Below are 72,089 nucleotides of genomic sequence, written 5' to 3' on the forward strand. Positions count from 1 at the left end.
TTTCTATTATTACCACCTGCCCCTTCAACGGTTCGTTCACGGCTTCCAGCAGATCCTTCAGGATTCAGGTTCTACACAGCAGCAACTACAGCTTGAACAATGGCTGCTTGAACTGCAGGGCTAAGTTGAACTTCTTCGTTGTTGTTCTGGTCTCCTCCAGCGGCGCTCCCTTCATCTTCGGTGTGGGAAGCTTCTTCTACCGAGGGTTGCCGGACAAGACGAGGCCTGCCACGACGTCCAGTGCGACCCCCAGTTCCCACAACTTCTCCAGCTCCAGCCATCGGTATTCTTAAAGGGACAACACAAACATCATCACTCAAGGAACTATTTAGTACAAGGATAGCAAGGCTAACAGGTAATAACAGTGGCCAGCTGTGACTAGCTGATCACGTTGCTTTCCGTGTCCTATTCGCTTCCCTTTATGAGTCTATTTGTGCTGGTTCTACTTAAGCAGTTAGTCAAATCAAACAATCAATTACTTCTATCCTTATCGTTCACGTATCTTTTCTTTCTCATTAACATATATCATTTAATCATACACCTTACCTTTACTGATTTTTGCTTGAGCGACACATGGCATTCTTGAACTGACATCTTCTTTCTTTTCTTACTTAAATCCCATTCTCTGTTCGAGTCTAAGCATGTAGGATGCTTAAATCTCTCGAACTTATGCTCTGATACCAACTTGTAAGGCCCCGAACCCGGTAGCCCTACTTTAGCGTCGGATTTACTCATAAACACAGTCCTTCAAATCAGAGTTTATTAAAACTTTTCGCGGAATATAAAACATCAATCATTTGTTACAAAACATTAAATCTTTTCTTTGATACCATAACACAAAACTTTATATTCAAAATATCTTTACTTCTTTCTTCAGATGCCAGCCGTTCAATCCATGCCATGCGTCATCCTCTTGCTAGCTCTGTAATCGGCTCACCTGCGTGCATACTAAAAGTCAGCTACGCTGAGTGAGTTCTAGTTAATCAGGTATCATACAATTTATTCCCATATATTACTTCCCGTATCCGAAGACACATATTACTACCTTAAACTTGTATAAATATCCATAGGAGGATCGTCACGTAATATTTATTAAAAGAACCATTACCATTACCCTACCATATATAATTTCCATAGGAGGAACACTATACTATCCATAGAAGGAACACTTTACTGTCCATAAAAGGAACACTATACCTTCCATAAAAGGAACACTATACTTTATTATTTAATATCCATGTAAGGAGCTAGTCACTTCCCTTGACGATACGTGCAATATCCGAAGATCGTTCACGTACCGTCAAGCAATCAATCGTATCGATCACATATACCATACACGGCATACACATAAAATTATATCCTTTCGTTCATACTTTCTTACTTTCTTTTGTATTATCTTACTTTCATATCTTACGTTATAAAGAGCATTACGCCCTACATTCCTCGAGTATTACTAGGGCTCGGTACCCTCTTCGTAACCATACAACCATACGTTATCATTTCTTTCTTCTATTATCTCTATCATGTTCATACACATAAACATACATAACATACTTACCTTATTCTTAGCGCTGCAACCTGACAGTACGTGCAATATCCGAAGATCGTTCACGTACCATCAAGCAATCATTTATATATTTCACATTATCCATATAAGGCATACACTTATCTCTTAGGATAAGTGTATTAACAAACATATTGAGTATGCACACAGCCCCGAAAACGTAACACATAAATGGGGCTAGAAACTCACCTGAATTCTGCTTCTTTTTCTGATAGCTGTAAATCCCTTCTCTATCTGAGCTCGGCTGACTGTACAAGTTACACGTATCAATACTCGCCTGATCTAATCTGGTGGCCTAGTAGTGGCTTACTTAACTTATCGCTTTTTAATTTATTTTCTAATCAAACTTAGCTCTAGGCGAAGTTAACCTTAGGCGAACTTAGCTGTAGGCGAAGTTACCAGCTAGGCGAACTTAGCTTTACAGCGAAGTTGCCATCAGGCGAACTTGACTTCAGGCGAAGTTGTCATCAGGCGAACTTGGCTTCAGGCGAAGTTGAACCTTAGGCGAACTTAACTTTACAGCGAAGTTGCCATCAGGCGAACTTAGCTTGCAGGCGAAGTTCATCAGGCGAACTTAGCTTGCAGGCGAAGTTCATCGCGTTGAAGGCGAAGTTGCCCAGATGAAGGCGAAGTTACCCAGACAGCCGCTGTTCGGTTTCTTTCCAGCATTTTGAGCGTTTTTAACACCCTTGCTATGGTTCAATATCACCCACTATGCTTCCCGACCATCTTCGGTCGCTTATACACTAAAAAGCTTGGATCTTTAAACCTTAAAGGTCAAGAGTCATACCTTTTTGAGCTTGTTTGGATCTTGTTTAACTTGCTAGCACACTAATCGCTCTCTCTCGGTCCTGCCCGATTCTTCCCTTGGCTCGGTCGGCCGGCGGTATGCGTGCGGTGTGTGTGTGTGTGTTAGGGAGTTTGGTGAAAATGAAAGATATTTTGGGTTTAGGAGATATTTATACCCCTGAAATCCCATGGACCTAAGGCCCATTCTCATTTAACCCATCTCTATTAATCCAAGTCCATAACCCACGTCCATTACCCGACACTAGCCCGACCCATACCAACTCCTATTCTTTTATTTATTTCCTGATAACCCGAGTAAACTTTCCCTCTATTATTAAGTAATATAATTAATATTATCTTGAAATTTCGGGATGTTACAAGTCTTCCCTCCTTAAAGAGGTTTCGTCCCCGAAACCTAACTTATTCCCTATAAAAGGAAAACTTCTTATATTTACACGCTTTATTGAATCGCCTTCGTTTTCTGAGTTACCCTTCTTACTTCCGACTTTGCAGTCATCGAATGGTGGTCACGTGTATTAGCTATTTAAGGTAGCTTGTCCATGAGGCCCTCAATGTACCAAGTCTCGTTTCGATCTTTAAGAGGCTTTGTCTTATATCATATTAATGCTAAAGCTTAAGTCGACACTCTATCACAACACGTCAATTTATCATGACTAACATGCATTCAGACAATTCGTACCATAATTAATAAACACCAGTCTAAATTTCAACATAAAACAACACGCATCGAGTCATCAATAAGTTACACATAGATTTAATACTTATGGCTAGCATCTAGCCTTCTTGAATGTCTTCTCTAAGCATACGGAGGAATCTGTTAAACCTCAAGCACTCTTCTCTCCTTCATGTCCTCCCTTTGGCTTCTTGCAATCCCTTGCTAGGTGCCCACGTCCTCCACAGTTGTGACACCTATGGTAATCATTACATTCCCAAGAGGAATGTCCTGCTCTTCCACACCTGTAGCAAACACCTAATCCCTTTCTGCACTCTCCGGGGTGTCTCTTCCCACATTTTTCACAAGCAGTGAACCCCTCTTGCCTTGCCTTCTTTTTGTGTGCATCCACCTCATTGGCTTCCTCTGGTTCTGGGGTTGGGTTCTTTTTCTTCGGTTCCATCTTCTCCCCTTCACAGTGGGCAAGGTCCTCATAAATCATCTCGGCCAATTCCACGGCCGAGTCAAATGTTGCGGGCTTACTAGACTTAACCAAAGTGCGAACATTCCGTGGAAGTCCCCTTACGTAACACTTGATCCTTTTAGCTTCAGTGTTCACCATGTCAGGTACCAACCTAGACATGCGGTTGAATTCAGTAGTATACTCCCGTTGTGTCATCTCTCCCGATTTCAAATTCAGAAACTTCATCTCCACTCTTTCAATTTCTGTATCAGCGCAGAACCTCTTCATCACCATGTCCTTTAGGTCATTCCAACTCATCGCCTTGATCTCTTCACGGGTCTTCCTCTGCTCCACACTCTCCCACCAATACATAGCCTCATCTTCAAAAGATTGAGTGGCATAACCGACAGCTTGGTCAGGACGGCACTCGCTAATGCGGATAACCTTATCCATGGCGGTTATCCACTGAAGAGTAGCGATTGCGTCTCCTAAACCAGTCAGCTTAGGCGGGTCACAACCTTTGAAGGACTTATAGTTGCAACCGCCTCGGCCCCTCTTCCTATCATCATCTTTCACAGACTTTACCTCACTCGAGTCACCCCTTTCCCTCTCGTCATCCTTTCTATTATTACCACCTGCCCCTTCAACGGTTCGTTCACGGCTTCCAGCAGATCCTTCAGGATTCAGGTTCTTCACAGCAGCAACTACAGCTTGAACAATGGCTGCTTGAACTGCAGGGCTAAGTTGAACTTCTTCGTTGTTGTTCTGGTCTCCTCCAGCGGCGCTCCCTTCATCTTCGGTGTGGGAAGCTTCTTCTACCGAGGGTTGCCGGACAAGACGAGGCCTGCCACGACGTCCAGTGCGACCCCCAGTTCCCACAACTTCTCCAGCTCCAGCCATCGGTATTCTTAAAGGGACAACACAAACATCATCACTCAAGGAACTATTTAGTACAAGGATAGCAAGGCTAACAGGTAATAACAGTGGCCAGCTGTGACTAGCTGATCACGTTGCTTTCCGTGTCCTATTCGCTTCCCTTTATGAGTCTATTTGTGCTGGTTCTACTTAAGCAGTTAGTCAAATCAAACAATCAATTACTTCTATCCTTATCGTTCACGTATCTTTTCTTTCTCATTAACATATATCATTTAATCATACACCTTACCTTTACTGATTTTTGCTTGAGCGACACATGGCATTCTTGAACTGACATCTTCTTTCTTTTCTTACTTAAATCCCATTCTCTGTTCGAGTCTAAGCATGTAGGATGCTTAAATCTCTCGAACTTATGCTCTGATACCAACTTGTAAGGCCCCGAACCCGGTAGCCCTACTTTAGCGTCGGATTTACTCATAAACACAGTCCTTCAAATCAGAGTTTATTAAAACTTTTCGCGGAATATAAAACATCAATCATTTGTTACAAAACATTAAATCTTTTCTTTGATACCATAACACAAAACTTTATATTCAAAATATCTTTACTTCTTTCTTCAGATGCCAGCCGTTCAATCCATGCCATGCGTCATCCTCTTGCTAGCTCTGTAATCGGCTCACCTGTGTGCATACTAAAAGTCAGCTACGCTGAGTGAGTTCTAGTTAATCAGGTATCATACAATTTATTCCCATATATTACTTCCCGTATCCGAAGACACATATTACTACCTTAAACTTGTATAAATATCCATAGGAGGATCGTCACGTAATATTTATTAAAAGAACCATTACCATTACCCTACCATATATAATTTCCATAGGAGGAACACTATACTATCCATAGAAGGAACACTTTACTGTCCATAAAAGGAACACTATACCTTCCATAAAAGGAACACTATACCTTCCATAAAAGGAACACTATACTTTATTATTTAATATCCATGTAAGGAGCTAGTCACTTCCCTTGACGATACGTGCAATATCCGAAGATCGTTCACGTACCGTCAAGCAATCAATCGTATCGATCACATATACCATACACGGCATACACATAAAATTATATCCTTTCGTTCATACTTTCTTACTTTCTTTTGTATTATCTTACTTTCATATCTTACGTTATAAAGAGCATTACGCCCTACATTCCTCGAGTATTACTAGGGCTCGGTACCCTCTTCGTAACCATACAACCATACGTTATCATTTCTTTCTTCTATTATCTCTATCATGTTCATACACATAAACATACATAACATACTTACCTTATTCTTAGCGCTGCAACCTGACAGTACGTGCAATATCCGAAGATCGTTCACGTACCATCAAGCAATCATTTATATATTTCACATTATCCATATAAGGCATACACTTATCTCTTAGGATAAGTGTATTAACAAACATATTGAGTATGCACACAGCCCCGAAAACGTAACACATAAATGGGGCTAGAAACTCACCTGAATTCTGCTTCTTTTTCTGATAGCTGTAAATCCCTTCTCTATCTGAGCTCGGCTGACTGTACAAGTTACACGTATCAATACTCGCCTGATCTAATCTGGTGGCCTAGTAGTGGCTTACTTAACTTATCGCTTTTTAATTTATTTTCTAATCAAACTTAGCTCTAGGCGAAGTTAACCTTAGGCGAACTTAGCTGTAGGCGAAGTTACCAGCTAGGCGAACTTAGCTTTACAGCGAAGTTGCCATCAGGCGAACTTGACTTCAGGCGAAGTTGTCATCAGGCGAACTTGGCTTCAGGCGAAGTTGAACCTTAGGCGAACTTAACTTTACAGCGAAGTTGCCATCAGGCGAACTTAGCTTGCAGGCGAAGTTCATCAGGCGAACTTAGCTTGCAGGCGAAGTTCATCGCGTTGAAGGCGAAGTTGCCCAGATGAAGGCGAAGTTACCCAGACAGCCGCTGTTCGGTTTCTTTCCAGCATTTTGAGCGTTTTTAACACCCTTGCTATGGTTCAATATCACCCACTATGCTTCCCGACCATCTTCGGTCGCTTATACACTAAAAAGCTTGGATCTTTAAACCTTAAAGGTCAAGAGTCATACCTTTTTGAGCTTGTTTGGATCTTGTTTAACTTGCTAGCACACTAATCGCTCTCTCTCGGTCCTGCCCGATTCTTCCCTTGGCTCGGTCGGCCGGCGGTATGCGTGCGGTGTGTGTGTGTGTGTTAGGGAGTTTGGTGAAAATGAAAGATATTTTGGGTTTAGGAGATATTTATACCCCTGAAATCCCATGGACCTAAGGCCCATTCTCATTTAACCCATCTCTATTAATCCAAGTCCATAACCCACGTCCATTACCCGACACTAGCCCGACCCATACCAACTCCTATTCTTTTATTTATTTCCTGATAACCCGAGTAAACTTTCCCTCTATTATTAAGTAATATAATTAATATTATCTTGAAATTTCGGGATGTTACAAGTCTTCCCTCCTTAAAGAGGTTTCGTCCCCGAAACCTAACTTATTCCCTATAAAAGGAAAACTTCTTATATTTACACGCTTTATTGAATCGCCTTCGTTTTCTGAGTTACCCTTCTTACTTCCGACTTTGCAGTCATCGAATGGTGGTCACGTGTATTAGCTATTTAAGGTAGCTTGTCCATGAGGCCCTCAATGTACCAAGTCTCGTTTCGATCTTTAAGAGGCTTTGTCTTATATCATATTAATGCTAAAGCTTAAGTCGACACTCTATCACAACACGTCAATTTATCATGACTAACATGCATTCAGACAATTCGTACCATAATTAATAAACACCAGTCTAAATTTCAACATAAAACAACACGCATCGAGTCATCAATAAGTTACACATAGATTTAATACTTATGGCTAGCATCTAGCCTTCTTGAATGTCTTCTCTAAGCATACGGAGGAATCTGTTAAACCTCAAGCACTCTTCTCTCCTTCATGTCCTCCCTTTGGCTTCTTGCAATCCCTTGCTAGGTGCCCACGTCCTCCACAGTTGTGACACCTATGGTAATCATTACATTCCCAAGAGGAATGTCCTGCTCTTCCACACCTGTAGCAAACACCTAATCCCTTTCTGCACTCTCCGGGGTGTCTCTTCCCACATTTTTCACAAGCAGTGAACCCCTCTTGCCTTGCCTTCTTTTTGTGTGCATCCACCTCATTGGCTTCCTCTGGTTCTAGGGTTGGGTTCTTTTTCTTCGGTTCCATCTTCTCCCCTTCACAGTGGGCAAGGTCCTCATAAATCATCTCGGCCAATTCCACGGCCGAGTCAAATGTTGCGGGCTTACTAGACTTAACCAAAGTGCGAACCTTCCGTGGAAGTCCCCTTACGTAACACTTGATCCTTTTAGCTTCAGTGTTCACCATGTCAGGTACCAACCTAGACATGCGGTTGAATTCAGTAGTATACTCCCGTTGTGTCATCTCTCCCGATTTCAAATTCAGAAACTTCATCTCCACTCTTTCAATTTCTGTATCAGCGCAGAACCTCTTCATCACCATGTCCTTTAGGTCATTCCAACTCATCGCCTTGATCTCTTCACGGGTCTTCCTCTGCTCCACACTCTCCCACCAATACATAGCCTCATCTTCAAAAGATTGAGTGGCATAACCGACAGCTTGGTCAGGACGGCACTCGCTAATGCGGATAACCTTATCCATGGCGGTTATCCACTGAAGAGTAGCGATTGCGTCTCCTAAACCAGTCAGCTTAGGCGGGTCACAACCTTTGAAGGACTTATAGTTGCAACCGCCTCGGCCCCTCTTCCTATCATCATCTTTCACAGACTTTACCTCACTCGAGTCACCCCTTTCCCTCTCGTCATCCTTTCTATTATTACCACCTGCCCCTTCAACGGTTCGTTCACGGCTTCCAGCAGATCCTTCAGGATTCAGGTTCTTCACAGCAGCAACTACAGCTTGAACAATGGCTGCTTGAACTGCAGGGCTAAGTTGAACTTCTTCGTTGTTGTTCTGGTCTCCTCCAGCGGCGCTCCCTTCATCTTCGGTGTGGGAAGCTTCTTCTACCGAGGGTTGCCGGACAAGACGAGGCCTGCCACGACGTCCAGTGCGACCCCCAGTTCCCACAACTTCTCCAGCTCCAGCCATCGGTATTCTTAAAGGGACAACACAAACATCATCACTCAAGGAACTATTTAGTACAAGGATAGCAAGGCTAACAGGTAATAACAGTGGCCAGCTGTGACTAGCTGATCACGTTGCTTTCCGTGTCCTATTCGCTTCCCTTTATGAGTCTATTTGTGCTGGTTCTACTTAAGCAGTTAGTCAAATCAAACAATCAATTACTTCTATCCTTATCGTTCACGTATCTTTTCTTTCTCATTAACATATATCATTTAATCATACACCTTACCTTTACTGATTTTTGCTTGAGCGACACATGGCATTCTTGAACTGACATCTTCTTTCTTTTCTTACTTAAATCCCATTCTCTGTTCGAGTCTAAGCATGTAGGATGCTTAAATCTCTCGAACTTATGCTCTGATACCAACTTGTAAGGCCCCGAACCCGGTAGCCCTACTTTAGCGTCGGATTTACTCATAAACACAGTCCTTCAAATCAGAGTTTATTAAAACTTTTCGCGGAATATAAAACATCAATCATTTGTTACAAAACATTAAATCTTTTCTTTGATACCATAACACAAAACTTTATATTCAAAATATCTTTACTTCTTTCTTCAGATGCCAGCCGTTCAATCCATGCCATGCGTCATCCTCTTGCTAGCTCTGTAATCGGCTCACCTGCGTGCATACTAAAAGTCAGCTACGCTGAGTGAGTTCTAGTTAATCAGGTATCATACAATTTATTCCCATATATTACTTCCCGTATCCGAAGACACATATTACTACCTTAAACTTGTATAAATATCCATAGGAGGATCGTCACGTAATATTTATTAAAAGAACCATTACCATTACCCTACCATATATAATTTCCATAGGAGGAACACTATACTATCCATAGAAGGAACACTTTACTGTCCATAAAAGGAACACTATACCTTCCATAAAAGGAACACTATACTTTATTATTTAATATCCATGTAAGGAGCTAGTCACTTCCCTTGACGATACGTGCAATATCCGAAGATCGTTCACGTACCGTCAAGCAATCAATCGTATCGATCACATATACCATACACGGCATACACATAAAATTATATCCTTTCGTTCATACTTTCTTACTTTCTTTTGTATTATCTTACTTTCATATCTTACGTTATAAAGAGCATTACGCCCTACATTCCTCGAGTATTACTAGGGCTCGGTACCCTCTTCGTAACCATACAACCATACGTTATCATTTCTTTCTTCTATTATCTCTATCATGTTCATACACATAAACATACATAACATACTTACCTTATTCTTAGCGCTGCAACCTGACAGTACGTGCAATATCCGAAGATCGTTCACGTACCATCAAGCAATCATTTATATATTTCACATTATCCATATAAGGCATACACTTATCTCTTAGGATAAGTGTATTAACAAACATATTGAGTATGCACACAGCCCCGAAAACGTAACACATAAATGGGGCTAGAAACTCACCTGAATTCTGCTTCTTTTTCTGATAGCTGTAAATCCCTTCTCTATCTGAGCTCGGCTGACTGTACAAGTTACACGTATCAATACTCGCCTGATCTAATCTGGTGGCCTAGTAGTGGCTTACTTAACTTATCGCTTTTTAATTTATTTTCTAATCAAACTTAGCTCTAGGCGAAGTTAACCTTAGGCGAACTTAGCTGTAGGCGAAGTTACCAGCTAGGCGAACTTAGCTTTACAGCGAAGTTGCCATCAGGCGAACTTGACTTCAGGCGAAGTTGTCATCAGGCGAACTTGGCTTCAGGCGAAGTTGAACCTTAGGCGAACTTAACTTTACAGCGAAGTTGCCATTAGGCGAACTTAGCTTGCAGGCGAAGTTCATCAGGCGAACTTAGCTTGCAGGCGAAGTTCATCGCGTTGAAGGCGAAGTTGCCCAGATGAAGGCGAAGTTACCCAGACAGCCGCTGTTCGGTTTCTTTCCAGCATTTTGAGCGTTTTTAACACCCTTGCTATGGTTCAATATCACCCACTACGCTTCCCGACCATCTTTGGTCGCTTATACACTAAAAAGCTTGGATCTTTAAACCTTAAAGGTCAAGAGTCATACCTTTTTGAGCTTGTTTGGATCTTGTTTAACTTGCTAGCACACTAATCGCTCTCTCTCGGTCCTGCCCGATTCTTCCCTTGGCTCGGTCGGCCGGCGGTATGTGTGCGGTGTGTGTGTGTGTGTTAGGGAGTTTGGTGAAAATGAAAGATATTTTGGGTTTAGGAGATATTTATACCCCTGAAATCCCATGGACCTAAGGCCCATTCTCATTTAACCCATCTCTATTAATCCAAGTCCATAACCCACGTCCATTACCCGACACTAGCCCGACCCATACCAACTCCTATTCTTTTATTTATTTCCTGATAACCCGAGTAAACTTTCCCTCTATTATTAAGTAATATAATTAATATTATCTTGAAATTTTGGGATGTTACAATATTTAACAAACTCATTTCATTTCACAACATCGAAAATGTCACATAACCAAATATTCATAAGTCAAATACAACAAAATATAGCAAAATATAGCAAATCAAATATTGTTCATTTATGCTAATATCCTAACGGTATTTATGTCATTTTCTTCACCGAACTCCATAATCAACCTAGATGCAAACCTGTAACATTTCATAAAATAAAGTTGTCAACACAAAGGTTGGTGAGAAATTTATAAGTTTGAACAATAGATATATAGTATGAAAAGCCACAAAACTAGTATACAAAACCATAAATAATAGCTATAAACTTGGATAAATTGATAATCGCTAATAGAATTACGTTAGCGCCACCTAGCTACAAGGGATTGCCAAGTAGTCTAGGATTTAATAGAATATCGTTAATTGCATTACGTTAACGACACCTTGCTACAAGGGGATGCCAAGTAGTCTAGGATTTATAGATTCCACCAACCGAAAGCGATAAACACATAGGCATATAAGCATAGAACACCAAATCGAGCAATTATTCAACTAAAGTATACAACAACGTTTGTGGTTTAAGACTCAAGTATAAAGCATTTGATTTGAATAAGTATGAAATGTCACCCCAAAACAAAAAGATAGAAAACGGGGTATGAAGTTACTCACGTTCAAGTATACAACTTGATCGGTAAAAGATGAATAACCGGATGGATGAAGTTTAATGAGCAAGGCCTAAATGACAATAAAATCTTGGATTTAGAATAGTTGTCTTGAAGATCTTTAAATAAAATAATTGTTGCAAAAAGTAAACAATTAAAGTTCAAGTTTTAAAATGTAACTATTTAAGAATTTATAATAACAATCCTTTAAAAATGTAAGTTTGCTCGAAACCGGGTTAAAGTATCTAACTTTAATATTTACTTAACCAATGTTAAGTAATAAGGTGGGAAAAATGCTAAAATGCAAGTTCCTTTGGGACAAAGATACTAAAACGGGTTTTTAACGAGTGTTCGGGTTGTCGATTCGGGTCTTGACAAATGGTCAAACCCAAAGTCAACTTTCCAACATATTAATTGTTATGAGATAACTCATTAAAATATACTAACACTTAACCAAGTATGTAGATCTATTGATTAGAACTTACAACGCACGTTAAGCGAGTGTTAGGTTTTGTCGGTCCAAACTATGTGATGAGATCAAGTTGGATCCAACAATTCCAAGTACTTAAGAAAATAATTAAAATCGGTTTGTAAACTATTTTTAAAGAAATATACAAGTCTTGATAGCTAAAAACACACTTGTGTGTCTTAAGCGAGTAAAAGTCGGTATAGTTCGGTTTGGTTCGGTCTCCATCTCACAAATAGTTCATAGTTGGTTTCTACATGCCCAAATATCATAGAACTTGTATATTGGTTTATAAATGAAGAAAACTTAAATTTTACAACTAAAAAGTTAACTACAAGTCTTTTAAGCAAAAGTTTCTGTTTAGTTCGGTTTCCATCTCCCAACGAGTTCATAGATGGATTCCATATGCTTAATATCAAAGAACTTGTAAAAATGATTTTTGAAACTCAAATCTAGCAATAAACATGTTTAAACAACTATTTTAACAAAACTAGTAAACAAAAGTTCGGTTTCCCGTTTGGACTAATTTCGGTTAAACCGAGGTTAGTCTTATACAAACCCACACTATGGAACTTGTAAATAAGATGAACAAACTAAAAGGCTTAGAAGTTAGTCATAAGTGATATGTATAATAAGTTATGTGTGTGTATATATATATCAAGAACACGAAGTCCTCCATGACCTTGCCTTATGACATTCGAAACTTAACCAACCGGAGTCGGTGAAGTAACAAATAAAGGAAACAAGGGGTGTGTATTATATATATGTTGTACCACCATATTCAAGTGTTAGTAATATTAGATGAACAAGTTAAAATGAAAGACTATAGTTAGTTGACATTAAGAAATCAAAATAACAAAATGTTGAAGATGAATACTTGGATTTGAGAGAGATTTTGGAGAAGATGAACAACCAAAATGGTGTATGGAGCCTTGCTTTTATAATGGTAAGAGTATGGTTCATACAAATAGGTTAAAGATGTATGTGATGGTTGAAATGGTCAAACAAGTTTTTGGTAAATGGCAATAATAGTCCCCAAAGTTTGGTTTACGTCATTTTAAGGAGTTTTAAGGACCAAAAAGAATGTTTTCAAGACCCAACAAGTGTAAAACAATATTGTAACATAAAATCCATCATTTTGATTATATCATAAGCTTTGGTTTCCAAAATGGGCCGGTTTACATGATAAACGAATACAAACGAGACCCGAAATTGACGAATGTCACAATACCTTCAATATGATTCTTACCTAGGTAGACGTTTTCTCCGATTGCAGTCAAGTCGCTAAGTTTTATCAGGTGTTTAGTTAAGTTAATTTAAGTTAAGTCTAGTTAATTAATTTGGTTAAATTAAGTTAGGTTAAGTAGTTAATTATCTTAAAAATCATTTAAATATTCTTAGGTGAGTCTTGGTTAGGGTTTAGTGATCATAAATGTTTTCACGTGTCCTTGTGTTCGATACTCGGACTTCCTTAGTTCTATACTATTAGTGATCGGTACACTTGCCGGTTTTGTGTGGTTTCTTTAGGAGTATTGTTTTAAATAAATTTAAAGCTTATTTGTGAGAGCATCATATTACACACATCATTAAGCTTGACCAGATCATCAAGGTTCGGTTTATTTTTAACAACATTGACTTGTTTTTATTAAGATGATGTTTTAGTCTTCCTTTTGAGGTAAGCCTCCAAGTTTTTGGATGGAAAATAAGGCCCCAAGTTCTTTGTATTTAATGCTTAGAAGAATAGATTTAGGAGGTTTGATGCATTAGAAATACACTTACCAGCTTGAGCAGTCAGAGATGAAACATAATTGTAATAAAAAGGGTTCATTGAGTGTAAGGGTATTGCTTTTAATTAGTTTATGAAGAATAATACTTTTATTGTGTTTTCAATAGCAAGCATCTCAGTTACTTGACACTTTGTGGTCTGCCCTTCTCTCCTCAAATCTTCTCTACCAACAATCGGGTGTCGCTTTAATTGGTAAAGGTGAACTACAAAGAGTTACATGCTAAAACTTTGGCTATTTCCTTATTACAAGTACATGTAGCAATTTTGACCGATTTTACTAATGAGTGGGTCGATATGGGTTGACTTTAATCTCATAGCATGCCAATTGATTTTAGTACGTGCACCTCCTAAATTTTTAAAAAACTATACCACTCCATTGGCTATTTCAAATCCGATCCACAATAAACCAAATATTGGGTGACTTTTGACCCTAAAACTAAGTTGTTACGAACAGTGAAGGCTTAGTTTGGCTTATAGGCATGAGCTTAATAAAAAAAATAAGGTTGCATAACAATAGGCAGTTTTGTAATTTGACGCTTTAATTTACACAATATGGATTTACATAATATAGTTTTCTGTATGGTGACTTGAACTATGCAATTTTTTTTTCTGACATTTGATTTATTTATTTATTTGTTGTCTAATACAAATAACTATATATTACTTTAATCTAATGATGTGTGTTTATGTAGTTACTAGAAGACTAACTTGGGTTACTGTAAAAAATTGGGTTATTCTGGAGTTGATATGAATTTAATTAATTTCTTGCAAAAAAAACTAAATTCTTTTTATTTCTAACACCTCTTTGTGTTAGTGTTTGTTCTTGAAAATGTTAGGTTGCTAATGCACAGATTTTTTCGAAAGCTAGCTTTCTTGATTTGAATAGATTGTTTCTACATATTTGGTGGGGTCCATACTTATGAATCAATGCTCATCATGAGTAACCAACTTAAAGCGGGTGATATCATTATAATGTTGGCTCGGTGAGTCAGGTACGCTTTTGATGACCATGTTACTTTTTACAAGTAACGAGTCAAGTTTTTATCTGATGACAATTATTTTCTTTAATTAATATGTTGTATATTATAGGTGTGGGTCAACAAAACATGGTCTTAGCCAACTTTTATTTCAAAATTAAAAAGTGAATAAAGTCCAAAAATGGAGTTCATATGTCTTCTCCGAACATGCTTCTCACAGACTTGCTCTTGAGGTAAAAATAAAAAGTTCTTTTTATATAATATAGCATTCATAAGATGTGCTAATTGTTGTATTTTTTTTCCTGCCATTTTTTATATATAATTGAAGAATAAACCAAATGTAACTTTTCCAAAGGGGTAGTAGTCAATAACACTTATCACAAATGTGTTTTTGGAGCATGAACTGAAACATCATTGTTGCATGATATGCAAGTTTTTTTGAGTTGGAGGTCAAGAGGAAGCTGATTATGTGGTAGTTTAGGCAGATCCCAAAGCGGAACTGTTAGCATAGTTGCGAATTTGTGGTTATTTTGTGAGGGAAAACGACAGGTGAAGAAGAAAACTTATTAGGGTGGTTAAATGTAATCACAAGAGGGTATAGTTGAAATACGAAAAAAGGTTGTAACGACAAAAAAATTTAACATCAGGTGGGACACCCGCCGCAACGCGCGGGCTCTCTTACTAGTATTATATTATATATAACTTTAGATGTAACAATTTCAAGTTTGGAAAAGAGACCATTATTACTACAATGTTGATCATCATTAAATACAGTTAATGCTTCACTGCTGATAAAACTTAGTTTTGAGTTAACTTAAACTAGTATTTTGACACCCCCACCCCCCGCGTTGCGGGGGATTTGAAACCATAGCTTAATACAAAAATAAAAACGAATGATATTTCATCGCATACATGGTGTGCACCAAGAAAAGGATATCTAAAACCTTTATTCTAACACCATCCATTTCACCAATATACAACCTAAAAGTCTAGTTTACCTCTGGTTGTAAAGCCAAGGTGTTAGTAATTTGATAATAGCAATCAACATCAGTTACAAAGAAGCTTGATAAGAGTCTTACATCAAATTGAAAAGCTACACACCAGATATTTCTTAACACATGATTGAGAGATTAGAGAAGTGCAAAATTTGGCGAGCTCGGCTCGTAAAATATTTGGAAAAGACATTTGCGACAGATCAGAGTGACGCGTCGTTATTTGACCTGAGACTAGCATTTACAAAAAAATAACTCAAACTAATCAACAGACACGAGGCTAAATATCTAATAAGTAAAAAATGTAAAATACTTACATTTGACCGAGCTGCTTAATGGCTTCCTCAACCTCCACAAAATATGTAAGCGATTTTTTCACTATTGCTCCATAATCCATATGTCATAGTTAATAACTCAGAGTGGTACAAATCATCAAAATTAACACTCTTGAACGAATTTGAAAATTAAATACAAATCAAGAACACATTTGATATCATCTATATGACCAATTGATCTAGAAAATTTACCACGCGGTCGACGTTGGCATCACTGGATCTTAGAACGACGTGATACTTAAAATTTCCCCTTTGAATGTTTTGACTTTTTGGACAATCCGGTCTTAAATTTTTCAACCCATATGAAATATTGCCATGCCCATACCTTGAAGATGCAACATTTCAATAAACGTTGCATAGATGTAGCGAACACAACTCACAGTCATTGAAACTTTTCAACTTTTCAGACGACAAATCTTTTTTACTTTCACTTGAAAATTCTAAGTCACTATTTAAAGCGCTGATCGTTTTTTAATTACTTTTATAACTCTTGTAGGCACTTAAATAACTTTTGGAGCGAATTTATAAACAATAGTAAGCTCAACGATTTTAAGACCAAAAAATCATTACCATTTAAAGTTCAAAACCGTATAAAAGTCACCACATCAAAAACCAAATCATGGCTGCAACAAAAGTTGCCTCGCCAAAAACTGAATCATGGATGCAACAGCTCTTGACGCGCCCAAGAGCCTTCATGAGTGGAAGAGCATATTCTTCTACATTTCTACGTGCGTGGTTCCTCATTTGATGCACTTTGCTGAAGGCAAAGAGCTTCCGGAACCTAAATCAGTTCCGTATTCTGGTGCGGACTGGTATGATACTTTGAAGGCCAGCCTTTCTCCTCTCCGATCGTATCCGGAGCGTGCACTGGTGCTTTTTGGGATGAGTCGCGTCTGGAGCGATGCGATGATGGTCCCTTATATTCAGAATGGTGGTCAAGGTGATAACTGCTCTTGTATATGTGTGTGTGTGTGTGTGTGTATATATATATATATATATATATATATATTTCCTTTTCTAATAACTATTGTTGTCTTGTAGAGGTGGACGACCCGTTGTTGCTGTTGCAACCTTCGCCTGAGGGTACGGAGATCCTCTCTTGGCGGGAGTTGGGTCCTCGGGAGGAGCCAGTCCTTACGAGGACTGCTCCTAACTTTGTGTTTCCCCTTCCTATAGATCAGTCACTGCCTCCTCGGCAGCCACCACCTCCTAGTTTTGTTAACCCAAAATAGGGTAAGCCACGGTCCATAAGCTTCTATTACTTGAATTATATAACAAATTGATGTGTATGTTTAACTGTGTTTGTAGGTAAACAATCTCATATAGTGTGCCTTCCTAAATGCGGTAGGAAGGGGGCACAAGGTGGCGGTAGAAAGACGGTCGCGTCTTTGAAGGGTGCTACTAAGAGGCCCCTCGAGCATGATGATGATGATGTCGTCATCATCTCAGACATGCCGTTTGGACTGTCTGTCTGAGTCGTCTATTTAAGTCTCCAGGTAACTGAGCTAACATTTCCTCTTAAATATATCATGATTCCCTCTAAAAACTATTTGTTTGTTACATATGCGTAGAAGGTACCTGCGGAGAAGAAAGGACAAAATGAATTCGCGGCGTCTGCTAGTGTATCTTTGGCGGCCAGCATGGCTATTGTTTGTTTGCCCGTGATGACGAGTGTGGGCGAATCGTCTGAGGCATTGCCTATTCTGCAATCGGTGACTTTGCCGATGATGACGGGTGTGACTGGCCGTCGGAGGCCGAAACTATTGTGACGTCGTTGCCTATGATAACGGAGATGGTTGTTCCACCTGAGGTCCAAACTTCGGCGCCCATTTTTGAACCCTTGAAGGCAACCTTGGTCAAGTTGCCTAAGGTTTCGTTGGGGAAGTCAGTGAGCCAGACATCTGGTCTCGCGCAGTTTGCTTATTTCCAGAAGTCTAAGGAGGTTTCACCGCCCAAGGCTTTTGTGCTTAACGGTGATGAGATCGTTCAACCGCCCCTTTTGATAATGGGGCGATCGTGAGCGGATTTTTTTTTATCTTAGTGGTAGCAGAGGTAGTGGTGTCGGCGGTGTTACGGGGGATGTACATATAGACCCCCGCTTTCCATTGAAGCGAATCAAGCTTATCAGCCTAAATGGAACATTACCCGCGGTGCCAATTTTGAAGATCCCGCTACGTGTACTGAATTTTTGGAGCATGCGTTTCCACCCGGGGAACGTGTTGCTTGCAAGTTCTAGCCCCGAGACAGTTTGGTGTCTGACGCCATTTATGATACCATCTGGGGTCTCTCTAGTTTGGTGGAGCTCGTTCGCGACAATTTGCCACTACATGCTCAAAAGATTGAGGCTTCCGAGTCTATGAAAGAGATGGAACTTGCCGTAAAAAATGGCGAGGAGACCGCTTGGAAAGCGGGCCGTGAAGCAGCGGAGCACCGCCATGCTTTGGCAGTTGTTGAAGGAAAGCTGTTGAAGGCCGAGGTAGACTTGGCGGAGTATGCCGTGAGCGCGCTGAGCGCTATGAGGAGTTCCAGGTTGCGTGCAAGAAGTCCAACGAAGATCTTGCTTATGCACACAACCGAGCTCTAGCTGCAAAGGAGGCCGCCGCCAAGCATGAACAAAAAAAGGTTAACCTGCATAAGCGGGTTGATGATCTGGAAGCTGAAGCGGCGGTTAGGAAGGCAGATGTGGGAAAATTGGTAGATGCGATCGCCACTCGTGAGCGGAATATTGAAAAATTAAGTGCTCAGTGTGCGATTGCTGCAAGTGACCACGATTGGCTATTAAAGCAGGCCATTTGCAAGGTATATCCTTTTTACTTCTTTGTTTATTTTATTTGTTTTTTTGCTACCTTATAACGTTTGTTTATCTGTAGGTTGCCCAACACATCATAACAAACGATGCGATGACCAAGAGCGTTGGGCGCCTTGTTACGGCTGGTTTTCAGGAAGCTGTTATGCATTTGCGACACCAACTTCCCCTTGAAGCCTATGTGCTTCATGGCATTGATGAGGAAGCGGAGTATCAAGCTGCTGAGGCTGAATACGATGCATTGTCATTTCCCATCTTGGTTGTCGTCACGCAATACGCCAAGGAAGAGAATGGCATGCAGAAGTTGAAGGAGCTATTAAAGCAATCTCAGGCGGGTCCTTTTTCTATGGCTGGCGATGATGTTGTAGCGCAGCGGAATCTGGTGGAAGAAAATTCAAAAGACACTGTTGATTATGAGGTTTCTCCCCGCTTGGATTAGTTTTTGTACATAAGTCTAGTATAGTTGTAGAGTTTTAACTTTGTTTTGCAGATGTTGATATCCACTCTTTGTAAATATATTAGAGAGAGTTTATTTGAAGTACTTCCCATAAAATTTAGATTATTTACTTTGTTTTTGCTGGTCAAAAGTTTTCTATTCCGGAGTATCGTTTTCATTAATTAGTCATGGCCCTTGGCTCGGTTTTACAAAGTAATTGAATCGATTTACATGTAACACCTTCGTAGCTATGCCACGTTGCAAGTTTTTGGGAATGGTGAGCCATCGAGTTGAATCAGCGCGTATGCGCCTTTGCCTTGGACCATATTTATCTGATAGGGCCCTTCCTAAGTTGGCAACAACTTTCCTAGCGCGTGCGCTCTTGATGCCTCATTGTTGCGAAGGACGTAATATCCTACATTGAACTCGCAAATTTTGAATCTTGCATCATAATATTTTTGAACATGGCGTTTGTAATTTTTCTCACGTATTGCGGTCAACTCTCATCTTTCTTCTAGAAGCATTAAATCAATGCGCCTTTGATTGTCATTGTTATCATCCGCCGCCAAGACTTGAGGATATGCCTATTTCCGCCGGGACCATCGCTTTGGTTCCATAAGTTAGGCTAAAAGGTGTTTCCGCGTTGCCTGTATTCTTTTGTTTGCGGATGGCCCAAAGTTGTGTGATTTGGTCTATCAACCCCGATTTGTTTCCGTCAAGCCTCTGCTTTATTCCTTGTCTGACGTATGTTCAACTCTGATAGCCAGACTTTGATGTGTTGGTCTGCGAATTGTGTTCCGTTATTTCTGACTATGTTCATTGGTAAACCAAAGCGGCAGATGATGAATTCCCAAATGAATTTTTTGACGTTGGCGACGTTGATGGTTGCCAAAGGCTTTGGCTCGATCCACTTGGTAAAGTTTTCTATGGCGACTACTAAGAATTTCACCCACCCTAAAGCTTCTGGGAATAGACCTGTAATATCAATCGCCCATTTCTGGAATGGCCACGCTGATGTTAATAGTATCATCATATTTTTTGGCTGAAGGGTGTTTTGTGCGTGTCGTTGGCATGCACTGTGTTTGTGTATGTGCTTTTCAATGTGCATGTCTGGCTAGTAGTATCCCGCATTCATAATCTTTGCCACCACCATTCTTGAGTCTGCATGAATTCCTTAAATGCCTTCATGAATTTCTCTTAATATTTAATTTGCATCTTGTTGGTCCACGCATCGGAGAAGTGGTCCCAAGTAAGATCGCCTATACAAAATTCCGTCTTTCATTTGATAGTTCAGTTCTTTGGGGCGTATCTTTCTGGTTTCCTCCTTAGTATCCGGTAAAGTGCCCATGGATAAAAAGGTGATGATCGGTGTCATCTAACTGGTTGTGTTTGTGCAAATAACACAAACTTCTCTTGCGGCGACAAAGGGATTCTCCAGCACTTCCTCTCGGATATCCTTTGCCAAATGGTCAAAGCTTACCGATGCTAGTTTTCTAAGCGCGTCCGCGTGTTTGTTTTCACTTCTCTTTGTATGTTTCACTTTGCATGTAGTGAAGTTTAGCATTAGCGCTTTAGCTTGTGCAAGGTATGAAGCCATCTTGTCATCTTATGCTTCGTACGCGCCTTCAATTTGATTTGCCACCAACATTGAATCCACGTGGGCCTCTAGGTGTTTAGCCTCTAACTTCTTTGCTAGTCTTAGACCTGCCAGGAGCGCTTCTTATTCCGCCTCGTTAAAATCAAGGCGGATAGCGTATGTAAACTCGTAGCCTTCTGGGTCCTTTAGCTTCAAGCCCTCTCCCGATCCTTCGTCATTTGACGCACCGTCTGTGTACAACTGCCAGACGTGTTCTTTCTGTTGATATGCGAGAGGTTCCAAATCCCTTTGGCATTCTACTTCCTGCGTTGCAGGTACCTCAGCTATGAAATCTTCCAGGATTTGCCCTTTGATCGCATGCCTTGGTTTGTACTCTATTGCATGTTCTCCCAGTTCAATACCCATTTGGCTAGCCTGCCTGAAAGTTCCAGCTTACAAAGTACATTTTGTAGGCGATAATTGGTGAGAACATTGATCGGGTCTCCTTGAAAATATCTATGCATTGAACCAATGCAAGGACCAGTTTTTCCAGCGTGGAGTATCTGGTTTCCGCGAATGTTATGGTGCGACTAACATAATAGATCGACGTTTTTACGTTGTCTCTATCTACGAGCAGTATCGCGCTAACCACTCTGTCGAATGCGGCCAGATACATTGTTAATGACTCTTTTGGTGTCGGCGCTGTAAACGTTCGAAGTTCTGCTAGACGTGACTTAATTTCTTGGAACGCGCTCTCCGCCGTTCATCGAAACTTGTTTTATTAAGGCAGTTCCTTAACGTTGAAACAAACGGGAAAGATTTGTCTTTATGGTTCGACAATAACCTGTTAAGCGCGACTAGCCATCCATTCAACTTATAGACCTGCTTGATCGTGGTGGGAGAGGTCATTGTGACAATGGCTCCCATTTTTCTGGATTTTCCTTGAAACCATTTGTAGTGACGATAACGCCAAGGAATTTTCCTTCCTTCATTCCGAAGGAGCATTTACCCGGGTTGAGATTCATGTTGATCCTTTAGAGTGTCTTGAAAGTCTCATCAATATCTTTTTGCAGCGCTGATTCGGTGCTACTTTTGATAACCAGGTCATCCATGTAGACCTCCAGATTCCTTCCAATTTATCCCTTGAATTCATGATCCATTGGGCGTTGATATGTGGAACCTGCATTCTTTAGGCCAAACGACATCATTTTGTAGCAGTACGTGTCATTATCTGTGCGGAATGCAGTTTTGTCTTTGTCCGCTGCTGCCATGTGAATCTGGTGATACCCTTTGTAAGCATCCAGGAAGCACTTATACCGGAAAGGTACTAGCGCATCCACTTTCAAGTCTTTTTCGGTAAGGGATAACAATCCTTGGGACATGCTTTGTTCAAGTCTTTGAAATCAATGCACATTCGCCATTGCCCGTTTGCTTTGGGTACCATAACTGGGTTGGCTACCCATGTTTGGTAGTGGATCATGCGGATGATACCCGCGTCCAAGAGTTGTTGCACTTGTTCATTACAAGCTTTTGCTTGCTCCGACCCTATTTTTTTTCGTTTTTCTATGACTGGGACAAAATCTGAGTTTACTTTTATTGATGTTTCGCCTTGGACCTTGGTACCCTTGTCATGTCCACAGGTGTCAAAGAGAATACATCGATGTTGCTGATGAGGAGTCTCTTGAGCACTAAACGAGTGGGATTTGAGAGTGTGGGCCCAATGGTGATGTTTTGTTTTGGGAACTTTCCATTGAGCACCCGCTTTTCTGGCTCTCCTTGATCCATCACCTTCATCGTTTTCTTTAACAGAATGTTTGTATCCGCCACATGGCATTCACGGTTGGCATGGATCATTGATATCCCTGTGGGAGTTGGTAACTCCAATATCCTGTGCATTTTGGACGGGTTGGCGTTAAAGTCTCCAATCACTTCTCTTCCAGGATGATGTCATAAAATGGGTGTGGGGTTTCCATGAGAGGAGGTCTAAGTCCTCGGTTCTTGAATGTTTTCCGTCACCAAGGGTAAACGGAAACGTCAATTGCCCTAACGGGTATTCAACACTCTAGTTGAAACCGGTTATTGGCGCATTGACGGAAAACTTGGCGTCGCCTATCTTCTTCCTCCAAGAGGACAAAATACTATCGGTATATTATATCGGACATCGCTCACGCGTCCACAAAAAATGGGATGTCCTATAATGACCAATAAACAGCAGTCATCACCGGTGGTGCCTTTTTGTTAGCGCCGCCTTTCACTTTTGGAGAAATGACTTGTTCCTCTTTCCATGCAGCCTGTTCTATCTGCTGGCGCTTCTTGTTTTTGGCGCCACCCTGGATCATATTGGCGTGGAGAACTTTGATTTTGTTCATTGATCTATCGCCATCGTGACCTGCGGCTCGCTTCCCGCTTCCCCGAATGTTCTTTATAAGGTGTTCCAACTTTCCATTGTTGACATATTCTTCGATAGCATCTTTCAGGTTGGAACACTGATTTGTCGTGTGACCATGCGGCTCATGATAGTCACAATACCGTGTTGTGTTAGTGTTCAGCCCTGGTTTGTATGGTGGAGGCTTTTTAAACTCAATGCCCTCTGTATACATGATGTGTGCGGGGCTCTTGGTCAAAGGCGTCCACCTGATATAAAGATGTGGATGCGCCTTTTGCTTGTTTTTATATGCCTCGTTAGCGGTGGTCTCTTTATCTTGGGACTCATGGTTTATTCGTGACCAAACCAAGCTGATTTTCTTGCCTTGGCGGGCTCGATTAATATCATTTCGCGCATTAGTGCGTGGGAGTTCTTTACCCAGACTTTTTCTATTCGTGCATACCGTTTTGCTGTTGTCATGATGGCATCCCAACTTTGAGGCATGCCATCTCGGCTTGTGAGGATATGAATGAGGTCATCACATCTCACGTTTTGGAGGAACGCTGCGCGGATGAGTTCCTCGCACAATCCACCAATGTTCAGCCCTTCTTTCTTGAACCTGGTAATGAAATCTTTTATTGTCTCATTATCTCTGTGAGTGACGTTGAGGATGTCTACTGGGTTACTGATGTGACGCCATTGTTGACTGAAATGTTGGGTGAATTTATTCGCCAAGTCATCCCAATTTGCGATTTGGCCTTCTTGTAGGCGCTCAAACCATGCTCTTCCGCTCCTACGAGCGTTGAAGTGAATATGTGGCACCAGAGTGGCATTGTCCATCCCGAGACTAGACCTGCGGCGATGTAAGTCTGGATCTAATAACCCATCATACTCGCCCACCGTTGGCGGAATCTTTGGGTTATCTGGTAATTTTTCTTTCGCGATCCTCCTGGTGACTTAGATTTTCCAGCCGAGGCGACTGGCCTATCTGGCTTTGAAAAATCCTAATTCGCGCCTGGAAGATATTTGATGAGTTTCTTGATAGATGCATCCGGATCTTTCCAGCTTTGTTCATAGTCTGGATCGTCTAGCCACGAGTTTGCCGTATGGCGTGAGCATTGTTTTTTACTACGCCCTTCAGCCTGGCTTTTTACCCTGTCGCCCCGTTTTTTCTCAGATGGCGACTCTCTTGTTTTCCGCACAACAGGAGTTGGCTTATCGTCGTCTTCCTCATCTTCTTCGTCCGCCCTATTATAGCTGCTTCTCCACTGAACAAATTTCTTGGTCGGACGATAGATGACAATTTTTATTACATTCTAGCCATGATCTTTTCTTGCTCCCCTTCCCGCCAATTCAAGATGCTTGGCGGTAAGGGTGTTTGCGATTGTGGTCGTGATTTGTACCCTGGTTGTGGCCACTCCTGTGAAGGGTGGTCAAAGGGTGGACGCGTTAGCGATGCCTTCGGCACTACCCATCACAACGCCTGTGTCCAGGTTAAAACCTCCTGGTTAATGTTTGACGACTGGCCAACCATTTTAGTGGGTGTTTTTCCACTCATTTAAACCAAGAAATTAGGTCAAAAGTAGTTCTAGCAAAAAATGTACGGATGACACCAATGAAGATACACGAAGTCCCCCTTCAGGTCTCACTGCTTAATTCAAGGGTGATGATTAAGTATTTCCCACGATGGGTTTCCCCTTAGCGCAAATGAGTAGTACATCTACAAAACAAAACACCATAAGCTTGTCATTAGGGAAATGGGGGGCATCATCTCGTAACCACCATTCGGTGTGAGAATCAGTATCGATGTGTATTGTATTTGTTAATAGAGTGAAAGTTAGTCAAAGGTACCAGGTCCTTTACAATTTGGAGATGGGTTGGTATTTATAGCCGTTGGAGAGGAGAGAGAGGGTATAGCCAACTACCCTGACAATATTCCCATCAATCAAGTTCCTTGGACGTGTGTTAAAGATAGTTGGTGGGCATGGTGGCCATTTGATGTTGACATGTCGTACTATGTAGTACTATTGACTATGTGTTGTATGTTTGTTATTGGTTGGGCGTCATTTACGATGAATATCCTTCCTTTTTGCACCATGGTTATGGAGATCTTTGGCGCTCCCATTCCAGAGGTGTCAGGGAATGTTTGATGCACAAGGATATAGCATTCAGTGCCAGGGTCTCTACATGGCGCCTGACCCATATATCCGGCAGGAGTATTTATTTATGTTTATTAGTGGGTTTAGTACCCTACCTTTATAATATCCAACCAAAGGGACTTAAGGTTCATTTGGTTTTAGGGGATGTAGGGTAATTTGGTTTTGCATCGATCTCACAAAACCATGTCGAGGGCTGTTTGGGCTTTTGGGTTATTTTGTTTTGTACACTGGTTACACTAATAGTTTTCTTTAGATTTGGGGATTCTTGTTGCCATTTACAAAAGAAGTTCTTTAAATTTGGGGATTCTCAAATTTAAGGTTTCCTTGCTAGAACAAATGTTAGTGAATTAAGTTTTTACTAACTTTGGACTTATATGATTGTACTTATATATGAGGTATAGATATATATGGGTTTGTGTTCTACTACGTGAAATTTTCGCAACAAACCAAACCACGTCCAAACGGAGCTATGATGAAGGAGGTGTTGATATTTGAAATTGTTTGGTTAGAACAACCAGGGTGTTATGCGATTTGTAGTAACAGTACTTGTTCGCTAATCCCCCCCCTTTCTCCTTTTACTTAATTAATAATCCAGATCGATCACGGCAATCCGTGAAGCAAGTAGAGAATGTGTTTCTTTGAGAAATCTAATACGACATATTTGTGGACCTATTGGTTATTTGGTATTTCCTTTGGCAAAGTGACACCAATAATTTTATTTTACTGCAAATTTTTCCATATAAATAAAATCCTTCAAATCTTGTACTTCAAGGACTTGAATTCACAACCTCACATTAATGAAAGGGACACCATATGCATACCACTAGACTAAAAAATGCAACATGCATTGCTCAAACTCAATGAAAGGTAATCAAAAGTGTAAGAACCAATCATATCTTGTCGAACATTATTTCACTAATAGGGTATTTGTAGTGGGGGCGACAAACCAAGGGTTATGGGGCGATTTTTGTGTTGAACACTACCCCCAGGCGACAATAGGGTCGATGACTATTTGTCGCCGATGTTTATTATTATTATTATTATTATTGTTATTATATTGTGTGTTTGTGATATATATATATATATATGTGTGTGTGTGTGTGTTGTTCTACAACACCCTTAAAACAAAAACTCACCCTTTGCTGACTGGGCGCCACATGACGCAAGTCGTCCCATTTCGTAACCCCTCAATTACATATAGCCTTAGATTTCATGTGATATGATCATCAAGACTAAGGCACTTTCTATATCAACGTTTAAAAAGTTGGTTTATAATATTAAGAAATATGCACAGCGGTTTTGAAATTAGCCATGGTTATGTTACAAAATGGATGTTCTCAACGGGTCAGGAACGAAGCTTACTTGGGGCCGGGGCCGGGCGTTGCGTCACTGGTAAAAAGCAACCAACTTGTCAAGCGAAGGGGTTATACCCAACAATGACAAGTAAACTCAAAATGGCGAAGGCACGCCATTCTGAGAGGATGTATTTGGGTTAGATGCAACCCAAAATATCCAAAACCTCCAGCAGGAAGCGGCTAATGGGTAACCAGAAGTTGCCAAGAAAGAATTACTTTCTAAACGGAAATCTTGTCGGCAAGAGCCTGCATCATCGTTTTGCCGGGAGCCGGAATTTCTGGCTCAAAGGCAGGGTCAATGCAAAAAAGTCTTGACTACCGCATCGATATCAGGGCGTGACATTTGGCACCCCAAAAAATCCATGGTGTGACTCTTCCTAGAACTCTTTTCCTTGTCCGGTTGAGACGAACCAGCCATTAAGGGAGAAAATAGAAGAAAACTGAAAAATTCGTTGGAGATAAGAATAGTAGAAGAGGAAGGAAAAGGTATTCGAGATGAAGATGAACATGGGAAAAGGAATGCACAACACTTCCTTATATACCCATCACAATTAATGTCAGGGAGTAAAATTGAGGCAGATGATACAGACAAACCAATCAAAATGAGACACGCAAAGGACAAGGCATTAAAATGTGTTACAGTTGGGCGCATCACCGGGATTCTCGCCCACGCGCCTGACACAGACGAAAAAACTGCTTGCAGGACGTAACCGTCGTCAAACTTGTCACATCAACCGCTCCTTTATCTTGACATGAATTTAATTCATGTTTCCCCGCCAAGAACACGTGCCATTTCAAATATAATCACAAAACTTGGTGATAATCTTCAAGTACAAGTACAAAGAAATAGGCTCTACCAAGGGAATGTCAACAATAACCTCCCGCCATAGTAGGCTTTGCCAAGGGAAGGTCTACAATAACCTCCCGCCATAGTAGGCTCCGCCAAGGGAAGATCTACAATAACCTCCCGCCATAGTAGGCTCCACCAAGGGAAGGTCTACAATAACCTCCCACCATAGTAGGCTCCGCCAAGGGAAGGCCTACAATAACCTTCCGCCATAACAGGCTCCGCCAAGGGAAGGTCTACAATAACCTCCCGCCGTAATAGGCTCCGGCAAGGGAAGGTCTACAACAACCGCCCACCATAATAGGCTCCGCCAAGGGAAGGTCTACAATAACCTTCCGCCATGATTGGCTCCGCCAAGGGAAGGTCTGCAATAACCTCCCGTCATAATAGGCTCCGCCAAGGGAAGGTCTGCAATAATCTCTTGCCATAAAAGGCTACGCCAAGGGAAGGTTTACAATAAAATCCCGCTGTAAAAGGCTCCGCCTAAGGAAGGTCACAATAACCTCCCGCCATAAAAGGGCTATGCCTAAAAAAAGGTTTAGAACAACCTCCCAAAACGTCCGACAAACACTAAGTCCATAGTCCCGCGCTTTTAAAAGACGACAATGGAGTGGGGGGAGGGGGGGGGGGTTGGACTTGTAGAGGTAGAGTACTAAACCCACAAATAAACATAATATAAATACTCTCGCCGGATATATGGGTCTGGCGCAATGCAGAGACCCTGGCGCTGAATATTATATCCTTATGCATCAAACATTCCCTGACACCTTAGGAATCGGAGCGCCAAAGATCTCCATGAGCATGATGCAAAAAGGAAGGATATTCATCGTAAATGACGCCCAACCAATAAAAGACGTACAACAATAGTCAATAGTACTACATAGTACGACATGTCAACATCAAATGGCCACCATGCCCACCAACTATCCTTAACACACGCCCACTCAACCTGATTGGTGGGAAGCCTGACAGGGCAGTGGGCAGTTGGCCATACCCCCTCTCTCCTCTCTAACGGCTATAAATACCAACTCATCTTCATATGGTAAAGGATCTGGTACCTTTAACTAGCTTTCACTTTATTATCAATTCTCACTCCGGAGGGTAGTTACGAGATGACCACCCCCCTTTCCCTCGTGACGAGCTTACAGTGTTTTGTTTTGTAGGTGTACTACTTATTTGCGCTAAGGAAAAATATAACCCATCATGGGAAATACTTAATCATCACCCTTGGACTAAGCAGTTAGACCTAATGGGGGATTTCGTATTTCTTCAGATATATAATTTGAGAATGATATTATTAATTCAACGATGTTAGTCGTAGTTTCAAATTGTTGAGCGACGCTTCTTGCGACACTAGAAGTGTCGGCCCGACGTACTTGTGATACTTCATGAATTCTGGAAACACTAGAAGTGCCGCTAAGACATATAGTACACTTCCTAGTGTCGCTGAGGCAATTGGTGAATTGCGACATAATTAATGGGTTCTTTAGCAAGAGGAGACATAGGTCGGAGAACAAGGCTCAAGTGCCTATAAATAGAGTATTAATGCTTCATTTGTAAAGATTGGTCATTGTGTGAGGCACCACTTCAGAAGAACTCATCGGTGGAAAGAAAGTTATGTAATATATATTTAGGTTTAATGAAAATAATAGTTTTGATCTTTTATCTATTCATGTATCTTCATATTTATGATTGTTTGTTAGGCTCACAGAGACCGTCCACCATCTCTATGATTTCTATCAAAAACGTGTTTGAAATCAAGATCTTCGTGAATATCACCTTTTGTTAATTCAACCTAAATCAGTAATTGTATTGTTTTTGCTTTTGAGCTAGGAATGACATTTTCTTTTTTGCTTTGAGAAATCTTCAAAAAGAAGATAAAACTTTCCACGTGTTAATCTATGGAAGAAAGTGTTGGAAATATGGACCGGTTTGTTTAAGTCAACGTGACCAACCGGGTTGTGACCCGTGAGAGTTACACCTTGGGCAACGAAATAAAATCCGCTTAAATTGTTAATCGGTAAATGACGAAATTATCATTTATAATCGTTATAAATGTTATAGTTTATTTACTAAATAAATAAACTTGTTCGGGCTTAACGAGTTGGACTTTGGCGGCCCGGTTAGGTTTTAATTATTATATATAATAATAATAATAACCTAAATATGAAATAAGGACAAAAAGTAGTTCTGCCGCCACCACCAAGCTCCAAATAAAGTGGAGCTCATACCAATTGTTGTTTTTGGGTCGTTTACGAAAAGAAATCAAAACTGACCATCTCAGTTTAAGAGCCGAACAACAACACCACAGCATAGTTAGCGCCACCGTTTCCCGCGCCGCAACTTGCTATTCATGTTTCTTACTGCCGCTGATCGGAAACCGCCGCTGCTACCATTAAAGGTTGTCGCAGCCGCTGTCCGGTTACTTGTTCGTCAACTAGCGTCGTTCGTTGTACCTTGTTGTCTCAACCGGTTATTTATTAACCGAGGTAAACTTAAATATTGTCGTTTAAATATTTATGTTTCTTTGGTTGTTTCGAATCCTACTCGTATTGTTTGTAACCGGATCCTGTACGGTTCCGTTGTTGGTGATTAATCGTTTTGTATTCCGCTGCGTTTTCATATATTAATGTGATTAATAATTATGAAACTAATTTAATTAAATCGGGCTTAATTGTTAAACCGTTGACTGATCACTACTGGAACCCAACAGTGGTATCAGAGCCTTGGTTACAACATACGAGTCGAATCCGGTCTTTTCACCGGATCTACATCATAAACTTCAAGCTAGTTGAAGTTTTTGATCTAGATATGTTTTTGAGCAATCTTGGTTTGGTTCTTGACCAAAATATTGCTCAATCTTTATTTTTATTGAATATGTAAATCTAGCCCGATCTTATGTGATTGGTTGTATGATTTTTGCCATATGGATGGTTCAAAGTTGTATTTTATTTTTAGGTTTTATTTTATGGTTTTTGGCCACTTTGATGGTTCAAGATTTTAATAGATTGGGTTTGGTTTTTCATTATATGTATTTTTTTAATATTGTAATAAAGAAGACCCGAAGGAAAACCGAGGACGAGCTCGTGGAGTTCTTGAAGTCAGTGGGAGTTAGCAAAGATGACCGGATGCACCAGGAGTCCATCCTTGTGGTTGTTTGTGTTGTGACCCCTTGACCCGATTGGTCTTGCTAATAGGCTCTAGCTAGACCAATTACCTTTTGGCCATTTAAGATTTACATATTCTTGTTTGCTATTGTGGTTGCTTGCTTGATTATAATAGGTTATAATACCACCAACCTAATACCAAATATATTAAAATAAATTTTCATTAACCAATTGAGTTTTTGCAAAATTAAACTAAATTTGATTTTCCAAAACCTTATTACTTAATAGTTTAACTATTAACTTAAAATTGGTTAGTCATATCGCTACAAACTTAGTTTTAATAGGTTATTTAAAACTAAGTGTCCTGAGAGATGAAAGGGTTCATCATTTTGTCCCGATTACATATACAGTAAAATTTGACTTTTACTCTATTCGGTAATTCTAAAATTAATCCCAATTTAAAACCAATAGTTTATGCCAATCCTACTACAAGTCACACTTGAGGCATACTGCAAAATTTTGAGTGTTTGGAGCTAAAGCACCGCACTTGTTTTCTAGCCTATCCCATCAAGGTGAAAGCGTTTCGTTGACACATCCGGCCCTTTCACACGTCACGGTACTAGGACAACTATTACTTTACTCTCTTGTTACGTGCTACAGCTGGCTGGAGACTTAAAATGGGCAAAGATGAGGCTAAACGTATCTATACAGACAATCGTTGTCTCTATAGGCCTCATAACCGAGAGTTGTGCTCTATTCACAATTGACAATCTTTGTCAGTATGCCTAACCACTTATTAATGTTGTGTGCTACAGCTGCCTTTAATAACTGGAAGCCAGATTCTCATGCTCCTATTTCATTAATGTTATTGGGTCATTAATAATAGGATTACAGCGTCGAAAATACTAATTAAATTTACTTTTGCTTTATTAATCAGATGTCATCAAACTAAAATTCACCATACGCCCTTAAGTCTATTGTTGAGAAGGAGAAACTAAACGGCATCAACTTCATCGAATGGCACCGCAACTTAAGACTTGTTCTTACAATGGCAAAGCGCCTGTATGTTCTCGAGGACCTGTTCCAAACGAGCCTGAAAACAACACAGCCGCTGCTCGAAAAGTCCTTGAGAAGCATAGGGATGACTCGGCTGAGGTCTCCTGTATTATGCTAGCCACCATGACTTCTGAGCTTGCTAAAGGCTTAGAAGACTTTGGTGCCTATGAGATGCTTGAGCAACTCAAGGGCATGTTCCAGAAACAAGCCCGTCAGGAACGGTTCGACACCATGAAACAACACATTAGTTGCAAGATGGCAGAAGGGTCCCCCGTCAGTGTGCATGTTCTTAAGATGAAAGGGCACATCGATCAGCTCAAGAAAATTGATTATCCCCTGCCTGATGAGATGGTAACGGATTTCATCCTCAACTCTCTCCCCAGCTCTTACGACCGGTTCGTAATGAATTTTAACATTAATGGCTGGGTGAAGACAGTGCCGGAGCCGCACAACATGCTCAAAACGGTTGAGATGAACATTTCTTTAAGGACCAATCAAGTTCTGATGATCCGATCTGCTGGTGTAAAGAAGCCTAAACCCAAGAATCAGGGTTATAAGGGAAAAAGGCAAGAAGAAGGTTACTGTTGCTGCCAAGTCTGCCACCAACACTAACAAGAAAGTTGCAAAACCACCACCGCCGCCCTTTGAGGAGCGCCAGTGCAACAGATGCAACCAAATGGAGCACTGGATGCGTAACTGTCTTGAATACCTTGCTGAGGTCAAGAAGAAGAAGGCCAATGGTGAAGGCTCTTCTCGAGGTATTTCCATATACGTTATTGAACTTTTCACTGTCTCTAGCAACACATGGGTATTTGATACCGGATGAGGTTTCCACATTGTTAATGTCTTGCAGGAGCCTGAGAAGTGGAGGAAACTGAATAAAGACAGCATGGAACTCATCGTTGGAGATGGGAAGAGAGTACCAGTTCTGGCAACTGGAGTTTTTCATTTTACTTGTCTATCTGGACTAGTTTTTCCTTTGAACGATTGTTTGTATGCTCCTGGTTTGATCAGAAACATCATTTCAATTTCGTTATTGTTTAAACAAGGTTTTAAGTATGTTTATAATGGCATGGCTATTTTTGCTTACTTAAATGATATCTTTTATTTTGAGGCTAAACCTCGAAATGGTATTTATGAAATTAATGTTCAAACTAATAATAACGTATATAATCTTTCAAAACGTATCAAATCTAGCATCAATTATACATATCTATGGCATTGCCGACTTGGTCACATAAGCAAGGCACGAGTTAAAAGACTCCAATCCGAAGGGATTCTTGAATCCACAGGACCAGACTCTTTTGACGATTGTGAATCTTGCTTAGCTGGCAAACTCGCCAAGGACTCATTCACTCATAAGAATGAATGAGCAAAAGATCTTTTAGGACTCATACATACTGATGTGTGTGGACCTTTCAGAATTATGTCTAGAAACCATGAAAGATACCTCGTTTCGTTTATCGATGATTATAGTTGATATGCTATGTGTATCTTATGAAACACAAGCATGAAACTTTTGAAAAGTTCAAAGAGTTTCAGAACGAAGTGGAAAACCAACTTGGTAAAACCATTAAGAAGCTTCGATCAGATCGAGGTGGAGAATATCTCAGCTCAGAGTTCATCACTCATCTAAAAGAGCGTGGAATTGTTTCACAGCTCACTCCACCTGGCACACCCCAACATAATGGCTTGAGCTAAAGGAGGAATCGAACTTTGCTAAACATGGTTTGATCGATGATGTGAAGAACCAACTTGCCTCACTCCTTTTGGGGTTATTCCCTTATGACCGCTGGTCGCATTGTCAATCTGGCTCCAACTAAGAAGGAAGACAAAACCCCATATGAGATATGGCATGGGCGAAAACCCAACTTGTCTTTCCTTAGAGTATGGGGATGCGATGCTTATATCACAAATGAATCTGATAATAAGCTCGATCCACGCGGCGTAAAAGTTGTTTTCGTCGGATACTATAACCAAAGCGGTTATTATTTCTTTCATCCTGATACAATCTCGATTTCTATCAAGAGGAAGGCCACTTCCTCGAGAAAGAATTTCTCGATCGAGGAACTCGAGATAACATTGTCGATCTTGAAGAAATTCAAGAACCACAAACAATTTCTGAGGAAGTTGGAGCGTCTGATCAACAAGTTGTTGTTGCTGTCAGACGTGAACACGAGCGTTCGCAGAAGTAATAGGACTCCCGTACCAAATTCTAGATACTTATGGCATCTAGATGGTCCCGAAGTCTTATTAGTTGCCGAGTCTAACGACGAACCTACTAACTAAAAGTCTGCTTTCTGGGATCCGGTATCCGAGAAAATAGCGAGATGCCATGAACGCCGAGATGCAATCCATGCATGATAACCAAGTTTGAAACTTGGTTGAGCTACCCCCTGATGGTCGGGCAGTAGGGAACAAATGGATTTTCAAGAGAAAAACCGACATGCATGGAAATGTGCAAACCTATAAAGCACGGCTAGTCGCGAAAGGTTTTACTCAAACTCAAGGCGTTGACTATGATGAAACCTTTTTGCCCGTTTCTATGACTAAGTCAATTAGGATATTACTTGCCATAGCCGCGTACTATGACTACGAGATATGGCAAATGGATGTCAAAACCGCTTTTCTTAATGGACATCTTTCTGAAGATGTTTATATGGTTCAGTCTGAAGGTTTTGTCGATCCTAAATATCCTAATAGGGTTTGCAAATTGAACAAGTCCATTTATGGACTTAAGCAAGCATCTCAAATCTGGAATCTTCACTTTGATGAGAAAATCAAAGAGTTTGGTTTTGTCAAAAATGAAGTTGAGCCTTGTGTTTACAGAAAGGCTAGTGGGAGCACTATATCATTCCTCATCTTGTATATGGATGATATACTGATCATTGGAAACAACATTCCTATGCTTAAGGAAGTTAAGAACTGGCTGGAATCTTGTTTTGCAATGAAAGATCTTGGAGAAGCCGCATACATTCTGGGAATAAAGATCTATAGAGATAGATCTCAGCGGATTCTAGGGCTAAGTCAAAGTACAAACATAGACAAGGTCATGACACGCTTCTCAATGGTTAACTCCAAGAAAGGAGCTGTTCTCATTGCTAAAAGAACCGTGTTAAGGAAATTGCAATCTCCGACAATGGACATTGAGACAAAACACATGCAAGTAATTCCATATGCTTCAGCAATTGGCTCTATCATGTACGTTATGTTATGCACTAGAAAATGACCAAAGATATGTTATCAGTGTTTGGAGGAGTGGAAGATGAGCTCACTGTAAGGTGTTGCACTGATGCTAATTTCCAGAGTGACCGAGATGTTTATCGTTCATAATCTGCTTGGATGAAGAAATTCATAGCCAACCTCGATCTGGTTTCAAGTTTAGAAAAAGGATTAACGTAATATGTGATAACACATGTGCTATTGCTTAAGCCAAAGAGCCCAATTATCATCACATGGCCAAACACATTTTTAGTTCCACTATGTACGGGAGATACTGGAACGAGGTGACATCATAATAAGCAAAGTAGACACAGATCAAAACCTAGCAGACCCGTTCACTAAGCCGATGACTCAGGACAAGCATGACCAACACATGGATGCTATCGGTCTTAGATTATCAAGTAATTTGTTTTGATTTAGTATTTGGATGTATGAACATTTAAACAGTTATACTTTTAAGTTCACTTTTGATTTAATGGTTAAATAAATGTTGAATACTATAATTGTGTTTGTTTTAATACGTTTAATCCATGAATATTGTATTCTAAATTATCCGTAGTCGGTCAGACTCGTCGGAGCGATTCTGAATTAAGACTATTCTGACTTTGGACTCAAAGGGTTGACTTCCAAACTCACAGACCTCATTATGAATGACGTTGGATGTAACTCGCATCAAATCATCTTCATGGATCTTAGTCATAAGATGCATTTGATATTGGTATGCTCATTTAGTATCCTTAGACCTGAGATACATATTAGAACTTTCGTTTACTAAATGTATTCTTTGATCAGTGTCAACCGCTGTCGCGTAACTGCCAGTCATAAAGGCATTAGTTGGGAGTATTTTGAAGTTCAGTGGGAGTTGTATGTAATCAAGATGGGATTCTGTACTCTTACATGAAATATAACAGTTAGACATCATGGCGTCTTCGTTGATTCAAACTGGTGAAGTGTGAGGCCTCACCCAAACTTACTATGTGTTTGATTGGACCACTTTGACTCGAGAACGAAAACGATAATGATTGAACGTCATATGAGATTGATCTGATCCATGTCTCATTGTTCAATTGGTGTCTTATACTGAAAGGATAGATGACAACTATTACTGTAATTTCATTATCCTGCAATAGTGTATTCCAAGAGCTTTTGGTTAATGAATTTAAAATGTCATAACCTGTTGGGGGCAGCCATGTGTAGCTAGAGCACCGCTGGCTGTCAGCGTTGAGAAACTTAACCTGAATACGTCCAAGTGGGGAGACTATTGGAAATATGGACCGGTTCGCTTAAGTCAACGTGACCGACCGGGTTGTGACCCGTGAGAGTTACACCTTGGGCAACGGACTAAAATCCGCTTAAATTGTTAACCGGTAAATGACGATATAACTATGACGAAATTATCATTTATAATCGTTATAAATGTTATAGTTTATTTACTAAATAAATAAACTTGTTCAGGCTTTAAACGAGTTGGACTTTGGCGGCCCGGTTAGGTTTTAATTATTATATACTTATATATAATAATAATAATAACAACCTAAATATGAAATAAGGACAAAAAGTAGTTCTGCCGCCACCACCAAGCTCCAAATAAAGTGGAGCTCATACCAGTTGTTGTTTTTGGGTCGTTTACGAAAAGAAATCAAAACTGACCATCTCAGTTTAAGAGCCGAACAAAACCACCACAACATAGTTAGCGCCCCCTTTTCCCGCGCCACAACTTGCTATTCCTGTTTCTTACTGCCGCTGATCGGAAACCGCCGCTGCTACCATTAAAGGTTGTCACCGCCGCTGTCCGGTTACTTGTTCGTCAACTAGCGTCGTTCGTTGTACCTTGGTGTCTCAACCAGTTATTTATTAACCGAGGTAAACTTAAATATTGTCGTTTAAATATTTACGTTTCTTTGGTTGTTTCGAATCGTACTCGTATTGTTTGTAACCGGATCCTGTACGGTTCCGTTTTATGTGATTACTCGTTTTGTATTCCGCTGCGCATTCATATATTAATGTGATTAATAATTATGAAACTTATTTAATTAAACCGGGTTTAATTGTTAAACCGTTGACTGATCACTACTGGAACCCAACAGAAAGGTATGCATCCTTTCTTTTTCCGTTCTATGTATTGCAATTTAGAATTAATTATTGGTATTACGATTTTATAACCGTATTTATAAAATGCCAATCTATCGGTATGCACTTTGAAAGTTAATGTTATTAGCGTATAGGGTTTTGGATATTGGATTTCTGTTCCATATAATTAGGTGTACGAAGTAGCTTGAATGGTTTGTCTTGTTTAAGCAGGCATAGGTTTTATGAGCGTGTTCTTTTTTAAAATGATACTCCTTAACCACTACTAAAACTAGGATTTAAACATATATAAATAAAGTCAAATATAGGTGTACACAAACTCGGTTTATTGTAATTCGTAGTGTCTATATTGGTTAAATTGTCCCAACTTAAGTCCCAAAAGATAGTGTATGGTTGTAATACTTTAATTTGATTAAGGAGCATCTTACTTCTCAACTACAAGAAGTTAGGGTATTTACGGTGTCACACCTCGACCAAAAGCGGCGGAACATGCCGGGGCGTAACTATTGATTAGACAGTAGCTCAAAATACACTAATTAAAGCGACAATAAATAATTAATTTCATTAACATTAAACACGTACACAAATTCAATAATTATAACAATTACATCATTTTTTTTGCAAGTTGAATAATATCCTAAGGTAAACTAATTTCTTCCATCTTGAACAACGTAAATTACTTGTACCTGTAGCATGTATAAAAAAAATAGAGTTAGTCAACACGAATGTTGGTGAGAATACATAAATTTTAGTTTTATATATATCTATATATATAGATAAATCACAATTCATATACAAATGATGAGTATTACAATTCTTATGAAAATGTAAACAACTAAATAGATGTGGACCCGTTCTTATTGATACGAAATCAAAGTACTTGGGTAAATATATGATCATACTAGATGAGGATAGATGAGGATGAGATACCAACCACCAAACATAATATAAACATTTAAGCACATAGAGCATAATCATAGAGCATTCAATAATCACACATAAACATATATTGAATTGTGTTTTGAATAGATGAGGAAATAAAATATAAATAAAATTGAATAAGGTATGCATGATACCCCAAAATATAAAAGATGGAAAAATGGGTATATAAACTCACCTTAACAAGAGGATTAACAAATATGAGATGGCGATAAAAAATTAAGATAGCAACGATCAAGCTCCTCGGGATATGTCGTAGTTGTTTAAAGATAATATCAATTTATAATAACAAAGTATTAACAAAACTTATAGTGACTTTGATGCTCGATTGGGTCTTACGTACAATTGTTATTTAAAATATCATTTGATTAATTATTGAAATATGTAAATAATATGAACTAGAGGGTATAAAATGGTACGACGTGACGTACCGGTTACAAATCAGTTTAAAAGAATGTCGGGGTATTTTATGGTTTAAACTAGCACTATTAATATTATTATTGTTATTATTATTATTATTATTATTTAGACCTTTAAACAAATAAAATAGATTATATGTATTATATATATATATACACACACACACTAATTACGAACATAACCTCAAAAAGACAAGAAAACATGAAGTCATGGGTTACGTTTGTCAAAATAGAGTTTATTTAGAGTTGTATTATCAATAAAAAAAATTAAGAGAAAATAATAAAAACATAAATAAATAAAATAACAAAAACCGGGCCTGGGAGGGCTCGAACCCGGCTCACATGTTTTGCGCAAACAGTGTTGGCCAACTGAGCCAGCATAGATGTTGATTAAATGGTGATCTTGTTAATTAATAAGCACCTCTGGCTTTTCTTGTTCTTCCCCAAATAATAAACCCTAGAATCCGAATTCAGTTTAATTGATCATTGTTGTTTACAACTGATTTAGGGTTATTATTTTTTGATTAAAAACGACACATAAACATGAAATAATTACTAGAGTAGATAACGAATTGAATGAGAACGACCACTTAGGCTTCTCGGCTGAAACTCGATCAATAATGGGGTGCAGACGGCTCAAAAACTTTCAATTGATATATGGTTTGGATTCGCGATGCTGAGAGGAGTGTGGGTACGAGTTTAATTGAATTTTAAACGAGTATATATAAGGATTTAGAGAGGATTTGGCCGCGGCTTGATTAGGTTGCGATTAGCTGTCCATTTGTAACAATTTACCATGTTTAGGGTGTCGGTGGACGCGGTTTTTGGTTAGGAATTGATTGGTTACATCATTTTCGTCAATTAATCCGAGATTTAGGGGCTTCAACTTAGGAAAGGAAGGGTGACGGTGGTGGTTCGACGGGGAAGGGAGAAGGAGGGAAAGAGGTTTGGTAAGTTTTGCAATTTAGTCCTTGCTCCATAGGTGTGGATCCAAAAGTGATAATAAGTTAGTTAGGGGGTATTATAACATATTGTTCATAGTTTTATTAATAAATAGTTAAACGAAATATATATCCATAAACGAGGGCGGGAATTTATTTAGTAACGACCGTCCGAATAATAAATGAGGTAAAAGGAAATAAACGGGTTGGGTTTCGGATTTGAAAAGTAACGAATGTTACATACGGAGCACAATATTAAAAGTGTGGCTTTTCTATTGTCTTTTAGAAATTAATGGAATAAATTACCAATACCTGACCCTTTATGGCTAATCCATCTTTTGGCATATTTCACACGTTATAGCATGTCTTCACAAGCACAGATAGTTTTTTTTGAACGGCCAACTAAATAACGCCGGGAACCTCGTACGCGGCCCCCATTGGCTAAAGGTAGCCCGGCCCGGCCAGTAGTCCGGACGGACGGAGCCCCTAGCGGTCCACCTGTTGAGGGATTCACCGGATAAAACCCGACCCCCATGCCCGCCAAACGGCACGACAGCGAGAAGCCAGTAAAACCGAGTGAGATCAGGACTCGAACCCTGACAAGCCATGGTCATCCCTCATATCTCCCATATGTTGTAGTGAAGTTTGATCCCCCTACCTCTCACTTGTAAAGTGAATGCTCTATCATTGAGCCACAACCAACTTATACAAACACAGATAATTAAATCCTTGATTTTGTTTACCTTAACGTTTAAGTTCAAGAAAATCAGTTGACTAGTTTTAACATAAACCCATAAATACAGGGTTTCACTTTCCTTTTTAATAGTAAAAGTTGCCTTTCTTATTAAAGTAGTTGAGAACCTTGAACTTTAAATTTGTGGATTTCCATTTTAGGAAACTTTTCGATAAAGGCATTTTCAACATCTTTATGACGGCCAATAAATTTTTGACACAAGAAAATATATAATAAAAGTTATAATTCACCACTCACACCGGTCTTCATTCACTAAAGAAAGGGTGATATTCCATGTGTGATGTTATGGTACATGATGATGGTGAGAGTGACCATGATAGTAACATTAAAGTCCGCACATACATTATACCTAAAGGTCCCAAGTTTGGAACGTGTCACTAAAACATGATGTTTTCAAACGTTAAAATTAATAATATCACAAGAGCATTCATAGTCAATCCTCCATAGCATATCTCTAATATAACTAAAACACATCAATTTTAAAATTTCTCTCCTTTAATCTAAAAAGACTTTCACATTCCATCCCCATATATATTTTCTTATTTAATTAAATAATACATTTTTATATTTCCTTTTTAATTATAACAATTAATTTTTCTTTCACCCACATCCACTCACAAATGATATTAAAAAATAGATATGGAGTCAATAGTGACACATCAAATACGAGAGATGCATTTGTTTCCCCTAAAAATATGGGGGTGGGGTATAAAGATGGGGGATGGAATGGAGTGAGTTATTAAGGTATATTGTTAAAATATGAAGGGTAGAAGATATGGGTGGGGTGGGAATGCTTAAGTTAAATACTACATCAATGGCTGCATGTAATATTGAATCACTAGGTTAGTTATCTTTATTACACATGAGTGAATGAAATATAAAGAAAATTTAATATATATGTGTATGTTATTTATTTTAATGAATTATAAATGTCATAATTACAAGAATAGACAAATAGTTTGAATAACATATAATAATTATTTGATTTTTGGTCAATAAGAATAAGAAAAAAAAAAGATAAAAATCGTTTGAATATTATACAATTTGTATATTGTGGAGGTTAACAATTGAATATAATTTTGGTTGTATACTTGAAGAGAGTGCATATTTATATATGTTAAGTAAAAAAAATCTAACACAATTAATACTAAGATGGAGTTGGTAAACATCTTTAGTTTGAAACATAAGATATTGGATTCAAGACCTATAGTTGAATGTTATATGCGCAATAAATATTCCTTTAATAATATATAGCTAGATTGATGTTACATACGCCTTTGTGACAATTCTTACATTTTGAGAGTTTAGCGGGGTGTTTTTAACTTGACATATGTATTATAAATGCTTAAAGATGGATGATGGTGGGTTCTTAATTAAAAAAATCAATTTACTTCACACATTATGACCATTTTACATAATACAAATAATTTTCACATCTTTGGAATTTTTTCATATATATTCTTAGGTCTTTTATGAAATAAATTAGTGATTTAGAAGATATTATACTACCCAAAAATATAGGAAAACAAGAATATATATATAAAAAGAAAAATGTTTAGGGTGGAGTTTAGGTAAACAGTGTTACAGTATACATATATAAGGCAATCGGACCTGTGAAATCATATGCCCAAATAACTGTTTTGAATGTTTTAGGTTTCAAAAATTTCAGTCGGGTTCTGCTCTAGTGTATCTTTTTTAAAAGTAGTGTACTATTCTATTCATCACGTGTCTAATTTACAAATTTATATACAACGATCACATATACATAACCACCAAACCGTATAGTGCTCCACACAATGTCACCTTGTCATTTGATTACACCTAAAATTTAAATCAAGACTCATATTTACAATATTGTATTCATGGATCCACCCATCATCAATGAGACCTCCTTCTCAGCAGCCAATCCCTCATCTTACACTTTAACCGCTATCTGGCCCTTTTCTTCCGTCAATGGCGGTAAAACTGAGACCACGGTGATGGAAGATGGCGGATGCAGTGGCTGGAAGCAGAAGGTCGCCAATATTGAAGACAATTGCTCAAAGATTGTGTCAACTAGCAGCCTCAATGATTTGGTACTTTCTAATATGTGTGCTCAGTAGTTAGTTTTTTGACGTGTATTTTTTTGTGATGACTTAAAATTTTATTTGATTGTTGGGATTATACATTTATACTTATTGCATTGAAATCAGAAGTATTTATGAATTTGGCAGAATAAATTGCATGGTAAACGAGTAAAGATATCCAGGTCAAATGATGAATCGGTCTGAACCACCTAAAGACTATATTCATGTTAGAGCAAGAAGAGGTGAAGCCACTGACAGCCATAGTCTTGCAGAAAGAGTAATGAATGTTCTTGAACTCTTTTAATCCCTTTAATTTTTTAATTCCCGTGAATTTAACAGGGTCTAACGCATTAAACTCGTTTGTTTTTTCAGGCTAGGAGAGAAAAGATTAGCGTGAGAATGAAAATCTTGCAAGATTTGGTTCCGGGATGCAACAAGGTGTGCATAGGATGATGAAAATCACTAAGATATTCGTTTTGACTGAGAAAATTAACAAACTAGCATTGACTTTCTAAAATTTCAAATCAACCAGAATGCGACAAATGTCTTTTGGTTTTACGTAACGTAACAAGTTTAAATCTAGCACAAGAGATTGGACCCGATTGGATCTGAAAGACATGCCAAGATAAGGGCCCTGCAAATTAAAAAATTATTCTTTAAAATTAAAACGCTACACATGAGATTAAAAATGTTGCAGTAGATTTTCCTCCGTTGCACAAGATTCTATGCCAGGGTCTAATTTGTTGACACTCTTGTGATTGATAGAAATTATTAGAAGTTAAAAATTAAAACTCAACTGTTACTTTTGTATTTTAAAAAAGTCAAGTTTATTTTGTTAATATCCTTGGTCAAATTGCCTATTTTTGTTACTTTTCATTTTTTTTTAAAGTTATCGATTTTGGTATTACAATGGCAGGTTATAGGAAAAGCACCTGTTCTTGATGAAATAATTAACTACATCCAAGCATTGCAACATCAAGTTGAGGTGATTCCTTTTCCTAAATTAGTGGAAGTGTTGTATGGTAATTGGTGATGAATTTGACACCATACCGAATGTATTTTTATGTTGTAGTTCTTGTCGATGGAGCTTGAAGCTGTAAATACTAGGATGAACTCGCAAGTAGAAGGGGTTCCTTTGAAAGATGTAAGTTTTGTTTGTGAATTTGCTAAGAACTTACTGCTAAATTTGGTTTGTCTAATTGAAAATTATATTCTAAAAAGTGGGATGGTATAAAAATGATTAATCGAGCGGTGGGGAGGGGACTAGCGCCTAATCGTGATTAATCAAGATTAACCCGCATTAATCGGCACAAAGTCGAGATATTTACAACCATGCATGTAAATAAATAGAAAAACAAAAGGCTGTTGTTGCAATATATCTTCTGGTACAACCCATTTATCTGGATTACTAGATAATACAAGTTCTTATTAAGGGGGTGTTTGGCCTAGCTTTTATTTTTTGGCTTATGCTTATATCATTACACAAATAAGCTTCTTCAAATAAGCTAAAAAAACATCTTCAAATTAGCCTATATAAGCTAATAAGCTTAAGTTTAAAAAGCTAAACCAAACACCAAATTAAACTTATTTTGTAAAAAAAAAAGCTATAAGCTTTGTTAAAAAAGCTAGGCCAAACACCCTCTAACTAAGTTACACTCATATGATATATAGCACGCTCACAATTACATGTATCCTTAATATTTACAATTTTAACACCTATCGTTTTTCTTTCAACTATGCATACAAATGCATGTTCTAATCCGCAATAAGACGCCATACCCTTGTATGCAGCTTGGCGCACCACTCCTTGATGAAGCCGGGCTTTTATTTGTCAGAAACAAGACAAGTTGGACACAGTTCCCAACCTGATCGAATGGCTTCAAATGCAGTTAGGCAATAGCTTTGGGCGAACCACCTGAACCCCATATCACCCAACACCACACCCATTGTTAGCCAATCGGAAACAAGGGGACCTTAGCCGGCACACTGATTGACAAGTGTGATTGCCTGAGGTGCCTCCCTTTTATATAGAGAGAGTTAGATGTATCTTGTTGATTGATCAAGTGTACTTGAACTTGCTAAATTTAGAAAGATGTCTCATTATTGAATGTGGCATTCACAAGCTCCTATCATTCACATGCTTTACTATTTACATGGATTCGAAGTCATTGGTATGCAATCATAGATTAGACCAATGACTTAATATCCAAGTTAGATAAAGAAGTTATTGGATTTTGTAATATATTAACATTTAGATGTTTCTCTTATATCTTCTAAGTCAAAAGTGATTATGTCCACTTAACTTAGGTCGCCCAATGATATTTTGATCATGATCCGGTTATAATACGTCAATTTAATCGAATTTTATAAATTCATACGCTTTTATATGAAGCTTAATTTGGTGTTGGGATTGACGGGTGAAGACTTGGAGGTCATCGATCTCCTTGATGGGCTATATGTTGCAAATGAGTTCAAGAACAGGTTGTTAGTTTGAGCATTTTGCTTAACGATGTAAATTTCATTTCCATTTAAGGGTAAATCATTATAAGCATGGGATTGTGATCTCTTCTTGGTTCATATCCGCGGTTTGTTAAGCTACAATCACATGATAATGATTTAAGTTTTGACAGTTAAAGGCACAAGATGTACCCAACTCAAGATGCAAAGGCAGCACTTGTCGCACCACGAGGTGTTAAAAGAATGCACACCCAAGCAAAGATAATATATATACAGTAGGTATATAAATTTTTTTAAAAGGAAATTGCGGCCCTACTTTTTTCCAAATTATTTATCATTTTATTGTAATTGTTTGAATGTTTATAAATATCTTAATATTGATGTTTCAACATTTTAGTTTGTCTGTATTAAAGAAATATCTAACCAATCTAAAATAGAAATAAAACCTTTTAAAATAGTCACGATTAAAAAATATTCAAATATATATTGTTTTTGTAAGGCCTGGTTTTGTTTATTAAGTCTTTCGTATTTGTAATATGTTAGTTTACGTTTATGTCTTGTTTATGTTTATATGTTTGGCCCGAGGCCTTGTGTAATTGGAGCCCATTGGGCCATTATATATGAAAGAGGTGTATGACAATACACACTATATATATTGTGTGTATGGCATACACCAAAGTAACCTTTTGCAAAACAATATTATCCTAACACTCAAACTCTCTCTTCCTCCTTCGCTCTCCTTAGTTTCGGCCTAACCATATACACCACAAGATCCGAGATCTCGGTCCTTGCTAGTTGTTTCCGTCAACTAGTAGAGAGGTTGATCCAAGAACGACTAGTACTTAGTTTGTTGTGTTGTTTGATCCAGTCATGGGACCTACAATTGGTATAAGAGCTTTCGGGCTCTACTAGTTGTAGATCTTGGGTTCACAACCTTGGATTTTGGTCTTGTGTGTGTGAAAAGACGGAATTTCAAGAAAAATAAGTGGGTTTCGGGTTCATAAGTTCTTCAAAGTTTCAAGAAAATAATTTTGTTCATGTTAAAAATGATAAAGTTTGGTTGAAAAGTTGATGTTTTTGGTGTTTGGATTCTCAAAGTTGACGTTTGTGTCGATGCATGTGAAAGTTTTCTTGAAAAGTTGTGATTTACATGCATTTGGGTGTGTTTGAGAAAGGTGACAGAAAGGTGGTTGGTGACATTCCTCATTTAGCTCACAGATTCGATTGCAATTAAAGAATTCGAATGGAATAGATATTTCGAATACAAGGTTTTACTCGATTACAACTGTTCATTCGCATACATCTGTCTTGCTCGATTACTTTGTCCCAACTCGCATACAATAAGACAGTCGAATACATATTGAATCATTGTAATCAATTAAAATACTTTATTTGAATACACTTATTGTATACAAGGACCCTATTCGAGTACTTTGCTCCCAATCGATTACAATTGTTATATTCAATTACTTTGCTCCCATCGATTACAATTGTTATATTCGATTACTTTTCTCCCAATCGATTACACTGCCCTTATTCGAATACAATCTTGATTCGATTACAAGTGCACCACTCGAATACATTCATTGACTCATATACTTTCATTCCATTCGCATACATTGTCCCAATTCGAATACACTGTTCCCACTCGATTATATTTCACCATTCGAATTCATTTCCCATTTCGATTACAATCTTGGCGTTATCAAATTTCTCTAAGGTAATTGTATTCTAATCAAGATCAGTTAGAATACAAATTTTATTTGAATACAATTTCCATTAGATTACATCAAACTTAGTTTTTGAGCTGATTTTGAGAAATGGCAAATCCTATACCTATTGGTGCAAGTAATGAGGCTGTTCAGTATGTGATGTTTGAGAACGAGGATGGAACCACGTCTAAGCCTCCAAAATTGATGAAATGGGACTGTGACTTTGATGAGTTTAAGTGGAGATTCTATAACTACCTCAAGATCATTGACTACAATCTTCTTAGACCACTTGAACAAGGTCCACATCGTCCTGTGACAACTGGTGCTGATGGTAAGGTTCCTAAAACAGTAGCAAACTACAATGAAGATGATAGAAGAATGCTTGCTGAAGATCAAAAGGTTTTTGGTATCCTAACTGTACGCCTTTCACGAGAAGTTCCATTAACATTGAGAGAATACACCACCGCTAAGGCTTTGTGGGATGCCTTAGTGAACAAGTTTGAAGGCAACTTGGAAATGAGAAACAACCGTAAAGGAATATTGAAGGGAGAGCTCAACATGTTTAACTACTTCAATGAGAGTCGATTGATAGTCTCATCTCAAGATTTGAAACGTTGATCACCAAAATCAACAGTGCTAAAATTGAATTAGAACAAATTGAGATAAATGACAAGCTTCTCAACTCTCTCCCTTACTCATGGAGCAGCAGTGTTATCATCATTAGGAGAACCACAAATCTTCATCTTATCAGTTTATCTAATCTGACCTCAGTCATCAAGTCATTTGTGATGGACGAGAAGTTGAGGATGAACAATCACATTAGTTCCCTCTCAAAGGCTGGTATGACAAATGGAACATGTGTGAGCTCTGCATTCTTGAGTCAAGCCAATAATACTGCTCAGAATCCAAGCTCATGCTTCAACAATAATGGTGTATCTCAAGCCTCGTCAAGTTCCAACTCAAGCTCCTTTCAAGCTGCTGTAGATCAAGCTGTGGCTCAAGCACTTAAAGCTCAAGGAATTAAGCCTACTCCAAGCACTCCAGCTTACACTGATTCAAAGCCCCTCTATGCTGATAACTCCAATGTGGCTTTGTTTCATGCCTTTATGGCAAGTCATGAGGAGTTGTTACAAGGAAAGCTGCTTCCTTCGTCGTTTGAACAAGGAGATCTTCCCTAGATAAACAAGTATGATCTCAAGAAAATGGATATCAAATATCAGATGGCCATGGCTGTTCATCGTGCCACAAACTTTATGAAGAAGTATGGGAAGAATAGTTTCAAGGATGATGGGAAGAATCTAGGTTTTGAGAAGGATAAGCTTCATTGCTACAACTGTGGGGAGCCAGGTCACTTTGCACGTGAATGCACTAATCCACCGATGGCCGTGGGAGACATCAAGATCACGGAGATGTCGGACAATGATAGTGCTAAAAGGCCTGACAAGAGAATCACCCCAAATTACTCCTCGAAGTCAAGGGTCCCTAGAATCGATCAAGGAAGTGCATCAAAACGGAACTTCGAGTCGAGCTCCAAGGAGATGAATGTTAGGAATGCTGATTCAACTGTACCTGATTGGGAAGGGGATCAATTTGAAGAATTAAAGAATCCTCTGAACTTTGTTGGGATGGCATTCACCGATCAGGCTAGCACCTCTGCAAGCACCTCCGATGGGATTCCTACACCTGCCTCGCTTGTTCCCGAGGTACACAAACTTTGCACTAAAAATGTATTGATAAAGTTCTTCACTATAGAAACCACAATACTAAAATTCTTGAACAAATAGATAGCATTAGAGTTCTGAATGATGATCTTAAAAAGGCTGCAAAGATTTATACTATTAGAATTAACACTCATGGTAATGATATGGCTGATCTTAGGGAAACAGTTTCCATTGCTACAAATTTAGCAAAACGTCATGAAAATCAGGTTATTGAACTAAACGCTAAAATTGTTAAAATAGAAATTGAGTTAACCCAAAAGAAAATTGCCATAGAAAAATTTGAGTTAGCTACCGAAAAGCTGAACAAATTAATTGGGTCACAAATGGAGTTAAGAGTAAAGACTGGAATAGGCTAGTATCACCTCTTATTGGACAAATTAATTGGTACAACAGAACTATCACCGCCTTTTAACAATAATTATACTAGCATTCCTCACTTTGATTTTAATTCTCCTCCTGAGGAAGAAATGGTCTATGGTATTGGTCATGTGCATATATCAAATACATTTGTTCCTGCCGCTCCCAAGACTGTTAATTCAACAATTTTTTCAGTTAATCCTAACAGTGATTCATCTTCTGTAGTAGGTTGTGTAGAAGAAAATGGGTGTATGGAAACAAACATGGGTTTTAGAGATAAAAATTTGATTTTTCATTCATCTATTATCAACCCTGTCTGTAATAATATTGTTTCCAAAAACATTTTGAACAATGATGTATATGATGAGGGTGTTTATGTTGGCACCTCTCTTGAAAATGAAACTTATGTTTCTATTTCCAATAGTGATTGTGAATCTATTTTTGATGAAACCATTGTTGATAGAACTGTGCATGAAATGGTATCTGTGAATACTAACCTACCTAGTTGCTCGTCAAAAGATTGTAAAGTTAAGGAACCTAAAATTAATGAAAATAGTTTTGAAAAGGAAAAGGCAAGTACATCTAGTAAATATGTGCCAACTCATAGGAACAATTTCTATCAATCCACCAATCAACATTATCAACCTCAACTATACAATCAATTTGGTAATAGCTACTATGGTTATGATCCACAAGATTATGTTAATTCTTTATATACAAATGTTTATGATGATCGGGGTCATTGATCTGACAATTTGTTTGTTCCCGTACAACCATCTCCTTATTCATCACAACCTATGTACTATAATTCTGACGGCTTCTATAGGGAAGATAGAAGAAAATTTTGTTTTGTGCACGGTAACCCGGCTCACCTTGCAAGACATTGCAAGAGCTGACATAAAATGAAAAGAGAAACGAACTATAGGTTTAATCAATTCCGTTCAAGAGCTAAACCAAGGTCAAGAACAAGAAATGACCAACCTGACAATTCTGCCAGCGAAATGGATGTGAGATCTAGAAATAAAAAGAATGATAAACCTCCTTTTTGGACAACCAAGAAAGACAGAGCATAAAGGAATTCAAAGACTGACAAGTCTGAGAATTCATCAAAAAGAAAGCATAAAAGAAATCCAAAGATTCAAAAATCTGATGATGTTGTTTTAAAACCAAGAAGAAGACAGTCTCGAAAAACTTTTAAAAACAGGAAACCCGCTCGTGCGTGGAGTCCTAGAGACTGCTCTTCCGATTCAGTGCACCTTATACTCCTCAACAAAATGGAGTTGCTGAAAGACGAAACCGAACACTGATTGAAGTTGCACGAACAATGCTGTCTGACTCCAAACTACCTCTGTTATTTTGGGGAAAGGCCATCAACGCGGTCTGCTTCATTCAAAACCATGTGATTATTAACAAGCGTCTGAAGAAGACTCCATATGAAGTCTATTATAAAACGAAGCCTCTAGTCAACTATTTCAAAACCTTTGGATGTCCTTGCACCTTACTCCATACTGGTGCTCAGCATGATCCTAAATTTGCTGAAAAGGCTGATGAGTGTTATTTCTTTTGGTATGCATCCAATAAAACCGCTTATCGAGTCTTCAACAAGAAAACCAAGCTGATTTTGGAATCCTACAACGTTGACTAGCAAGAGCTAAATCCTACTGACGCTCGCACGGGACCAGATTGGTTGTTTGACTATCATAGTCTGTTTAATCAGTTTTGAGGCATGTCTATTCCACATCCTGCTAGTAATCAAGTTCCAACTTCATCACAAGACCCTTTGTTGATGCAAACACTGATCAACAGTTTGTCAGAAATGGACCTATCTGTTATGCCTGCACTACCTGCTCCACCCGTTATTCAACCCCCTCCTCAAGTTAATAATCAAGTTTTAATTGTTAGTGCACGGTTTTGCGTCTAGAGTCTTTGTATTTATCGTTAATGTTTTATTTATTAATTAATGTAATATTTAATGTTTATTATTAACTAGTTCGTTAAGGTTAAGTCTAGTTCGCTAGGGATGTTAGCGAACTAAGACATTATAATGTATTCCCTCCTGATTCGTTAGGGGATGTTAACGAATCAGGGGGTGGTTCGTTATGTTAATTTATGTAACAAAGGGGAAGCTTGTTCGCTAGGGGATGTTAGCGAACCAGGTCACCTTCTATATATAGTGAACTACTGTTCACTTTAATTATAAGTTTTGAGAATAATAGAAAGAATTTTTGAGTAATTGCTCTCTCTCAAGCTTCACCTTAACATTATTCATTTAACATATTGATAATATATACACATACATAACACTAAATCAAGGTTAATTATGAGCTAGATCCTTAGGTGATCTAATCGGATATTCATAAATCTGAGATCTGTTATTGTTATCGTTTGTTAATCCGGGATCCAACAAGTGGTATCAAAGCTGTTGGTGCTATTTACACTTGATTTGGTGTTTTAATTGTTATTGTTATTAAGTTTTTCGGTTTTTGTCTGGTTTTTGAATCAATTTTGATTTGAATTGATTGAATTATGGATAATTTGGATTGAGTTTGTGTTGGTTAAGGTATTGGATAGGTGTGGATTAAATGAATTGAGGTGTGGATTGGATTTGTGTGTTTTGGATTTGGTATCGGTTTAAGTCAAAAACAGGGGTGTGTTTATGGTCAATTTGATTTGGTTTAAGGTGTTAATCAGATACGAGATTATGTGTATTGGATTCGAATTTGGTTTACGAGGATTTTGGTAGGTTATTTATGCATTTTGGTTGAGTAATGAGGTTGTATTACGAATTTGTTATTGTTGGGTTTCTGGGTTTAATCTTCAAAAATTCTGGAAAAATTGTTTGAAGATTTGAAGATGAATGTAATTCGTTATCTTCTTTCTGGTGATTCGCTATATGTTTCACGGTGATTCGTTATCAACTGTGTTACTTCGTTACATAGTTCGTTAATCAATTCGTGTGAGCTATTGGTTCGTGTTATCTAATTCGTTAACTAGATTAAACGATTCGTGTGACACGTGTTCTTTTTGGGATTTGTGTTATAACAACCTTTGCCATGTGGCATAAGGTGTCAGAGTTTGTTACAAACGGTTGTAACAACCTGCTTCGCTATAGTGTGATTCGCTAATCAACTGTAGCTGATTCGTTATATTAATTCGCTAAGCATTTCTTAGTGATTCGTTACTGATTATTATTTGATTCGCTAATCTAATCCTCTGTGATTCGTTTGGTCAATTCGTTAAGTTGACCTGTGATTCGTTAAGTTGACTTGTGATTCGTTAAGTTGACCTGTGATTCGTGAAGTTGACTTGTGATTCGTTAAGTTGACTTGTGATTCGCTAAGTTGACTTGTGATTCACTAAACCTTCATCTCATTCGTTATCTGTTTCGCCATTTGGTTGATTCGTTAACATTATTTGTGATTCGTTAAGTTGACTTTTGATTCGCTAAAACACTCACCTCATTCGTTAAGGTACTTCGTTGCTGATCAGTCTTAACTTCGTTAAGGGTTGATTCGTTAAACATTGTTCACAGTTCGTTATAACTGTTCACAGTTCGCTATAACTGTTCACTGATTCGCTAAGCTATTTCACTATTTGATTCGTTAAACACTTAAATTTTTCAAAAATGGCCGGTATGTATGCATTAGCGTCTCAAAACATGTTGATGCAACAGATGTTGCAACTTGATACTGAGATAGGTTCACATTCTAAATGTCCACGTTTGATGAAGTTCAGTGACTTTGCCAAGTGGGAACCTCGGTTTCGTGCACATTTGGGTTCTGTTCATCCTAACTGCTCATATTGTCTTGATGAAGTTTATATGGCACCAATGATTGGTGATGATACTATTGGGTATACTCCTAAAGCCGTTTCTCAATACTCACAAGAAGAGAAGAAAGCTTTAGAAATCGAGATAAAAGCCTATTCTACTTTGACTATGGCATTACCAGAAAATATCTTTCATCAAGTTGGTAGTATCAAGAGATGTGCATCGTTATTTCAACATCTGCGTATGAGAAGCATGGGAAACACAACTGAGAGTAAGAAAGTGATGCTCAAGTTTCAGTTTCGAAACTTTAATCTATTAAAGGGAGAAACAGTTGAAGAGATGACTACAAGATTTAGTCATTTAATTGCTGAAATGGACAAGATGAAAATGGAAATTTTTGAAAGGGATAAAATTTACACTATTAAAAGTGTGCTTCCAAGTTCCTACTCAACATTTCTAATGGTTTTGAAAGAGAATGACTATTTTGTGAATGAAGACTTGACGGCACTTGAATTTCTACAAAAGATCGAAGCTAGAGAATATGATCTTAAGTGTCAAAAATCCTCCAAAGAAAATCAAGATCCAGCTTTCTATGGTGGAAGTATGCCTCTCAGTTCAACGATTTCTCCAATCACTGCTTTTCTTACTCTTGCTGCATGTGAAAAAGAATCAACTATGTTTAATGATCCAAAAGTTTGTTTCTACTCTGCTGGTAATTCGGGTGGTTCTGGAAGTTCAACTAATACCAATCCATTTGCTACACCACCTAGTGTTAATATGAAGGAAGCTGAGCAAAACTTTTCTTTTCTGACGGCTTTTATGTCTTCATATGAAAACTTAGTGAGTAGTAAGATTGCCACAAGTGATTTAACAGATGAGGAATATGATAAGATAGATCCAGATGATCTAGAAATCATGGATTTAAAATGGAACATGGCTATGATCGTTCGTAAAGTTAAAAGATCCATGCAGAGAACTGGAAAAGATCTTCCAGCTTTAAATAAGAAGTTGGGTTTTGACAAATTAAAAGTAAAGTGTTATAATTGTCAAGAATTTGGGCATTTCGCGAAGGAATGTGACAAACCAAGGAAAGAATACACTGGACCTCGTGGTCAAAGTCAAAATGCTTCTACACCACGAGGAAGTGATGCTGAAAAGAAACCATCTTCTTCTACAACACAAGTGATTTAACAGATGAGGAATATGATAAGATAGATCCAGATGATCTAGAAATCATGGATTTAAAATGGAACATGGCTATGATCGTTCGTAAAGTTAAAAGATCCATGCAGAGAACTGGAAAAGATCTTCCAGCTTTAAATAAGAAGTTGGGTTTTGACAAATTAAAAGTAAAGTGTTATAATTGTCAAGAATTTGGGCATTTCGCGAAGGAATGTGACAAACCAAGGAAAGAATACACTGGACCTCGTGGTCAAAGTCAAAATGCTTCTACACCACGAGGAAGTGATGCTGAAAAGAAACCATCTTCTTCTACAACACAAGCAATGTTAGCAGATGGAACTGATTGGTCACAACGGTTACTATGCAATGATGTTCAAGCAAATTTGGCTATGTTTGGGTTACATAAAGAATGTCAAGATGCTACTGGTAGTGAGATGTCTTCCGATAATGATTCTGGATCTGATTCTGATGACTCTTGCGACAAGTCTTCTGAATAAATGTTTGCTTGCATGGCCAAGATCAATGAGGTTAGTAACTCTATTTCTGCTACTTCATTTGTTAAAGCATCATGTGTTGACTGTGAATCTAACAAATCTAAGTTAGAAGCATTGAAAAATCAAAATGATAATCTTATAAGAGAAATTGCTTCTCTTAAGGATACTTATAGACAATCTCTTGAATCTCAAAGGAGATCTCGAGAAAAGATTGAAGCATTGTCGACAAGTAACCACGATCTCAAAGCCGAGTTATCTGTGAAAATGACCATTAATGACCAAAAGTTTCAGGAAATTTTGAAACATCGTTCTAAGATAACTGAGCTTGAGAATGAGGTTCTTGAGTTGAAGAACAAATTGGGGAAATTTAGGAATTCATCTTTTCTGTTGAATGAAATTATTGAAGTATCTGGAAAACAAAAGGATTCCAAGAAAGGTATTGGTTTTGTTGAAATTCCACCACCTTTTCATAATGATTATAAAATTAATCCTTCTGCAAGAAAATAGGAGGATTTAATTAAAAAATATTCTGTGATTTCTAAAAAACCTAAATTGATTAAACCTGAAATTGTAAAACCCCAAGTTGCTCCTCAAAAACCTCATGTGGAAAGTAAAAAGGTCTTTGTTGAAAATGTTGACAAAGTGATTATTGAAGATGTGTTTGAACCTGAGATTATACACAAGAATAAGAACCTGAGATTATTCTTTGCGAACCTCAAGAGTTTGAGGAAGCTGTGTATGGTTCATTCAAGTCTCAAGTAAACAAGGAAAAATTGTGAAAACCAAACCAATGAGGGCAAAGAAGTCGGTTAAACCAAAGATTTCTGACGAGGACTTAATGCGTTTCATTAATCCTCCGAGTTCTAAGTCTTCATCGGCTAGAGTTTTTAAGTTAAATGGAATGGATACGATGTTCACTGAAAAAGATATTCCAATAAGTATTATCAAACCCGAACTTATTGAGAGTGTTTTTGTCAATGAAACTTCAAAAATTCAAGAACTTGAACGTGTGTATGCTCAAACAAAAACATCAGTTCAATCTGACCCATTGACTAAGGCAAAACAACTTTTAAAACAAGCTAAGAAATTAACTTTGTGAAGTCAACTGGGACAGATACACTAAAAAGCTTTTCGAACTGTTCTAATTTAGATTTTTATTTAAAGAAGAAATCTGAATTATCTGATGAGTTTGCTAAGAGCATGACTAAAAATGTGAAGCATCATCAACCGTCTGCATCATTTATTCCAATTAATTCTCAACATCATCATGTAGACATGCGAAGTTGTTTTCTTTGTGGTCAACAAGGTCATGCTGTGAGGAATTGTAGTCAGCAGAACTATCAGAATCTTCATCCTTTTATCAAGGACAAATCTAAGCCAATTCCATTGGTCAAGGAGATTTTGAAACGACCTGTGTCATATGCTGATGATACTCATATATTGTTCTCTAATGTGAATCCTCGGAAAGTTCTTCATGTCAATGAGACACAAGGTCAAGTGAAACCAAAATTCGTTCCAACTGAACCCATATGTCGAAACAATAATTCAAACATTGTTCAGGCAGCTTACTTAAGACGAAAGTCTAGGAAGCCGGTAACTTATTCACAAGTGGCTGAACAACAATTGAAATATGTTAAAGTTAATGATCAAAGAGAAAACCAAAAGGTACCCAAGACTGAGGCCTGGGCTGCCTTTTTGAACTAATCACTTTTGTTTGTGTGTAGGGTTCATCCAAGACCATTTCTGGTGAAAACTGGATCATGGATAGCGGATGTTCTCGTCATATCACTAAAAATCTCAACCTCTTATCAAATGTGAGAAATATTCAAGGGGGTAATGTAGCGTTTGCAGGGAATTCTAGGGGCATGATCACACAAGAGGGTGAAGTTTCAAATGGTCACATTACGTTTGAGAAGGTGAATTATTGCGACAAAGTTGATCATAACTTATTGAGTGTATCGCAGATTTGTGATAAAAAGTACACTACGATATTTACTGAAAAAGAATGTCTTATCTTGAAACCGGGTTATGTTATTCCCGAGGACATGATTGTCATGCGATCACCACGATCAAATGATATTTATGTCTTAAATATGAGTTCTAAAGTATCTACATCGATCGAAACATGTTTTGTCTCGAAAGCAACCGAGAAAGACTTGATTCTATGGCATCGTAGAATGGGTCACATACATGTCAAAAAGATGAATTATTTAATGGCAAATGACTTAGTTGAGGGTGTCTCGTTAAAGAATTTTAAGTTATCCGATCACTGCGTTGCATGCAAAAAGGGCAAGCAGAAGAAGAAGACACATCCCTCTAAGTTATTGAATTCCATTGATACTCCTCTTGAACGACTTCATATGGATTTGTTTGGTCCAGTAAATCGTGCGAGTATTTCTGGAGACTAGTATTGTCTTGTAGTGACTGATGATTATTCAAGATACTCTTGGGTGTTATTTATGAGTTCGAAGGATCAAACACCGGTTTTGGTACAAAACCTTATTACTAAGATCGAATCACTGTATAAACAAAAGGTGAGGAGAATCCAAAGTGATAATGGTACTGAATTCAAAAACACTATATTGGATTTCTTTTGTATTCAAAAGGGAATTCACCGAGAATATAGTGCACCTTATGTACCTCAACAAAATGGTGTTGCTGAAAGGAAAAATAGAACTCTGATTGAAGCTGCACGCACAATGCTCACTGATTCTAAGCTTCCTGTCCAATTCTGGAATGAGGCAGTGAATACAGCTTGTTATACGCTTAATCGAGTTCTAACTGTGAAACGCCTCAAGAAGACAAGCTACGAGATCTTAAATAATAGAAAACCTAATTTAAAGTACCTGGAACCATTTGGGTGTCCGTGTACAATGTTGAAGAAGGATTCGGGAAAATTTGAAGAAAAAGCTATCGAAGGATATTTCTTGGGATATGCATCTCCAAAGAAAAGGGTTTTTAATTTCACATCTGGTTGTGTCGAAGAATGGTACCATGTGGACTGTCAAAAGTACACAACTCCTCCTCAAGGGAAAGGTCCAAACTGGATGTTTGACTACGATAATTTATTTAATTAATTTACTCCTTCGACTGAACACATTGATGAAAATATGGTTCGAGCATACTTTGAAGATCATATGACCATTCCAAGATCTTCAAGTTCTAATGACATTGAAACTCAACCAGATGCTCCAACTGAAGAACCTCAAGTTGTTTTTCCAGTTACTATTGATAATGTTTCTACTTCTTCTGATGATGATCAAGCTGAAGTTCAAGTTATTGATCTTGACAGTGATAATGTTTCGTCTCCCGAGTTGGGTGAACATTACACTAACTTATTTGATAATGTTGTTATTCCTGAGAATCCCACTCTTCGGATTCATGGATATCATCCACAGGAAAATATCATTGGAGAACTTGATGTGGGCGTTCGTACACGTCATCAAGTTGCTTCGTCAAGTGCTAATAACATGTTGTGTGCTTACACTAACTTACATTCTTCGGGAATTGTGAATCTTGCTAAATTCTCTTGCTTTCTATCTCAAGTTGAGCCAATGACAGCTCGTAAGGCACTTGAAGATCCTTCTTGGGTAGAAGCTATGCAAGAAGAATTACAGCAATTTGCACGTTTAGGTGTTTGGGATTTAATAGACAAACCTCCTAGAGTCAAGAAAGCCATTCCGACTAAGTGGGTATTTAAGTGTAAGAAGGACGATCGAGGGGTGATTGTCAGAAACAAGGCACGTCTAGTAGTGCAAGGTTTTCATCAGCAAGAGGGTATTGATTACACAGAGGTATATGCTCCAGTTGCAAGATTAGAGTCGATTCGAATCTTCCTGGCTTATGCAGCTTATAAGAATATCAAGGTCTATCAAATGGATGTTAAAAGTGCTTTTCTCAATGGTGAATTACACGAGGAAGTGTTTGTCCAACAACCACCTGGTTTTGAAGATCCTGATTATCCGGACCGTGTTTACCGATTAAACAAGGCCCTGTATGGTCTACATCAAGTCCCGAGAGCTTGGTATGGCACGCTCGCCGACCATCTGACAGATAATGGCTTCAAACGAGTAACTATTGACTGCACTTTATTTCATAAAACTGTTGGTGACGATCTTCTTCTAGTCCAGATTTATGTCAACGATATTATTTTTGGGTCTACAAACGACACATTGTGTAAGGAGTTCGAGAAGTCCATGCAAACAAAGTTCGAGATGAGCTTGATGGGAGAGATGAATTTCTTTTTAGGGTTGCAGGTTCACCAGTCTGCTCACGGAATTTTTATTCACCAGACTAAGTATGTGAATGATGTCTTGAGCCGATTCAAGATTTCTGCCGGAAAAATCCCTTCTACACCTCTTCCAGTAGGACACAATTTATCACCGAATGAATTGGAGGATTCCGTTGATCCTACCCTTTATCGTGCCATGATTGGTTCTTTAATGTATTTAACGGCTTCTCGCCCTGATATTATGTTTGTTGTTTGTCTTTGTGCTAGGTATCAAGCAAGTCCACGAGTGACTCACCTAGCTGCAGTCAAGAGAATTCTTCAGTATTTGAGGGGAAATCCAGACATCGGGTTGTGGTACCCCAAGGATGATACTTTCGATCTTACTGCCTACTCAGACTAAGATTATGGAGGATGCAAGATCAACTTCAAATCAACGACTGCAGGATGTCAATTTTTAGGAAACCGGCTTGTTTCCTGGCAGTGTAAGAAGCAGACAACGGTCTCCACTTCAACCGCCGAAGCTCAGTATGTTGCAGCCTCGAGTTGCTATTCCCAGGTTTTGTGGATACAACAACATCTTCGCGACTACGGTTTGAAGTTTCTTACTACTCCTATTTTGATTAATAATTCTGCTGCTATTAGTATCACCAAGAATCCCGTACAACATTCTAAAACGAAACATATCGACACTCGATATCATTTTATACGGGATTGCTATGAAAAGAAATTAATCGATCTTGAGAAAGTACATACTGATTTTTAGAAAGCCGATCTGTTTACTAAAGCTTTTGACAAAACGCGTTTTAAATTTTTTCTTGATTTAAACGGATTGAAGACCCTCGCTGATATCCTTAAACAAGGATGACTATCTTTATTTTCTGTCATATTTTTTTTTAAATTTATTTTGGTTTTAGGGGGTGAAAATTTAGAAAATACAAAAAGAGTGTGTTTTTCGTTTGTATAGATAAAAACCAAAAAAAATTTAAAATTTTGAAAAACCAAAAAGAATGTGATTTATGTTTTGTACAGAAAAATCCGAAAATCCAAAAAGATTGTGAAAGTTATTTTGTTTATAAGAAATTTGAAAAAGACAAAAATATTGTGTTTTTAAAGTTTGTATAGAGAAAATCCAAAAAGATTTTATATTTTTTTCTCGCTGAAAATTATGTCGGTTATTTAAGTTTGTGAAGCATGCTTGCATGTCTTGGTCCTATTATTCACTTGTGAATTGATTGTTAGCCATTTAATTATAAATTTAAGTTAACTGGGGCGATTAAATTTATCTTTTCTTTATTTTATGCTCCTCAAAATTTTGAGTTTTTGAAGAAAAAAAGAGAACATGATAGTACATTGATTATCTTGACCCCAAATTCAGCAAAAAGTAAGCTTAAAAGACTGTGTGCTTAATTGCATTGGTGCATTGGTAGGTCTTAAAATAACCCAGTTGAGTAAAGTATGTGATATAAACATAAAGAAACGCCAAATTAAAAGGGGTGTTAGTCTCTAGCAAAAGTCTTGTTGAGGATGGCAGAAATGTAATAACCAGTCATACTCAAGCCTTATATTTGTTGATCACCCAAAAATAAAATAAAGCAAATAACAAGCGTTAAGATTCTGGACATTGTGAGTCTTTATGCGGCTTGACCGTCTGGGTATTCATAAGCATGAATATTTCACTTGCTTTCTAGAGCAAACCCAAAGTCATTAAACTTGATCACCGCTGTACTTTGTACAATTTAAATTACTGACTTGATCAAAATCCGATGTTAGTCATACAATTGTTCCTCCCTTGCGAGCGTCTTAATATCAATAAGAAACGGACCCCAGGGGATACAGTGTATGTAAGCCGACAGATGGATTCGTGCATACTCACTCACAGTAAAGGAAACTTGATGCATTGCTCAAAATTTCGAAATTGGTATCAAAATTTTGATCAACAATATAATGGTTTAAGTCAAGTTGGGGTGATTTGGCAAAAATCAAATTAAGCTTGAACCGAAATTAAAGGCTGATAGTTTCTGATATTCTGTGCTTTAATTGAACAATTTAATCATATCACAAAGATACTTGAATGTGTGTTATTAGATTTATGTGGACAACAATACCAATGACCGACTTATCGCCAGTCATAATATCGTTGAAATATAAAACTGTGATGGAAGGGCAATTTGGTCAATATGATTCTCTGCTCAAACTCAACAAAAATACAAAAATATGTACTGCTTTTGGTAAAATCATTGAAAAACACAAAAAGATTGTCTATCTTTTAACAGACCGGATATTTTTTTGTAAATACATTCTTTAAATTTTTACAAAATACCAAAAATATTTTCGTCTTCTTTGTACAAAATACTTAAATAATTTTAAGTTATGTTTCGGAAAACTGAAACGTTTTTAAGGTATTTGGTTGTCGGGTTTAAAGGTTTCTCGACAACCTAATTTTATTTATTTTATTTAATTATTTAATTCATTTATTTATTTAATTTAAAATTAAATAAAAGATTTTAATTCGTTATTTATGGATAACGAACTAGGTGGTTCTTTAGCGAACTAGCCTTTGGTTCGCTAACCTAATTTGCTTCCGCACTCTATAACGAATCATCCCTTCGTTATGCATATTTAACGAATCATGACACGAATCATGTCTTGATTCGCTACCTTTAATTTAACGAATCAAGTAGCGATTCGCCAACATAAGGTAACGAATTGAGTTAGCGATTGGGCTAATTCGTTAACTTTAATTTAAACGAATCGTCTGATTCGTACAAGCTGTACCTCGGGTTGCGTGCAATGTTATATAAGACAAGCAAACGAACAGTCTTCCACTGTTCGCCTTCTTCCTTCATCCTTAAGAAACCCTGTTCAAATTTTCTCTGAAACGACTTTCTTGTTTGGATATTTCAAGGATATATTTGAGTTTCTAAGGTATAGCCGATCATGGCGATATAATTTTCGTCAAAAATGGCTACGAGTTGATAGTTAAATTATGAACTTTTAAGAGTTTAAGGGTTTCCGAAGTTTTGAAATCCATTTGTGTATAATTTATGTTAATAACTATATGATTTTGTTGTCATTGTGATCGGACTCATATTCCGATACCCTTGGTGGGATTTAATCATGATTTGATTGTTGCTTGCCGGGTTAATTATAGCTTTGTGTTATTGGGTTTACAGTAGGTTCGTCTAACCTATGTACTTAGAGATTTTGAGTCTTAATCTCATTCATCTTCAATTACGAATGTAATTCCGAGTATACCGAGCTCATTATTGCGATGATTCGACGATAGTTATAGCCTAATCGTTCCCGGGTTCATATTGTTGTCTATCTATGTTCATCCTAATTTTGACCTTGACTTTGTGAAGTCAAAGAACAAGTTTTAATTATGACCATTCGTTAGTCTTAGCGAATTGGGACTGTTTTGTGTCCAATTCATTAAGATTTTACACGAACTAGCTAAGCGAATAAAATGTTACACGAATCAGATATGGATTCGCTTAAAATATAACGAACTAGAGTTTAGTTCGTCAAATTAAATAGTAATTCGCTATGTTCAGTTTGTTAAGGTATTTACTTGATAGCGAATCGCCTGATTCGCTATCTTATTGTAACGAATCAGTGTGATTCCCAACGAATGACATTTATTAAATAAATTAATTTTAATATTCATTTAATTTAATTAAAGGATTTAAATCGTCTAATACGCGTAACTAGATTAATTACACATATCTTTTGATTATATATTTTGATATCTATTCTCATATTCGGTTTTATTTATACAGTAAAACATGGTTGATCAAGAACAACAAAATCAACCTCCACAAGGACAACCACCACAACATGATCAACAAGCTGAAGTGAGCTTATTGCTGTTTGATAAAAAGCACAACATTTGTGCTTATGTTGATCAAGATGTGACTGATTTAGAAACTTTTGGAGCTATGTTGACTTTCTTACGACGTTCAAAGATATACTATGCCATCATTGCTAAACCTAAAGTGTATCTTAGTATAATCAGGCAATTTTGGAATACGGCGAAATATGTTGAGGCAGATAAATGGGTTCGAGCTACAATCAATCAGATTCCAATTACGATTGATGTTGAAGTCATTCGTCGGGTACTTCAATTTGACGATAATGATGATAACCCGAGTGAATTTGACAGGACATTGGTTAGAGGTTTATTCACACGCTTGAACTATGGTGGTGATATTCATAAATCTATGCTGAACAAGAATGGGTTGTGTCCAGCATACAAGTATCTGTTGCATGTTCTACTTCATTGTATGAGTGGACGTCGCGGTGGGTTTGATGAGTGTCGCCTAAGTTTGCAGTCGGCGTTTGTTGCCCTAATCTTGAACAAGCCCTTCAACTACTCAGAACTCATCTTTGATCATCTGAAAGAGCAGGTTCAGCAAACTCTACAGTCAAATAAGTTCTTGATGTATCCTCGCTTTTTATAGCTAATTATTCAGGATTTGATTCCGAATTTGGTGATTGATCGAACGTTGGTGAACGATGTTCTTGATATGGAACATATGAAAGCTGAAACGGTACATCGTATGTTAATTTATAGAAAGGAAAAGCCACAGGACAAATGGATGATTGGTCATATAATCAATCCGGATTATGTATGTCCTCCTAATGAGCGCTGGATCCACGATGATTCGGATTCCGAGCGTGAAGGGGGAGAAGGTGGGAACAATGATGGTGGAGATGATGATGGTGATAATGATGGGAATGATGGTGCTGGTGGAGCTGGTGAACGAGCTCTTAAAGAACAACAAGATGCAGTATAGTGTGTCTGCTGGGGCTGGGGTAATCATTGGAACCCCACCACCACGTCAATCAACTCCTCAAAGCTCGGCGGTGCCGCTAACTACTAGCACTCCGATGCTTACTTTAACGACGACGTTGGTGTCACACGAGAGGCTCGGTCTTATTCTTCAAATGGCGTTAACCGAGATACCGAGACCTCCTGCTGCATTGTCTACAGTATCTTCTACTACATCAATGAGACCTCCTCCTCCGCCAACAACTACTCTTCCTCCACCTCCGCCTAGTGATGTCTCATTCATGAGAATTACTCGGCCTCAAGGACCTGTTCAACCTGTTCATCCATCCGTATACAACTTGCCACCAGGTTGTCAAACTAAAATGCTGCTGAATCTGCTACATCTATACGAAAATCAAATGGCAGCTGACCGTCAAACTCAAGAACGACTCATGGAGAATCAACGACGAATGATGAGTTATATTTCTTTCTGTCAGAAGGAGACTAAGTCGTTGCATACGATTGTTGAGTTTCAGGGGGTGAAATTAAAGGAACAAGAAGAGTTGATTTTACAATTAACTTGTAAAGAAGATGCCCTCAAGAAACTCAAAAATGACAATGATGATCCTGACGAGTCTGATGCAGGAGGTGAGCCTAAAAAATCGCATAGTTCATCCTCTGGTGCAGGTGTTAGTGGCGGTGATGATTCGAGCAAGCAGATAATTATTTATCAAGATCCAACAGCTGCCAAGCCAATTGAAATGATTGCAGCTAACATAGTGATATTTGTTGATGGATCAGGGGTGGTTCGTAGTGTGGTAAACAGAGATGAGATAGAGGTTGGTGAGTTTGTGGTTAGATCCTTGACACGGGAGCAGATTTCGATTCTGCTTGGGCTGAATGACGATCAGTTGACTGCTTTAGAGACTGAGCCCGATGTCGAAGTGATAACTGAGGAAGATTTGGAAGTTGATCCATTATTTATGAATACGGATTTTGTTTATGAGGATGAAGAGATTGAAATGGAGGATGTGACTGCTGAAGAGTACCTGGACTTGTATCAACACGCAAACGTTGATCAAGGTGTTCCGGTATTTCATGAAGAAGTAATTAAAGAGACTGAGGATGAATTGGAAAAGGTTGTGCAGCGAACAGTACCCTCACTCAAAGAAGTGACTGATGAGGACGTAGAAAGATGGTTCAAACGTCATAAAGTGGGTAAAATTATCAGTGCTTATCGTTATGTAGATCAAGAAAGAAAAGATACTATTGCTGCTTGGGTTGAGGTTAATCAGGTGACTACCTTCAAGACTGTTTCAAAGGTACACGGTGATATTGTTTCATGGGCTTATGATTCTGACCTTAAAGTATGTATAGTTAAGTGGGAAAAGGGTGTCCAGTATTACGAGAGGATAATGGATGTTTTAACTCTACCACGTTGGGATGTACGTACCCTCGCGAGACGTCCATTTATCAATCGTGGGGGTTACCGAACGGCTGAGTGGTTTCATCAACACTTACTGTTCGGGGTCAATCATGGTTTCAAATTCTTCAAGCCCCAGGTCCCAAGACGTAAGCGCATTGACGAGATTGATCCAAGGACCGGCTGGAAGAAACTTGTCTTAAAAGTAAAGCCGCCAAAGACAATGAAAAAGGTTCCTGTGAAGACGATGCCTCAAGATATTTATCTGTCTTTCAACCGTTGGTACTATGACAATCGTACTGGCGAGGCCGTCATTGTTCGTGGTCGAGGACTGCAGACCGAGCTCATCAAGATAATCGACCCGATGTGGTTGGTTAATTTATCAGAGACGGACAATGATGTGCTACACAGGAAGCAGATTTTGATCGAGCGCCAAGAAGATTACGACCTGGCTATGCAATTCCATCGAGTCGTTCGTGTGTGTCATGAACATGGAATTCATAGTTGCAGAGACTGGCAGTCCAAGCGATTCAAATAAGTTAAAGACAAAGAGCTCAAGACGAGGGGGTGTCTGTTAGTGCACGGTTTTGCGTCTAGAGTCTTTGTATTTATCGTTAATGTTTTATTTATTAATTAATGTAATATTTAATGTTTATTATTAACTAGTTCGTTAAGGTTAAGTCTAGTTCGCTAGGGATGTTAGCGAACTAAGACATTATAATGTATTCCCTCCTGATTCGTTAGGGGATGTTAACGAATCAGGGGGTGGTTCGTTATGTTAATTTATGTAACGAAGGGGAAGCTGGTTCGCTAGGGGATGTTAGCGAACCAGGTCACCTTCTATATATAGCGAACCAGGTCACCTTCTATAATAGATATCACTTTAATTATAAGTTTTGAGAATAATAGAAAGAATTTTTGAGTAATTGCTCTCTCTCAAGCTTCACCTTAACATTATTCATCTAATATATTGATAATATATACACATACATAACACTAAATCAAGGTTAATTATGAGCTAGATCCTTAGGTGATCTAATCGGATATTCACATATCTGAGATCTGTTATTGTTATCGTTTGTTAATCCGGGATCCAACAGTAATCAATCCTGCTCCTCAAGCCGCTCCTCAAGTTGCACCTCAAGATGTTGTTTCAACTGAGATGGTGGAAGTTGAAGATGAATCTGATTCAGATTCAGATGATTCCTTCCGGTCTGTCGACAATGTAGAACAATATTAGACTGAACCAGTTGCTGATCTTCAAGTAGCTCCAAGTGTGGTGGAATCTGTTGCCACACCTCCCTCTGACAATGAAACCGTTCAAATAGCTACTCCTGTTGAAGAACCTGCTACTGTTGATTATGGTAATACTGCTTCGACTCCAATCGACACCATTGCTATACCTTATGGTGAGAATCTTTGGGAAGAACCGATCAATCAAGAGAATAGAGTTGACCAACCAGACTCTGTTTTATCAACTGCTGATGTTCTTGAAGGTGCCCCTCGTATCTTCCATCCCATTGATAGTCTCACTGTAAATCTTCAAGTCGAACCAGTGACCATTGTCGAAGACATCCCTCAGTTGCCAATTCATCTTCGTCATCCAACAGAAAACATCATTGGTTCTCTATCTGCCGGCATCCAAACAAGAAGTAAATTAGGTTCAATTAATAGATGTTTTTTTGCTTGTTTTATTTCACAGGTTGAACCAAAGGACTACAAGAAACTTCGTGGGTTGAAGCAATAGAGGAAGAACTGTTACAATTTAAGAAACTTCAAGTTTGGAGATTGGTTAAGATGCCGCCGAACAAGAAACTGAATGGAACCAAGTGGGTGTTCAGAAACAAGAAGGATGATAAAGGGGTCATTACAATAAATAAGGCAAGATTGGTGGTACAAGGTTTCTCTCAGCGTGAAGGCCTTGATTACGATGAAACTTATGCACCGGTGGCTAGGTTAGAGGCAATTCGTCTGTTTCTAGCCTATGCCTCGTACATGAATTTCAAGGTCTATCAAATGGACGTGAAGACTGCATTCTTGTATGGGAAATTCAAAGAGGAGATATATGTTAAGCAACCACCAGGTTTTGAGGATCCTGATCATCTAAACCATGTTTACCATCTTGACAAAGCTCTGTATGGCCTGCACCAAGCACCTCGTGCATGGTACGTAATACTAGCAAATCACTTGCTTAAGAATGGCTACAGAAGAGGTGTTATCGATCAAACACTCTTCATCAAGAAGGTAAAGAATGATCAGATCCTTGTCCAGGTCTATGTTGACGATATTATCTTTGGATCTACTTCTGATAAGCTGTGTAGAGAGTTCGCTGAGGTAATGTAGAATAGATTTGAGATGAGTTCGTTGAGATAAATGAGTTTCTTTTTGGGTCTTCAATTTGAACAAAAGGACGATGAGATTCTGATTCATCAAGAGAAATATGTTCGTGACATCATTCAAAAATCCGGGTTCAAAGACTCAACTCCCTTCTCACTCCGATCGCTACCCGACCTGTGCTTGCTCCAGATCCATCAGGAACTCATGTCGATCAACGTCTCTATAGATCTATGATCGGCACCCTGATGTATCTTACTGCCAGCAGACCGGACATCATGTTCCCTGTCTATCAGTGTGCCAGATATCAAAGTAATCCAAAAGAGTCCCACTTAATAGTTGTTAAGCGCTTCTTTCGGTACCTTAAGAGAAAGCCCTGCTTAGGTCTTTGGTATCCCAAAGACTCCCCCATGGTACTGCACGCTTACACCGATAGCAATTATGGAGGATGCAATTTAGATCGAAAGTGAACATCGGGTGGATGTCAGTTCCTGGGTGACAGATTAATCTCCTTGAAATGCAAGAAACAAGTCACCGTGTCCACCTCCACTACTGAAACGGAATACATTGCTGCCTCCGCTTGCTGTTCTCAAGTCATTTGGATCCAACATCAGTTGTTGGATTACCGTTGAATTTCTTTAACACCCCAATTAAGTGTGACAATGAGGCAGCTGCGTATATTGTGAAAAACCCAGTCCAACACTCTAAGACAAAGCACATTGACATCCGAATGCAATTTATTCGTGATTGTTATGACCGGAAGCTTGTCACAGCAGAACAAGTCAAAACTGATTACAATTTTGCTGACCTATTTACCAAAGCTTTTGATCATGCCCAACTTTCGTTTCTCGTCGAGTCACTTGGCATGATCTCTTTTGTACAAAATTAAGTTTTATTTTTATTTTATTTTTACTTTACTTAAATCTTTCTTTTATTTTAAAATTTTAGACTTTTAAATTTATTTTTACAATTTATTTTTAGTTTAAAGTTTTTAAATTGTTAAACTTTAGCTTTATTTTCATTTTGTTTTCAATTTTACTTTTAATTTCATTTTGTTTTATTTCTAAATTAGGTTTTTCTTTTAATTCATATTAATTTCTTTTATCTTTTTGTATATAAAACTGTAAATATTTTTCAAATATGTCACAATTTTAGAGGGAGAAAATGAGTTAACTTTAACTCACCAAAAAGATTTTACATTTGTTAAGAAAAAACAAAAATTAAGTCACTTGACTTTTTAAAAATATTTTATATTATTTATTTTATTTAACGAAATCTGAAAAAGACTTAAAAAGATAATATCTTGGCTAGAGGGAGCTCCTTCTTAGAGGGAGTCGGATAATATTAAAATATCGGAAAATTTTGAGAAATCGATCTGACCTTTGGAATATGATAAGAAATTGTCTTAGGTAATCCTAGCACATGAAAAAAGTAGATCAAAAGCCAACAAGATCATTTCTTGATAGGCTTAACAAATGAGTAAGTATTATAGTGATATAAACTTAAATATCTGCCTTTGCTAGTGGTTACACTCTTATGAAGCGGTTGCCGACTTCAAATAAGTCATATCAATGAAGGAAAAAATCTTAATAGTCAGTCATACACAAGCCCGTTAGTGATTGATCACATTTCAAAAATTATTTCTTGCTTTAGATTCAAATATTGAAATAAAAAAAATTACTGAAAAAGCAGAAAAACTGCAAAATACTCAAAATATTCAAAAATCAACAACAAAAATGTTGATAATTTTATCAAGCAAAAAGGGGTATATTTGAACCACGTAATGTGGGGCAAACAAGTAAGTCCTAAACACTTTATATGAAGGCATAAGTCAATAAGGCTAGTAAGTCCATGGTTCAACCTTTACATGTTGTTTAAAAGAAAAGTTTGCAAAAAGTCTATAGAAGCTCAAAATGTTTTGATCAATCATTAGGGGGTCGGAGTTAATTCGAGGTGATACTGATGAACACAAACTATGCCCGAGGTATGATGGAGTATGTAATATGTTGGATTACCATGGGACCACACAAGTATTGTGCCTAACTATACCTTAACGTATCACGGTGAAATCAAAATACTTGTTAAGTTTAAAGTGGACCAACATATCTACAATCGACTTTGGGTTCTTGGCATAATAATATCCAAATAGAAGTGTGATCTAGGTCGCTATAGATAATATGATTCCATGTCGTGATCTTTCTCACCAAAAACAAGTATCAATAGAATTATGTACATTATTTTATATAATTATTATAATATCGATTTTCTCCTTATCTAAATTTTAAATTTTACTTCATTCTTAAGTTTTATTTTATTTTATAATAATTTACATGTTAAAAACCTATTTAACTTTTATTTCTTTTAATTTTTTTTATCTTATTTAATTTTATTTCATTCAAAATTTTATTTTTCATTTTACTTTTAAATTATCTTTAAATATTGAATTTTATTTTATTTTAAATTTTATCGTTTATTAATATTATTTTCAAATTTGTTTTAATTTTACTTTCATTTCAAAATTTTCATTGAGTTTAGTTCAAAATATTGTTTTACTTTTATTTTCAATCTTTTATTTTAAACTTATTTTAAAGGTTTGTATAAATCTCGTGTCTATGTAAATGATTCATTCTCTATTTTATTTTTCTTTAAACTTATTTTAAAATCTTAATTATAATTTTAACTTTGTTTTAAAACTTTGTTTTTATTTTTAAATGTTGTGTGTAAATGGGTTTATACTTACAACGAGGTCCTCCATGCAAAGTTTGTTAATTTTGACCCGACAAAAATATATCTTCTATATATTTGATGTGCTTGGATTCAGCGGGTAAATATTTTGCGGGTTTTAAAATGAAAACATTTTCAGAGGTCAGGGGGCGGGAGTGAAAATTGTTTAAAACTCGAGACATTTTGTCCATATCGCGAGAAGGGTTGAAACTATAAATAGGTTTTCAAAATCATTTTTCACTTTTCAATTTCAACTTTATCTCTTTACTCTCTCTCTTAATTTCCCTTTCTCTCAACCTTCAAGATCCGCCGCCCCCTCTTCTCCTCTAAACCCTAAATCGGTTTCAATCTCACAATCAAGCACACAAATATACTTCTTGTTGTCACTTAATCATCACATCATGGACAAATTTCTGCTAGTATACTACAATCTTGTTTTGTTCATGTTCTTATGTGTAGGAGCGATGAACAGTCCCAATGGGCTATTCATGCTCAATCGGATATTTGTTTATGTTTTCTGCCTAAATCGTTAATGGGATTGTCAATATATTAAGGAGTCCTTATGTCAAGTTAATTGAGTTTTAATTGTTATTTGTATAGTTTTCAATTTTTAAAAACCCAGGTTTGAGTACTTGAACAATGTTCATCTTTGCCAGATTTTCAAAGGAAGTTGGTTTGAACTCAGATATTTGTTAATATATGTATTCGATTACATTAAGTTTTCGATTAAAATTTTTGTATTCGATTACATATGTGTATTCGATTACAATTAGTGATTCGATTACCTTTAAATGTTCAGGTTTAAGTATATTGTATTCGATTACCTTTGGTGTATTCGATTACAATTGGTGAAATGGCTTAAGTATACTTTATTCGATTACCTATGGTGAATTCAATTACAATTGGTGAAATGGTTTAAGTATATTGTATTCGAATTGAAGCACTGTATTCGAGTCAGACATGTATTCGAGTAATGATGATGTATTGGAGTGTTTTCAAGGTTTTCGAATAGAAGTTATTTCTTTGAGATTAACCATGGAAAATGTAATCAAGTGAAGGTTACATTCGAATACAATCGGGCTATTCGAATACAATCGTTGTATTCAATTACAATATATGTATTTGAATCATGCAATTGTATTCGAATCTAATCATGTATTTGAATAGATCCGGGTCTGCCATATTATATTTGAAATAAACTTTGTATTCGAAATAAATTGGGGTTTTGTGAAAATCGGTTAAGTATAATGTATTTAAAATTGACTCAATCAAATTGTATTGGAACTACTATTCACTCGATTAGATTGGACTTGTGAAAAATCTAAGAACAATGTAATCTAATTCAATTGTTTTCAAACATATATGATCTTTAAAATGATAACCAATGTGTATTCAAAGGAGATGTACTTAAATGAGTTGATTAGAATACATTAGACTTAGAAAATTTTCTGTTTCATGAGTATTTTTGTAAATATGTTTTTGTATAGTTTGTTTTTCTTTAAACTCAATTAACAACACTAATGGCTCTTTGATGTATACAGGGTCACAACAGCTACTGTTCATTAGAGATCCCGACAAGAAAGAATTTCAAAGTTTTTGTCTCAATGATCAAGGGATTACATTCGGGTCCTTTGTCATATGCTATCTCTGCAGATCCCGAGATTCATTATTCATGGATTAAGCAGTTTTGGAACAATGCTAAAACACATGAAGAAAGTTCCAAGATTGTTTCAAAGATTAACAATGTGAAGGTGACTGTAAATGAAGTAGCAATCAGAAAGGCACTTCAGATTGAAGACAATGCAGACTATCGTTGCACAAACTTTACGGATGAACAGATAGGAAGTTATTTGGAGGATATTGGTTATGAGGTTAAATGGTCATCATGTGAGAAGAAATATTTACCGAACCACTGGAAACTCCTATTTCATATTGTTGCTCACTGTTTATCGGCTCAAAAAGGCGGATTTGACAAACTGAATGTTGATTGGGTTGGACTTATGCTCAGTTTGACTCAGGGAAGAAGATACAATTATTTCAAGCTGTTCTTCAGTTATATACAACAGAATGTACTTTTAAAGAAGCGAAGAATGATTTATCCTCGATTCATCCAGTTGATTCTGGATCACTTGCTTCCTGACACATCCAAACCCGTTAAGACTAATGAAGTTGATAAACATGGGAAAGCAATAGAGTTCTTTGAGCCCTTTCATGTTAAGGAGGTAAGAGATGTGGCAATGACTACCATTCTAACACCCACTGGCAGAAGTACGTATAAGTATCAAGCCGGGTCCTAAGATTGGTCAGTTCAAAGAAACAGAGTCGGACAGTGATGAGGTAAATGTTGGAGATGATGATGATCCTGATGATGGTTAAGATGAAGGTGATGATAATGATGAAGAAGAACAGGCTGATGAACCAGAATCTGATCCACCATCATTTGTCGAAGGCAAGCACAGAACAAAGAATAAGCATGATAAGAAGAAAAAGGGGAAGATTGGGGAATCCTCTAAAAGACCCGCTGCTGATACTGAAGAAGAGGAAGACGAGCCAGAACGTCCTCTTAAACGATTGAAGAAGTGTAAGGTCCAAGTCGGATATTTCAGTA

The 72,089-nt window shown here is 37.9% G+C and overlaps 2 protein-coding genes across 2 annotated transcripts; one reads left to right on the top strand and one right to left on the bottom strand.

Annotated features, from left to right (window-relative positions):
- Nucleotides 1-23,180: 23,180 nt before the first annotated feature.
- Nucleotides 23,181-24,193, bottom strand: LOC143556520 (uncharacterized). Its single transcript, XM_077045814.1, has 2 exons — nucleotides 23,817-24,193; nucleotides 23,181-23,622 (listed from the first exon to the last, which is right to left on the bottom strand). The coding sequence occupies exons 1-2, from the start codon at nucleotides 24,191-24,193 to the stop codon at nucleotides 23,181-23,183; spliced, it is 819 nt and encodes a 272-aa protein (XP_076901929.1).
- An 18,303-nt stretch (nucleotides 24,194-42,496) lies between these two features.
- LOC143556521 (transcription factor BHLH089-like) lies at nucleotides 42,497-43,701 on the top strand. Its single transcript, XM_077045815.1, has 4 exons — nucleotides 42,497-42,583; nucleotides 42,679-42,744; nucleotides 43,223-43,291; nucleotides 43,379-43,701. The coding sequence occupies exons 1-4, from the start codon at nucleotides 42,497-42,499 to the stop codon at nucleotides 43,538-43,540; spliced, it is 384 nt and encodes a 127-aa protein (XP_076901930.1). The 3' UTR covers nucleotides 43,541-43,701.
- The last annotated feature ends 28,388 nt before the right edge of the window (nucleotides 43,702-72,089 follow it).

Source organism: Bidens hawaiensis, unplaced genomic scaffold, assembly GCF_021521415.1.
Source record: "Bidens hawaiensis isolate Kalapana, Puna unplaced genomic scaffold, B.hawaiensis_p1.1 tig00018600_1, whole genome shotgun sequence".
Classification (NCBI taxonomy): Eukaryota; Viridiplantae; Streptophyta; class Magnoliopsida; order Asterales; family Asteraceae; genus Bidens; species Bidens hawaiensis.

What these genes read in the sequence shown, in the direction of transcription:
- LOC143556521 (XM_077045815.1), top strand. Translation starts at nt 42,497, where the DNA reads ATGAATCGGTCTGAACCACCTAAAGACTATATTCATGTTAGAGCAAGA. An exon ending in GCCATAGTCTTGCAGAAAGA is followed by an intron (nt 42,584 to 42,678) that starts GTAATGAATGTT and finishes TTGTTTTTTCAG; the next exon opens with GCTAGGAGAGAAAAGATTAG. An exon ending in TGGTTCCGGGATGCAACAAG is followed by an intron (nt 42,745 to 43,222) that starts GTGTGCATAGGA and finishes TTACAATGGCAG; the next exon opens with GTTATAGGAAAAGCACCTGT.
- LOC143556520 (XM_077045814.1), bottom strand. Translation starts at nt 24,193, where the DNA reads ATGGACAATGCCACTCTGGTGCCACATATTCACTTCAACGCTCGTAGG. An exon ending in ATCATGACAACAGCAAAACG is followed by an intron (nt 23,623 to 23,816) that starts GTATGCACGAAT and finishes TCTTTATATCAG; the next exon opens with GTGGACGCCTTTGACCAAGA.